Here is a 59,403-nt window from a genome sequence, read left to right as displayed (position 1 = left end):
CAGTTCTCCCTCAGCCCTCGGGCTCCTCTACATCCTTTTTCCTTTCTTCTCCCCATCAGTCTGCAGAAGGATTTCGGCCCGAAACGTTGCCTATTTCCTTCGCTTCATAGATGCTGTTGCACCCGCTGAGTTTCTCCAGCATTTTTGTCTACCTTCTTTTAAAAACATGATAGGTGATGTTTTTGTTTGGGACTCTTCTTCAGACTGAGTGCGGGGCGGAGGGGGGAACGAGGGGAAGCTGGAAGAGAGATAGGGGTGGAAAAAAATCTGGCAAGTGATAGGTGGATACACCTGAGGGGAGTGGTTTTCACTGGCAGATGGTTGGACAACAGCCAGAGATGAAAAGACGAAGTGTGATATAAGAAGATAAGGATCGAAGGGGTACAAAATGTGAAGGCAGAGGAAGGACAGTGATGCAGCAGTATTTTGCTGCCTTACCGCAGCAGAGAACCTGACTATGGGTGCTGTCTGTACAGAGTTTGCATGTTTTCCCTGTTCTTAGGCCCCCTTCGGTCGTGGCTGACCATGGGTGTCTCCAGGGTGCTATTCCCTACATGGAGGACACCTGCGCGTGACTGTATTTAACGTGGGGAGACTGGTGCACAGACAGCCACCCCACGGTCCTTGACAGATCTGGGTCAGGATCCAGTGGCATGGAGCAAGACGACTGGAGACCCTTTTCTGCTGCAGCCTTCATCCGCCTTCCCAGCCGTTGTGACGCTCCACTAAGGTCAGTCATTGTCCGCTGCCTGTTCCACTGTTGAGGTCTCCCTGTGAATGCATATGTTTTCTCCGGGTGCTCCGGTTTCCTCTCACATTCCAAAGATATGCAGGTTTGTAAATTAGTTGGCTTTTCTAAATCGTCCCTAGTGTGTAGGAGAGAACTAGTGTATGGGTGATTGCTGGACGGCGCAGACTCAGTGGGCCGAAGGGCCTGTTTCAATGCTGTATCAAAATGGAGAATTCAATTTTTATACTGTTGGGGTGTAAGCTACTCAAGCGGAATATGATATACTGTTCTTCAGCTTGTGTGTGGCCACACTCAGGCAATGGAGGAGGCCCAGGACTGAAAAGTCAGTATAGGAATGGGTGTTAACATGGTTAGCTAGCTGGAGATCCATCAGGTCTTGGCTGACTGAGTGCAACTGTTCTGCAAAACGATCATCTAGTCTACCATTTATCTTGATGATGTAAAAGAGGCTACGTTAGGAACATCAAATGCAGTAAATAGGTTAGAGGAGGTGCACATGAACCTCTGTCTCACCTGGAAAGAATGCTGGCATCCTTGGATGGATGTGAGGGAGGAGGCAGTGCAGTGTAGGTTCACGAGATTGATCCCTGGGATGGCGGGACTGTCATATGAGGAAAGATTGAAAAGACTAGGCTTGTATTCACTGGAGTTTAGAAGGATGAGGGGGTTCTTATAGAAACATATAAAATTATAAAAGGACTGGACAAGCTAGATGCAGGAAAAATGTTCCCATTGTTGGGCGAGTCCAGAACCAGGGGCCACAGTCTTAGAATAAAGGGGAAGTCATTTAAGACTGAGGTGAGAAAATACTTTTTCACCCAGAGAGTTGTGAATTTATGGAATTCCTTGCCACAGAGGGCAGTGGAGGCCAAGTCACTGGATGGGTTTAAGAGAGAGTTGGATAGAGCTCTGGGGGCTAGTGGAGTCAAGGGATATGGGGAGAAGGCAGGCACGGGTTATTGATAGGGGACGATCAGCCATGATCACAATGAATGGCGGTGCTGGCTCGAAGAGCCTAATGCCCTCCTCCTGCATCTATTTTCTATGTTTCTATGTGCGCGGGGTCCGTTTTACAGCAGCACACGTCTCTCGCTCTCTCTCTGCCTCCGTCCGCGGTGCTGAATGTGACTCAGCCCATCGATGAACCCCACTCGTACATAAACTTGAACTACTTCAGGCTTACTGGCACCTGCCTTTATACAGGTAAGAAATCAGGTGTTGAAATAACCGCCGGTAAGTCCTGGCCAATAGCGCTGCTCCCAAATTCAAACTGTAACCAATGGCAGGGGACTGCATCCCAGCAAGCTCCCCCCCCCCACACACACTTTGGGAACAAAGTGCTATCAGCCGAGTCTGGCGAGTAAAGCAATAGACAACATGACAGACTTGGTGCGTAAAGGTAATACACACAGCGCTGCTCTTGAAGACCCATCTCCCTCTTGTTGTTTCTGTTCTGTGTCATTAAAATTGTTCCACCTTGTTAGACTAGTTTTACAGAATATATTTGAACACATTTATCAAAATTAAAATGTAATTGACAGAACACAAGAAGAATGGAGAGAGAACAAAGCCACCTGCATTTGAAAACAAAACGGTAAGGTGACAGCTAAATAAAAGACCAAAGACAAAAGCTCAAACACTAAATATCTACTGTACAATATTGGCTTTTTATGGGAAAAATCAGAAGACCTTGGATTCTGAATGGGAAAGAGAAGAGGAAAGATCTTTAAGTTAATGAAGTGTTTTACATAGGTTAATCCATCAAAAAAAACAGGGGTTCCTTTCCAAAAATTGAAAAGTGTATAAGTTATATCCAACCTGTATAGACATTTGGTTAGATAATTCTTGGAGGAAAAGAATGATTTCCATTTATATTGTACATTTCACAGCCTCAGAATGTCTTAAAGCCATTACGGTCAATGGAGTATTTTGAAGTATTGTTGCTATTGTAATCCAGAAACTAATGTATGATTGACAAATAGGAAGAATTCTGGGCTTCAGTAATATAACTAATTCGGAAATCATTGAAAAAGGTTCAAAGAAGATTCACTATAGTTGAAAAGTTATACAAATGAAGATATTTTAGGTATTTTCTCCCAAAAGTCTATTGCTGACCCGAAAAAGCATCTTTAAGATAATGAAAGGTTTTGATAGGGCAGACATTGAGATTGTCTCTAGAAAGAGTGTTGGTCCTAAGATCGTCATTCGTGAATGTCACTGTGTGTCATGTTGTTACTTGTGGGCGGAGCACCAAGGCAAATTCCTTGTATGTGAATACTTGGCCAATAAACTAACTTACTTACTTACTTACGGTGAAAGAGGGAATTACATATATACGAGGCATTCACTAGTGAGTCCAACAGGGAACTTAGAAGACAAGAGTTCATATGGATAGTATTGAGAACGTGTGACTTCCTCTCTACTGGAAGAGGGGGTGGCCAGAATAGATAAATTGTCGAGAATAGAGGTATGAAAGGAAAGCATAGCAATACGATAAAGCAATTGATGAAAGAAGCAGCACGAGGTTTAGTGGTGAAGATATTTGCCTGGCAGTTACAGTGAATGTGTTACTTTAGTCGGTAACTTCTATTTAATTCCCAGTTATTCCCCAAGAGTACCTTAATTCTCTCCCTATTTGGTAATAATTCAATTGTAATGTTCCAGCTAAGAGTTATAGCCAAATAACCCCAAACTAAATTGTCGAGTCATCTTTAAATACAGGAGAGGTGCCGGAGTGCTGGAGGTTGTGCCTTTCTTCAAGAAGGGCTGCAGGGAAAATGCTGGGAACTATAGGCTGGTGGGCTTAACATCTGTAGTTGGAAAGTTACCAGAGGGTATTTTGAGGGATAGGATATACAGGCATTTCAATGGGCTGGTGGTGATTAGGGATAGTCAGCATGGGTTTGTACGTGGGAGGTCGTGTCTCACAAATCAGATTGAGTTTTTTGAAAACATGATCAAAAAAGGTCGATCAGGGCAGAGCTGTAAATGTTGTATATATGGACTTCAGTAAAGCATTCGACAAGGTTCCTCATGGTAGGCTGCTCTGGAAGGTTAGATCGCATGGGATCTAAGGGGAGATAGCTGAATGGATAGAAAACTGGTTTCATGGAAAGAAGCAGATTGTGATGGTGGAAGGTTGCTTCTTGGACTGGAAGCCTGTGGTGTGCCCCAGGGTTTGGTGCTGGGCCCGTTACTGTTTGTCATCGACATCAATGATTTGAATGAGAACACATACGGCAAGATTAGCAAGTTTGCAGATGATACAAAGGTGTGTGGTTTACAGATAGTGAAGATTGTTGTGAAAAATTGCAGCAGGATCTTGATCAATTGGCCAAGTGGCTGAGGAATGGTTGATGGAATTTAATGCAAAAAAATGTGAGGCATTTTGGGAAGTCTAACATGGGCAGGACCTACACAGTGAATGGTAGGGCTCTGGGTAGTATTGTAGAGCAGAGGGATCTAGGAGTTCAGGTGCATAAATCCCTGCAGGTGGTGTTGCAGGTAGCTCGGATGGTCAAAAGGCTTTTGGCACATTGGCCTTCATCAGCCAGAGTATTGAGCATAGAAGTTGGGAGGTCATGTTGCAGTTGTCTAAGAGATTACTGAGACAAGTATTGTGTTCAGTTCTGGGCACCATGTTATAGGAAAGATGTTGTCAAGCTGGAAAGGGTACTGAGAAGATTCACGAGGATGTTGCCAGGACTAGAGGGTCTGAGCTATAGAAAGAGGTTGAGTAAGCTGGGACTCTAGTCCTTGGAGTATTGGAGGATGAGGGGTGATCTTATAGAGGTGTATAAGGTCATGAGAAGAATAGATTGGGTAGATGCACAGTCTCTTGTCCAGAATAGATGAATCGGGGACCAGAAATAGGTTTAAGGTGAAGGGGAAAAGAGATAATAGGAATCAGAGGGATAACCTTCTCACAGAAAGGGTGGTGGTGTATGGAACAAACTGCCAGAAGAGGTAGTTGAGGCAGGAACTATCCTAACATTTAAGAGACAGTTAGACCGATACATGGGTAGGACGTTTGGAGGGATATGGACCAAATGCTGGCAGGTGGGACTAGTGTAGCTGGGACATGTTGGCCGGTGTAGGCAAGTTAGGCCGAAGGGCCTGTTTCCACACTGTATCACTCTATGATAGGTAAAATCAGCTATTTAGCAAAAAGTAGAGAATTATCTCAATAATAGTAAAGGCCAGTGAAATGATTGGTGCACCTTGATGGAACAGAACAGCTAGTCGCCACAGTTCATTTTAAACTTACTTTTGGGATTCCTGCATCATTGGCAAGGCCAGCTTTAATTGCCTATCCCTGAATACAGGGGCTGAATTCCCCGGGGGGGGGGGAGGGGGGCAGGGGGGACACGTCCCCCCTCTATTTTAAGAGGTGAGGGACGATTCCCCCCAAGCTTTTGTAATCCGGATTTTAAAACCTGGCGAAATCTCCGCTTTCCGCGAGACAATGGGGGCGGGACATGATGATTCAGCGCGATCATTGGAGGAGGAAGGAGTAGGGGGGATGGGACTGAAGATAGAGCGCGGTGATTGGAGGAGGGAGACGTGCCAAAACATTCTCGGCACAGACCTGCTCCTCATCCACAGCCAGGATTGATCCCAGTCTCCGGCGCTGTCCCGTCCCCACCCAAGTGCCCCACCCCCACGGGTGACCAGAGAGGTCGGGAGTCAGACGGGAGCGGTACCCCCAGGCCCACAGCCAGCGCAGACAAGCAGCGCAAAACAAAGCTCAACTCAGCCTGTCCCGCCAGGTTAACCTACAGCCCTTCCTGGACTTGCGGGAAATATGGCCCAGGTTTACAGCCAGCACGGAGAAGTAGCGTTGGTGTCCCGTCAGTCCAGGCAGGGCTGTAGGTTAACCCAGCGAGACAGGCAGAGTTGAGCTGCATTTAGCGCTGGGTTGAGCCTCCGAAGCCTCGCGCGCGCGTGTGTGAGTGTGCGCATGCGCGTGCGGTCGCCAAGAAATTGTGTCCCACCTGTCCCCTCCATGTGTTGATAGCGATTTCCGTGCCTGCCTGAATGTCCTGGAGAAGGTGGCACCATTGAACCATTGCACTCCTTCTGGTGAAGCTGCCCTTGTGGTCGCACAGAGGAGGGAATTCCGGGATTTCAATCCAGCAATGGAGAAATTGTGACAAATGTTCAAGTTAATAATAATAATAATAATAAATTTTATTTAATGGGCGCCTTTCAGACATCTTAAGGACACCTTACATAGTAATCGGAATAAAAACATATAATCGGAATATAACAAGTAAAAAAGACATCACAGAGACACAAATTAAAAACAGAATTCAATCCAAAAACAGAAAATCAAAAACACAGTGTGAAGAGAGAGCAGCGGCAGCCAAAGCACGCCAGCGTCCACTCTCTCTTCACGGCAGCCATCTTGGACACAGACCTACAGGACTACAATTACACACAAAAATCATCCCCCCACAGTGGATAGCACTGTGGAGGAAGGCACAATGTCCAGTCCCCACCCCATGTTCACCCCAAAGTCAGGCCTATTGAGGCCACCGCAATTGCCTCTACGGAGGCCCGATGTCCCTGGCCGTTCTCACCGGGTGGTCTTGCCCCGGCGTCGGGAGAGTCCTTTCGGCGGCTGGGCCACCTGGAACGGCCGCTTCCTGGTTGGAGCCCGCGGCTGCCGAAGCCGACAAGGCCGCGCCGGTTTGGAGCTCCCAGGCTCCCGATGAAAAAGTCGGCGCCGCCTCTCCGCACTGCCGCCTCTCCGCACGCCGCCTCTCCGCTCCGCAGACCCGCAGCCCGGAGATGTTGCTCTCGGCGGTCCAGCTCGCCAGAGCTCCAGCGCATCGCTCCAGCGCGGCGACCCAGGCAAGGCATCGCCCGCTCCGCTCCGCTCCACTCCGCTCCAACGCTGTGCCGCCGCCGAGGCCGAGGTGCTGGGCGGTCCCCGCCAGGAAACGGCGCTCCAAGCTCGCTGGTAGGCCACGAGGACGGGTCGACGGGCAGCCCGGAGAAAAGGCTGCCACACCGACCAGGTAGGGACCTAGAAATAAAGTTACACCTACCCCCCACATTAAAAGACCATATCCCCTACAAACAAAAAAACAGGACTCACTAAAAACTATAAAAAAAAACGAATTTAAAACGGACGGCTGCTGGCTAGCAGCCATTCACCAAGATGGCTCCTCCTCCGAGTTAGAGGGCAAGTTCCCCTGTGCCTAGCTGCCCTTTTACATGGGACATGGAATAGCCTGGGTGAGTATCTGCAGCGTTTTTTGCAGATTACGCACTTCAGCTACTGAACACCGATGGTGGAGGAAATAACTCTTTAGGTTGATGGATAGATCGCTAATAAAGTCTGGATGGTATCGAATCTCTTGAGTGTTATTGGAGCTGCACACATCCAGGTCAATGAAGAGTATTTCATTGCACTCCTGCCTTGGGCCTTGTTGATAGTGGTGAAGCTTGTGGCATCAGGAAGCAAGACAGCCCCATCCAAAATCCTCAGTCTCTGGCCTACTTTTGTAACCACATATTTATGTGGCTGGTTTAGTAACGATCCTCAGGCTAATGCTGGTGAATGACTCAATGACAAATGTCATTGAATGACAATGGTGTGTAGTCAGACACTTGTGGGCAATAGTTGGCTGGAGGAACTTAGCAGGTCAGGCAGCCAATGCAGACGGAATGGATAGACCACATTTCAGATTGTAACTCTTCTTTGGACTCCCTTGGAGTTGTGCCTTGAACAGAGAGTATTACTGTGGCTGTTTGTCAGACTTCATCGGCAAATGCAATGTGTTAGCAATGTCAATTACACTTCATATCTCATTACTGACGATGGTGCGTAAACTGAATGGCTAGTAATTAGGTGGATTATTGGCAATGCAGGAGGTTGCCATTAGGTCTGCGCTAGCTCATAGGAGAACAATTAGTGAATCTTATTCACCCCTCATTTCCATACTCCTGCAGCTTATTCATGCCTGTCAGTTCCCTTTTCAATTACGTTTGCCATTAACCTACACTAACAGGTAATTAGGCTATGAGCACACCTTCAGAATTTGTGAGGAAACTGGAAGCAACCCATGCAATCACAGAAGGAAAGTGCAAACTCTACACAAAAAATACCCGAGGTCAGGTTCACACTCAGGTACATTGATCTGTTAGCACAATCAGTACCCCGTTCCTGCCTTCTCCCCATATCCCCTGACTCCCCTATCTTTAATAGCCCTATCTAGCTCTCTCTTGAAAGTATCCAGAGAACCGGCCTCCACCGCCCACTGAGGCAGAGAATTCCACAGACTCACAACTCTCTGTGTTTCCTCATCTCCGTTCTAAATGGCTTACCCCTTATTCTTAAACTGTGGCCCCTGGTTCTGGACTCCCCCCACATTGGGAACATGTTTCCTGCCTATAACGTGTCCAAACCCTTAATAATCTTATATGTTTCAATAAGATCCTCTCTCATCCTTCTAAATTCCAGAGTATACAAGCCCAGTCACTCCATTCTCTCAGCGTCTGACAGTTCCGCCATCCCAAGAATTAACCTTGTGAACTCCCTCAATAGCAAGAATGTCCTTCCTCAAATTTGGAGACCAAAACTGCACACAATACTCCAGGTATGGTCTCACTAGGGCTCTGTACAACTGCATAAGGACCTCTTTGCTCCTATACTCAACTCCTCTTGTTATTAAGGCCAATATGCCATTCGCTTTCTTCACTGCCTGCTGTACCTGCATGCTTACTTTCATTGACTGATGTACAAGGTTGTGATTGTGTCATCTGCAAATTTGCTAATGTTACTTTGAATCCCTTCATCTAAATCATTGATGTATATTGTAAATAACTGCGGTCCCAGCACCGAGCCTTGCGGTACCCCACTAGTCACTGCCTGCCATTCTGAAAGGGACCCGTTAATCCCTCCTCTTTGTTTCCTGTCTGCCAACCAATTTTCTACCCATGTCAGCACTCTACCTCCAATACCATGTGCCCTAATGGTGCCCACTAATCTACTATGTGGGACCTTATCAAATGCTTTCTAAAAGTCTAGATACACTACATCCACTGGCTCTCCCTTGTCCATTTTCTTAGTTACATCCTCAAAAAATTCCAGAAGATTAGTCAAGCATGATTTCTCCTTTCCACAGGAACTGATCCTGACTATAGAATATTGGAAAATGATCATTAATGCATCCACGATTTCTAGAGCCACTTCATTAAGTACCCTGGGATACAGACCATCAGGCCCTGGGGATTTATCAGTCCCATCAGTCTACCCAACACCATTTCCTGCCTAATGTGGATTTCCTTCAGTTCCTCCATCACTATTGTAATTGCTTACATTAGCTATGCAAGACAAACTAGCCTCATTCATAATGGCTTCAAACTTTACCAAAGCTCAATTTTGATTGAATGTGGTTCAAATACATTCGATAGTACAAAGGGTCTCGACCCGAAACGTTACCAATTCCTTCTCTCCAGAGATGCTGCCTGTCCTGCCGAGTTACTCCAGCATTTTGTTTCTACCTATAAAACTAATCGTTGGGATGTTTGTATCTTAATTTTATTGCGACATTCTCCCACACAGTTATGTTGCCATAGTAAAAGTCATAACAAAGATGACCAACATCAGTTACCTTCAGAAATATTTAGAAAAAGATTGTCGGCAGTGTGAGTCATCAGACATACTCAATTACAGGTTTAGGTGGATGTCGTAAACCACTAGATCAAAGTTTACGAACACTATCTAGATATGAAGACTGAATCACTGCACAGCCTGTCATTTCCACAACTCCAGGCTAAATCTGAGCTAGGTCAGAGTTTAAAAGTGATCTCACATTTAAAGAGACAGTCTGAAGAAAAGTCTCAACCCAAAACGTCACCCACTCCTTCTCTTCAGAGATGCTGCCTGCCCCGCTGGGTTACTCCAGCATTTTGTGTCCATCTTTGTAATAGATTTATTTTATAATAATATGGTTTACTGCTGAACAGAAACCAAAAAGGAGTTGGAAATACATTTGTCGTGTCAAATAACTGCGACATGCTTCATACAAAATACACCAGAAACCCGTTGGAACTCTCGGCTGTATGGAAGAGTCTAGAACCAGCGGGCACAGCCTCAGGATAAAAGGATGTAGCTTTAGAATGGATACGAGGAAGAATTTCTGTAGCCAGAGGATACTGAATCTTTGGAATTCATTGCCACAGACGGCTGTGGAGGTCAGGTTATTGGGTATTTTTAAAGTGGACATTGATAGGTTGTTTAGTAAGGGCGTCAAAGGTTACCGGGAGAAATCAGGAGAATGGGGTTGAAAAGAAACAATAGATCAGCTATGAACAAATGGTGCAGACTGGATGGGCTGAATGGCCTAATTCTGCTCCTGTCGTAAGATCTTATGTTAGAATTTAAATATACAACGTTACTATGCATGCATACAATTTACCAAAACATGCTGAAAAGCTGAGTATAATTGCAGTGGCAGGAAATTTTGCTGAAGAGAATGAAAGAAAGCAAGGATTTGTTGAAAGCCCACACTCCATAATGGGAAATGATTCCACACTTCTTGCACAATGAGAAATATGCAGATACAATATTTAATATGTTGCCAGGTACACAAAAATGCTGGAGAAACTCAGCGGGTGCAGCAGCATCTATGGAGCGAAGGAAATAGGCGACGTTTCGGGCCGAAACCCTTCTTCAGACTGAAGAATATGTTGCCGATGTTTTAAAATTCTCACCAAGATAGATGATGCCAGTGAGGTGAAAAGACTTACTTTCAGAACCATTCCTAGGATAATATATGCAAAGAACTGTTGATAATCTGGAAAGGGTGCAGAAAAGATTTGCAAGGATGTTGCAGGATTCGAGGGCCTGGGCCATAGGGAGAGGTTGAGCAGGCTTGGACTTTATTCCTTGGAGCACAGGAAGATGAGGGGTGATCTTACCTTGGTGTACAAGATCATGAGGAATAAATTGGGTAAAAGACTCTGCATTTACCCTGAGTAGGGGAATCGAGAACCAGGGGACATCGTTTTAAGGCGAATAGGGACCGATTTAATAGGAACCTGAGGGGCAACTTTTTTTTTACACAAAGGGTGGTAGGTATATGGAACGAGCTGCCGGAAACATTTAGACAGGTACATGGATAGGATAGGCTTAGAGGGACATGGACCAAATGCAGGCAGGTAGGACTAGTGTAGATTGGGTATGTTTGTCACCATAGGCGAGTTGGGCTGAAGAGCCCGTTTCCACACTCGATGACTATGACCCTATAACTCCGTCCAATAACACAACTTCAAAAACAATTACAATACTTCATCCTATAGTACTCTAGACATGTTTGTCATCGTGTGCCACTTTAGAAAATTCATTTGACACGACACTCCATTAAATACTGAATTGATTACTATATAGTGTCATATGAACCAACCTGGAATCCTGCAATAATGTTCCTAATCTTAGTTTCCAACATTCACTTTTTAATTAATGTTTAATGCAGTGCAGCATAGGAACTAGCCCTGCAGGCTAGAACTAGAGGGACTTGTCCTGCAGCAACAATCTCCCTAACACTGGAAGATGAGCCCCTGCTCCATATCACCTTAGCCTATGACTGGAGTGGCAAGAATAAAGAGCTAGAAACATTTTTAAAATCCAGTGAAGGAACTAGATGGGATGGAAACCTTTTGGCATCAGTAACCGGTACAGAATATGCTGAGGTGCCTTTGGAATTGTGGAAGCAGGACTATGAGGTTGCCCCGCATATAACAAAGAAAGTGAATTTCCCGCCTCATGCAAAGGATTTAGGAGCTATGGTTAAGCAAGCGATTGGTCTGGCGAATCCAAACACGAGCCAGGAACAAGAACTGTCTAATAATTGTACTGTTCAATTTTTTCAGTCACCAAGGATGGTTACTACGAAGCTACGACATCATCTGGGGAGTGAGGTAACAGAGTATGTGGACCCACAGGTGTGGGCAGATCACACTACTCAGGTAGGATGCATCCAGATTAACCCCATTCAAGTAGCTCCCCAGAAAATGTAACACTGCCCTCTATATGACAGTACCCGCTAAAGCAGCAGGCAAGCTTGCAATTTAAGTATTGTACCACCATCAATCCTTTCTTGCCAAACCACCGGAGGAACAAGCTGAGTCAGGGCACGACTGCCTATTAAAGAAGATACCTCTGTTCGGGAATATTTGACAGATATTCCCATGACAAACCCTGACTTAACTATGTATGTAGGTGGGAGTGCGTCAATTGGATCTCTAGTGAAAGACTTTCAGGATACATAATTATAGATCAGGATGGCAATGATGTGGAGGCGGCGGCCTTTGAAACACCATTCGCTACCCAACAAGCGGAACTGTTTGCCATGATAAGAGCCTGTACCTTAGGGAAGGACTTGGGAATCAACATTTATACTGACTCCAGACATGCTTTTGGAGTGGTCCATGACTGGTCAGTTGTGGAAAAACTGGGGATTCTTGACTTCAGCAGGAACACAGACATCCTACCAGAAATTGATATCAGACCTGTTACAAGCCCTTATGTTGCCAAAACAAATTGCCAAGAAGATAAGGAAGTGTCCAAAGGGCTTGGGGTGGTGGTACCTAAAATGATGAGCCAGACTAAAAGCATAGACAAAGACAAGTCTCCCTCAGAAAAACCAATGCCAACCATCCAAGATGTCGTTAGATTACAGGAGGATGCTCCTGACCAAGATATAGAAATGTGGAAACAGCTCGGTTGTAAAGTTGATTGCATGTCGGGATTATGGGTTACCCCAGCAGGGCAAACGTGTATGTCAGATGAACTTGCAATGTGGTTATTGAATGTATACACTTTGCAACTCACTGTGGTGCCCGAGCAACTGGTGATACGCTTTTAGATACATGGTGGCATCCAAAGTTGCAGACTCTGGCTCAGGGGATTAGTAGTCGTTGTCTGACCTGTCAGCAATATAACCACGAGAAGGGTATAACCTGCGAACAAGGGAGAACCTCCTTACCCATGGGTCCCTTTGAGATCCTCCAGATGGACTACATTGATTTGGAAAGATGTCAGTGTTATAAATATGTATTGGTTATTGTAGATGTCTTTAGTAAATGGATTGAAGCTTATCCTACCGTGGACAACAAAGATTCTACGGTTGTTAAAGTACTTATGAAAGAAATTATATCCAGGTATGGAATCCCAACTGGGCTGAATTTGGATAATGGCCCTCATTTTGTGGGAAAGGTGACCAAAGAATTCTGTGTTCAGATGGGCATCCAACAGTAATGACATTGTGCCTATCGGCCATAGGCTGCTGGACTCGTTGAACGAGCCAATCAATCATTGAAAAATAAACTTGCCAAAGTACAGATTGAAACAGGGACCAATTGGTTTAAACTACTCCCTGTGGCGCTATTCCGGATGTGTTCCGGACGGCCAACTTCTGCGGGTGCGGCATGGACTTACCATCACCCCTGGAGGGGAGCTTCGACCGCCGGCCCTGCAGTCTACGGTGCTTCTGGCTGCGGCGGGGACTTTAAATCTCGACCGCCGGCCTGCGGCCTACAACAATCTAAAGCCGCGGTCTCCGGTGAGGAAGAGCCGATCCTGGACTGACTGGACTCTGGTCCTGTACACGGGGGGGAAATGGAGGAGGACTGGCCAAATTTTTGTGCCTTCCACCACAGTGATGAATGCTGTGGTGGATGTTTGTGTTACAGTTTTATTGTGTGTTCTTTATTATTGTACTGCTGCTGACAACCCAAATTTCCACCAACCCTGGTTGTGTGGCAATAAATTCTATCTATCTATCTATCTATCTATCTATCTATCTATCTATCTATCTATCTATCTATCTATCTATCTATCTATCTATCTATCTATCTATCTATCTATCTATCTATCTATCTATCTATCTATCTATCTATCTATCTATCTATCTATCTATCTATCTATCTATCTATCTATCTATCTATCTATCTATCTATCTATCTATCTATCTATCTATCTATCTATCTATCTCTATCTATCTATCTATCTATCTACCACCCCAGCAGGGAAGGCTCGGTTGAGTCCAGCAGAGATTGTATATGGCCATCCATATACAATCTCTGAGCAGAGATAATATATATAAGCATCTGGATAAACAGGGTCTGATTAGGAACAGTCAACATGGATTTGTGCCTGGAAGGTCATGTTTGACTAATCTTCTTGAATTTTTTGAAGAGGTTACTAGGGAAATTGACAAAGGTAAAGCAGTGGATGTTGTCTATATGGGCTTTAGTAAGGCCTTTGACAAGGTTCCTCATGGAAGGTTGGTTAAGAAGGTTAAACTGTTGGGTATAAATGCAGGAATAGCAAGATGGATTCAGCAGTGGCTGAATGGGAGAAGCCAGAGGGTAATGGTGGATGGCTGTTTGTCGGGTTGGAGGCAGGTGACTAGTGGGGTGCCTCAGGGATCTGTGTTGGGACCTTTGTTGTTTGTCATGTACATCAATGATCTGGATGAAGGGGTGGTAAATTGGATTAGTAAGTATGCAGATGATACCAAGATAGGGGGTGTTGTGGATAATGAAGAGGATTTCCAAAGTCTACAGAATGATTTAGGCCATTTGGAAAAATGGGCTGAAAGATGGCAGATGGAGTTTAATGCTGATAAATGTGAGGTGTTACACCTTGGCAGGACAAATCAAAATAGGGCGTACATGATAAATGGTAGGGAATTGAAGAATACAGTTGAACAGAGGGATCTGGGAATAACCGTGCATAGTTCCTTGAAGGTGGAATCTCATATAGATAGGGTGGTAAAGAAAGCTTTTGGCATGCTAGCCTTTATAAATCAGAGCATTGAGTATAGAAGCTGGGATGTAATGTTAAAATTGTACAAGGCATTGGTGAGACCAAATCTGGAGTATGGTGTACAATTTTGGTCGCCCAATTATAGGAAGGATGTCAACAAAATAGAGAGAGTACAGAAGAGATTTACTAGAATGTTGCCTGGGTTTCAACAACTAAGTTACAGAGATAGGTTGAATAAGTTAGGTCTTTATTCTCTGGAGCGCAGAAGGTTAAGGGGGGACTTGATAGAGGTCTTTAAAATGATGAGAGGGATAGACAGAGTTGATGTGATCAAGCTTTTCCCTTTGAGAATAGGGAAGATTCAAACAAGAGGACATGACTTCAGAATTAAGGGACAGAAGTTTAGGGGTAACATGAGGGGGAACTTCTTTACTCAGAGAGTGGTAGCGGTGTGGAATGAGCTTCCAGTGGAAGTGGTGGCGGCAGGTTCGTTGGTATCATTTAAAAATAAATTGGATAGGCATATGGATGAGAAGGGAATGGAGGGTTATGGTATGAGTGCAGGCAGGTGGGACTAAGGGAAAAAAGTTGTTCGGCACGGACTAGTAGGGCCGAGATGGCCTGTTTCCGTGCTGTAATTGTTATATGGTTATGGTTATCCACTAAGAACACCATGGAACCAGAATACTCCGAAGGCTGTTCACTTTCATCATATGACAATGGAAATGACTAACTATATTTTATCACTAACCAGGGAATTGAGAGATCTACACTAGAACCACTCTGTCTAAAATTGAACCTGGTACTTATGTAATTATCAAGAATTGGATGAGGAAGAGACTGGATATTCAGTGGGAAGGGCATTACCAGGTCCTTCTAACAACCGCTACCGCAGTCACTTTCGCCACTGTAAGATTCTCAGTATGGTGCCTAAGACATAAAACGCTAACATTTTCTTTCTTTTAAGAAATCCCTTTCTACGATAAATCACAATGGACATACCGTTGTTGTTCACCTGTCTTGGGACATTGATAACCATCAGGTCTGCAAAAAAACAGAGTATGCCAATGTAATCTATCACCTATGTGAAGGAGATGCACTGCAATGTGATGGTGATAGCAAGGATGGAGAATCATAATTATGGAGTATTGCCATGTTACCATGCTCCTTGTAAATTTGATTATGCATGTCAAAAGGAGGGAGTAAAAGTTCCTGTGCCTATTTAGATGAAGGGATTACAAGTAACATTAGCAGATGAGGCAAAGCTGGGTGGCAGTGAGAACTGTGAGGAGGATGCTATGATAATGCAGGGGGACTTGGATAGGTTGGGTATATATAGAATGGGCAGATGCATGGCAGATACAGTATAATGTAGATAAATGTGAGTTTATTCACTTTGGTGGCAAGAACAGGAAGGCAGATTATTACCTGAATGGTGTCAGATTAGGAAAAGGGGTGGTGCAACGAGACATGTGCGTGCTTCTACATCAGTCACTGAAAGTAAGCATGCAGGTACAGCAGGCAGTAAAGAAAGCTAATGGCATGTTGGCATTAATTGTGAGAGGATTTGAATTTAGGAGCAATTAGGTCCTGCAGTTTTACAGGGCCCTGGTGAGACCACATCTGGAGTATTGTGTGCAGTTTTGGAGAGATGGACTTGTATACTATGGAGTTTGGAAGGATGAGAGGGTATCTTATTGAAACGTATAGGATTGTTAAGGGTTTGGACACGGTAGAAGCAGGAACGGGGTACTGATTGTGGATGATTAGCTATGATAACATTGAATGGAGGTGCAAATAATAGAACAGTTGGATAACATGAAGGAAGCAAGTGACTGGGGTAACTGGGGCTTCAGAAGCTGGTCAGACTGGCTAATCAGCATGGCTATTACCTAGCTATTGCGATTATTTGTATTTTTGTAGGATTAGCAGTTGTAAAATGTGTATTGGGGAGGACGCAGACAGCACTGGAAGTAAAGGTGCTCCAAGAATGTTATTGGTGAGACGGGATGAAGTATGTGATGAAGCACAGACTGAGTATGTTGATAAGGTGCAGGAAGAGTTTAAATGACTGGGAAGGATATAGGTAGGAACATGGGGAGTTATCATGGAATGATAAAAGGGAGGAATGAGAATATGTAGAATTGGGGATGCTTTAGGACTAAGGTTTAAGTAGTCTGAGTTAAGTATTAATTTCTTTATTTTGACATCATTTAGTTAAGTTTCATTGCTCTTGCTGTGACATCATTTTATTTGTAAAACATGTGGCACTGGCAGCAGCCTGTCGGCAGCGTGTCCGTTTTAAATTTTTTTTTAGTATGTTTAAAAGTCTGTTTTTAATGTTTCTTTGTGTGTTATGTGTGGGGGGGTAAGGGAGAAACCGTTTCGGCCGCCTCTTCCATGGAGAGGCGATTTTTTCAGGTCGCCTCCCCCGTGGCCTAACAGCAAGGATCGGCGCGGACTTTCCCGGAGACGCGCCCGGAGCTTCAGCGGCAGGCGCAGCGTGGACTCTCGGCGCGGAGCGGGTAAGACCTCGCTGGAGGGGAGCGCTCCGTTACGCTGGCCCGCGGCAGCCTGAAGCCGCAGTCTGCAGAACTCCAGCTGGTGCGGCGTCTACAGCCCGGGATCCCTCGTGGAGGACCCGGGGGGAAGAAGCTTCCACCGCCGGCACTGCCGTCTTCTACCGCGGGTGCGGCATGGACTTACCATCTCCCCTGGAGTGGAGCTTCGACCGCCGGCCCTGCAGACTGCGGTGCTTCCGGCTGCGGCCCGGCAGGTACTTTAAAACTTTGACCGCCGGCCTGCGGCCTATACGAGCCTGAAGCCGCGGTCTCTGGTTGGGAAGAGCCGATCCTGGACTCACCTTGACTTTGACTTTGTCCCTTACCATCTGGACGCCCGCAGCAACGGCTGTGGAGGGTGGAGGTCCCGACCACGGGGGAAAATGGAGGAGGACTGGCCAAGCTCTGTGCCTTCCACCACAGTGATGAATGCTGTGGTGGATGTTTGTGTAAAATTTTTATTGTGGTTGTGTTCTTTATTACTGTACCGCTGCTGGCAACCCAAATACCACCGACCTTGGTTGTGTGGCAATTAAATTATATCAATCATTATATCAATGTTTATGTGATGTTTAATGCTATTGTAATTGGCTAAGATGTATTATGATTGTAATTGGGTCGAAAGATTGTCCCCACCTGTATAACCATGTGATACTGTAGTTATTGGTCTAGAATCACCACCCTTTATAAGTTACCTCCCACTGTATCAACCATATATATATGATAATTTCTTTGTTTGAGCACATGTGTTTCTCCGTGATCCACTGGGAGAGCTTCCCAGGGAGGTACAGAAAATCCTGGTCACCATGGTGAAATAAAGGATATTCTAGTCTGTGTTTTCACTGACACTAAAGTGATATAAATACCGGAATTATCGAGATGTTCCCTTTCCTTCTTCAATCAGTATAAACCTTTAAACCTAGAACTGTACAGCATAGGAACAGGCTCTTTCATTCAAAATTATTTATTATTTTAAACTTTACAATCTCCTTGGACAGATGAACCAAGTTGGGGAATTCCTCTTTTCATAATCTTGTGATAGCTGTCAATGAACAAACACCAGCTGACTCAAAACAAAGTCGTTCAAACATCTAAGCCCTCCCTTTCTTCATTTTAGCAACCTTGTCTTTTCTTTTCTTGACATGTTTAGGCACTTTGTTTTTTCGTTTTTCTCGCTGGGCTTCTTTAACCAATCGTTTTTTATCCTAAGGACAAACAAAGAGCATTTTTCAGAGACCTAATAAGCATCAATGACAATATTATTTTTCATTTTATATAGCTTGCCAATTAATTACATTAATTCAGTCCGCAGTGCAAATAATGTAATTACATCTATGGAAGCAATTTATGCAAGAATTTAAGTTCACTGCCAAAAAACACTGTGCGCACACCATAGCTCCAAATACATTTTCCTCTCTATCAAACTAATCACAACTGACGTGTAGGAAGGAACTGCAGATGCTGGTTTATACCAAAGATAGACACAAAATGCTGGAGTAACTCAGTGGGACAGCCAGCATCATCTCTGGAGAGAAGGAATGGGTGACGTTTTGGGTCCCATTCTTCAGAGGTGGTTGAAGACTCTTTAAGAAACTTTGAATGCAGAAAAAGAGAAGTAATCACGTTCATCAGTCAGTGATTCAACCTCATATTTCTACTACCCATCCCTAACACGCACGCACACACGCACGCAACACCCTCCAGCCTGATCCTGATGCAACATCACAAGTTTTTGTTGTCCTTGGATAGATAGAGGGATTGTTTTGGCACAATCCATTATACTCTGGTCACTTTTGTTTCCTGTGAAAATCCCCCACTACTTTCTCCCATTTGGTAATCTTCACTCATCAGTCACAGAGTATTATAAAAACTGAATATATGTTCAAGTTTTCTAATTTATTAAATTGTAGCAATTCATTTTACACAGAGGCATTATAAAGTGCTTAACTTTTAAAATGATCATAAAGAATTGCATTATTAATTGCTAGAAAAAATAAGTTTGACCTTTGTCAACTAACCTTTCTGTCAGTTTCATCTTCCTGAATGTGTTTTTTAGGATGGGTCTTTTCTCCTTCTTCAGAATTAAGCTCCGAATCAGAGTCATCTTGTTCAGAATTAGATGTTTCATCACTTTCTTCTGAATTCTCAAGAAGAGCAGGTACCTGATACAAATAATTAATTAAATTATGGATTAATGAACAATAACCTGCCATCCAAAATGCATTAAATAAATTAAAAAGTAGATCAACAATCACTGAGAGATTCATTATCAAGTGTTAAAGCATCATTCAAATACTGAGTTACACCAACATTTTGTGTCTACCTTCCATCAATTCCTGTTTGATCTCAAACCACCTACTCCATTTATTCTCAAGTAGCTTGACTCATGTTGAATTGCTCAATTTGCCTTGATTTATGTAATGGCCTTGTTAAAAGTAGGCCCACAACTTATCTTCTAAAAAAGTTCATTTTATTTATCATTGTTTTCATCTTAATGTTTTTGTTTTTAAGTTTACACCAGATTCCAGGTCCTCAAGAAAGGAATACTGGATATATGGAACTCTTCACATTTGAACTAATTTTCCAAAACAGAACCACAAATCTTACCCGTTGTACACCCGTCAAGTCCTTCTTCATTCCTGTTACTGTTTGGTACAGAATCTAAGCAAAGCCACAAATAGACTGGTTGAAATATGTTATTTTATAACATGCAAAAATTGCTATTCAATGGCATATTTAGAAAAGGCAGAAATATATTTTTGCTGCTTTATGTTATAAACATTTTCATTGTTAAGTAACTCAAAGATTAGATTCACTCGATATGCATTAAATAATTTATAATGAGTGCATTTGGCTCTTTTATTCCCCCCCTCAGGTAGTCCTTGGGGGTCAAGGACAACTTGCTACTATTCCATTTCTGTGGGCACCAAGGTGTCGAATGAGCCCCATGCACCTTCTAGGAGGAATAGTGTTCTAAGTGTTCGGCTGGCAACCGGAAGGTAGCTGGTTCGAATCCCGCTTGGAGTGCATACTGTCGTTGTGTCCTTGGGCAAGACACTTCACCCACCTTTGCCTGTGTGTGTCCTTGGGCAAGACACTTCACCCACCTTTGCCTGTGTGTGTGGATGTAATTATGTGAAGCACTTTGGGGTCAATGCAAGTTGACTAAAAATGTGCTATATAAATAAAGAAATTTAATTTAATTTAGGTGGGGCAGGTGGGTGGGTACTTGGATTGTGTGCTCTTTTAGTTCATTCCACGTAGCCTCTGGGCTCATTTTGTAGAGGCAGTAGTTTCTCATTGTCTTCCCAATTGCTGTTTCTCCATTTTGAATCTTTGGGAGTGAGGAATTCGTATTGGTCAGAAGGATGTGAATTTTTAGACAGAAAGGCTTGGAGAATAAACTTAAATCCTTCCTTTGTGCTCATGGGAAAACATTGTATGTGACTGATATCAGAGTTGAGTGCTTGTTTTGGAAATCTGATAGTCAGGCATGCAGATGATGTAGCCTGCTAACTACTGAGCCTTGAGGCAGGGATATTGCCCCAAAAGAGGACATTGCGATTACTTAATCTCTCTTAACAATGGATTTTATGGATATTTTGGAGGCAGAGATGTACCTCTCCTGCGCTCCGAAGTATCCACTATAGGCTGTCGATGTCTCTGAAACAAACAGTTGAGTATAACATCAGTGCTGCTCAGTAGACTGTGAGCTTTGCACTGATGTTCATGAGAGGTGGCTCACACAATATGGAAAAAGAAATGAAGGGGGTTCTAGGTAGGTACATGTACAGGTAAGGTACATCAAGCTTGAATAGTTAATGCTGATTAGAAAAGGGAACCAAATTTATTTTCTAAATAATTTATTTGTTAACCCATGAAATTAATGTATTAAAACTGGCAACACTGATAAATTATATTTAAATTATACCAGAAATGAAATAAAGACTGCTGATAGGATTGAAGGAGAAATGTAAAGGAGGACAATCAGTAAAATTAAATGCATTGTTTGTATTACAAAATTTATTTTCCTTTGAAGGAATGTTAACATTTTTTTGCAGTTAATTGTACTGGGTCTGAAAGTTGCTCAATTGAATTATTGCTCATTATACTGTTAATCACTCATATTTGCATAAACTAAACCTAACATTTGCATCTGTCTTTAGCATTAAACTTGTGGATAAATTTGTACCATTGAAGTGATTACAAAGCCAGATCGGTTGGTGAAATCTGCAACTATCATCATTGTGAAGCAGCCGGAGTTCGTGACAGCAACTTAAGGGCCTGTCCCACCAGCATGCGATAGCATGCGTCTAGCGCGACCAAACGTGGTCGCTTGAGGCGTACGGCCTCGCGGGGCCGGTCCCTCTTCAATCGGCGAAGGCGTGTGGAGTTGCGCGGGGCTGGTCCCGATATCCCGTGTGGCTCCAAAAATCTTGCACCGTCCGAAAATCCCGCGCGACAACGGCCTGTGGGCCCGCAGCCGCATTGAGGCCGTACGCAGCGCCTCGACGGGCGTACGCAGCGTCTTGACTTCGTACACAGCGTCTTGACAGCGTACACCTAGCGCGTGGCGTTGCGCGATGACGTCACCGCCCGGCGTGCCGTTGCGTGATGACGTCACCGCCCGACGGCGTGCGACGTCCAAATTCAGTCGGCCCGCCTCCTGCCCAGCTGATGATGATGTCGGGGCCAGCCCCGCACAACTCTATACGCCTCCGCGGTTTGAATTGGGGCCGGCCCCGCGAGGCCGTACGCCTCAAGCGACCACATTTGGTCGCGCTAGACGCATGCTATCGCATGCTGGTGGGACAAGGCCCTTTATGGTTTTCTGCCTTTTGGAGTCAATTGTCGTATGTACCAGAAATAGAATAAAGCAATTATTACTTGCTGCAGCTTTACAAGCCTATTAGCTCAATAGCACGCAGATATACAATGATCAACAATACATAAATAAATAAATAATCAGCCAGTAATACCAGTTAACCAGACTGGTAACCAGACTATTTACAGAATTGTGTATAACCAAAATACGTTGTGTAACCTAAATCAAAGTCTACAGTATATTGTTGCAGAGGTAGGTTTGTTATTAGTGTTGTGAAATGTAGTTCAAGAGCTTAATAGTTTCTGGAAATAAGCCATTTTGAATCTGGAGGTCAGAGTTCTAAAACTCCTGTACCTTCTTCCTGATGGTTGTAATGAAATGAAAACGAGACCAGGGTGGCGTGGGTCATTAATTATATTGACTGTCTTTTTGAGACAGCATCTCCAATAGATCCCTGTGATGGTGGAGGGGGAATATTCATGATGGTTCAAGCAAGGTCAACCACTCTGCAGCCTCCTTTCTTGGGCATTCGAGTTACCGAGCCAGGCTGTAATACAATGAGTATGATCTCTACTACTGCACAACTGTACAGGTTCAACAGAGTATTCGGTGACATATCGGATCTCCCCAATCTTCTAAGAAAGTAGAGGCGTTGCTTTATTGCATCAGTGTGCTAAGGAGATCATCGGTGATATGCACACCCAGGAACGTGAAGCTATTGAGTCTTTCCAAAGATGCAGATAACAGAAGAGCCTGTTAGATATATCCGATAAACAGTGGTGACTTCTAATTGGTTTGTTATTTTTAATATCAAAATAAAGTTTAGTGTAATGGTATTCACAGCTAAACAAAGTGTTCAGCTGAATTATTATTTTTAACTGAAAGAATTGCTGCTTTGGGGAAGATACTTGCAGAATTATTAATAATTATTGGACAGATTTTCAGAAATTCTATAAAATGAGGCAAATGTCTTGCTGGAGATTATCCTTTCCATAAGCAGTAAAACAATATCTTCATACAATAGATTTTTTTTTCTAAAGCAGATCACAAAGACAACCACTTACATTGTCATGCTGTCTATCTAAAATATTCTCTTCCTTAAACTTTGTCATGATATCAACATCTCGTTCATAATCTTTCACTTCATTTAGCGTCCTGGGAATGTAGGCCCTTTTGAACACCTACAAAGAGAAAAACAAATGAAACCAACAATAATTTTTTCCTCACCTTCCACATCGGCTGTCGCATACAACATATAATCCTCCGACATTTTCGCCACCTCCAACAGGATCCCACATCTTCCCATCTCCTCCCCTTTCTGCTTTCCGCAAAGACCATTTCCTCCGTAACTCCCTTGTCAATTTGTCCCTTCCTACCCAAACCACCCCCTCCCCTGGTACTTTCTCTTACAACCGCAGGAAATGCTACACTTGTCGCTTTACCTCCCCTCTCGACCCCATCCAAGGACCCAAGCAGTCTTTACAGGTGAGGCAGAGATTCACCAGCACTTCCTCCAACCTTATCTATTGCATCCGTTGTTCCAGGTGTCAACTGCTCTACATCGGTGAGACCAAGCGCAGGCTTAGCGATCGCTTCGCCCAATACCTCCACTCAGTTCGCAATAACCAACCTGATCTCCCTTGTTTTCTCTCTCCCCTTCCCAACTCTCCCACAGCCTACTGCCTTCGCCTCTTCCTTGCTTTTTCCCACCTCAACCCGAAACGTCGCCTATTCCTTCGCTCCATAGATGCTGCCTCACCTGCTGAGTTTCTCCACCTTCAACTTTTATATATAATCAGTAACACTGAACAGCACACTAATATATATAACATAAATATACAGAAGTAGATAATATGCTCAAGGCAAAACTGCACCAGAAATACATCTGGAGAGCTTAGGAAGGTGAAAATACAATCAATTTCCCCGATAAGATACACACCTCTTCATCTACTTTGTCTCGGTTGGATCGTTCTTCCTCTGTTCTATCCGCAGATAATTCCATTGCCTAATAACATAAGTAAAGCATCTGTTCTGTTAGACACACAACAAACAAGCAATTTCCATCATTGCATATTTGCATGATTATTTTGCAATACTCTTGTTCATAAAGTTATTCACAACAGAGGAGACTTCACACCAATTATCAAAAAGCTGAACACTTTTAATCAATCGTACGTCTTTGGAAAGAGTCACAAGTAATTATAAATAATCCAAGAGCCACAAGGCTAAAAAATGCATTGACCAGAAAAGATAGTATTAGGAAAGAGGTGCAAATATAAAGACCTTAGGATTCACGTAGAAACCAAGTTGATAAATGAATGGCTTTATAACACTAGGCATGTAATACAAAGATACTATCCTGAAAGTGTTTAATAAATCATAGATTAAACACTTTGGTTATCAATATAGAATTAAACCAATGATTTCAATTCCGATAATGGCATGATATAAAAGACTCTTGAGAAATTTAAAGAGCCAGAGAAAATTTATTTGATTGACCCTAGGCACAAACAAATTTCTGATATTTACGAAGATATTAGTAAAATACTGGTGGGCAAAGTTAACCCATAATGGGGCTATTCAAAAAAATGAGGAGTTTTGATAGAATAGGTCAGGAAAATCCATTTAAATTGGCAGTTAGCAGTGGAGAATAATGGACGAAGGGTTCATGTCTTAATAACTCAACATTAGAAGTGCGAGAACTAAAAACAAATTCCTCGATGTAAAGCAGGTCAGACAGGTTCTGTTGAGAAATAGCAGTCACAGGTTTTAGATCAAATATCTTTCATCAGAACTGGAAAGTGAGAAAACAAGTTAAGGGCCTGTCCCACCAGCATGCGATTGCATGCGTCTAGCGCGACCAAACGTGGTCGCTTGAGGCGTACGGCCTCGCGGGTCCGGTTCCACTTCGATCGGCGGAGGCGTATGGAGTTGTGCAGGGTTGGTCTTAACATCGCACGGGGCTCCAAAAAGCTTGCACTGTCCGAAAATTCCGCGCGCCAGCGGCCTGTCGGCCCGCAAGCGCATTGACGGCGTACGCCTAGCGAGTGGCGTTGCGTGATGACGTCACTGCCCGGCGTGCCATTGTGTGATGACGTCACCGCCCGACACCGTGCGACGTCCAAATTCAGTCGGCCCGAGTCCTGCCCAACTGATTGGTGGGTTTGACGTAAATTACGTCACGCGTGAACTTTGTGCGAACTTTGCGCGTACTTAGAGCGAACTCCGCTTCCGTTTGGTCGTGCTAGACGCATGCAATCGCATGCTGATGGGACAGGTCCTTTAGTTTGTAGCTCAGAGGGGCACGGAAAAATGGATAAAACTAATGGAATATCTCTGTAATAGCGAAGTGTGTGTTGCCAAGCTGATTCCACTGTTTACAGAGCCATCTGTTTGATATATTAATGAGAGCAGTAAGAGAAAGAGAAAACAAAGGACATGTAAAAGTTGTGAAATGCTCCTCTGAGCTGTTGCTAAAACACAAAACCAAATGTAAATGCCAAACAGATCAGACAGTGGAAAAAACGGATGTAATATTGCAGATGGATATATTTTACATCAGAACTGGTCAATTCAGACACGACAAAAAAAGGTAAGGAGACCTGGGTGTCATGGTACACCAGTCATTGAAAGTAGGATGCAAGGCCGCCAAATTCAAATGCAGCTTCATACCATTTCATGCAGGGTGAAACCACCATAAAACCCACACAAAACACCAAACCCACAGTTCAGTAGACATTCAGTGTGTTCAGTTGATTCACAGCTCAGGCAGAGTCATGACCTCTCCCTCCCCCATCATGCAGAGACTGGGCCACACCCACACTTCCGGGTTTTATAACCCCTCCCCCTCCCACCGGAAAAGGTGTGGCTTTCAGGGCGTGATTGACAGGACAGAGATTCTCAACATTTTTTAAACACTAATAACACTTTTATTTTTCATTAATGGGAAGAATTCTCTGCACCTGCTCAGCGGAGGGGGGGACGGAGTAAGATGGCCATAAATCACAGTCGTAAGTGATAGCGTTTTATCTAAAATCAATATACGGTGCAAACAGGAAGTAAGTGCGTTTGCAGTAGTGCCTTTTGACTTCAAGCCAAAGCACCCAAGCCACCATTTGCAGTAAGTAGTGCCTTTCAACTTCAAGCCAAAGCACCCAAGCCACCATTTGCAGTAAGTAGTGCCTTTCAACTTCAAGCCAAAGCACCCAAGCCACCATTTGCAGTAAGTAGTGCCTTTCAACTTCAAGCCAAAGCACCCAAGCCACCATTTGCAGTAAGTAGTGCCTTTCAACTTCAAGCCAAAGAACCCAAGCCACCATTTGCAATAAGTAGTCCCTTTCAACTTCATGCCACCATTTGCAGTAAGTAGTGCCTTTCAACTTCAAGCCACCATTTGCAGTAAGTAGTGCCTTTCAACCTCAAGCCAAAGCACCCAAGCCACCATTTGCAGCAAGTAGTGCCTTTCAACTTCAAGCCAAGGGCACCCAAGCCACCATTTGCATTATGTAGTACCTTTCAACTTCAAGCCAAAGCACCCAAACAACCATTTGCAGACAGTGCCTTTTTACATCAAACAACCCATATTTTCATTTTCAAACCACATTAAGGGTACTCACAGTTGTGTAGACATTTGTTCAGTGTTATTCCTTTCATACCAAATTCCATTTAAAAAAAATCCTAAATTCTTTATGATATAGTGGGGTATTTTGGCCATCAATGCAAGAAAAGACTGATTTAATCTCTTTCTCTTACATACATGACAATGGAAAAGGTGAAAATATCCATTATCAGACCACATAGAAAAATGCTTGCACTTCATTTAAAATAGAGATGCGCCTTCATCTGTGTTGTTCAGATAAAAACATCCAATTGCAAGCTTGTTTGAAAATTAAGGTTGAAATTTAAGTTAAACTATTAAAAGACAAAACATTAATGGATAAATAAATGTATTATGAGGACTCATGATCTAGTGTAGCCTTTGGGTGTAGTGTACTGGGGATTATTGGAACAGAATGGACATAAATTAAGCCACAATTCTAAGAGACAAAGATTGTTTTATATTTATCACACGTTTTTATAATGTTATAATCAAACAGTAAAATGCAGAGATTCAGAAAGTTGCGTTGCTAAGAACACAATAATTTTGCATGGGCTAATACTGCGAGCTGAAGGTGGATACTACAGCTCCAACAGAAGTGTGCATGCGTAATTACAGTACGACAAACTTATGCTTGCAATTTGTATTCTCAGTATCTATAGGAATCTATATCTCAGTATCTATATGAGAAAAAATCAAAATGTGCAGTATTTTTGTAGCATATGATGAAGTCATCTTGGTCAGGTAATGTAATAATTTATTCCAAGCAGTGAATGAAAAATCACATCAAATTACTACTTGCTGATTGGAGCTACTATACAAATTAACCGTACAATATCAGAGAGGTGGGATATATATGAAGTCCCCAGATATGATAAGGTTAGATGAGAATTGTCCATAAGTCAGAAATGAACAAAAATATTGCGACGTAGCTCACAGAAAGCCATCAGCCAGCCTCCCTGACACGGCGAGTCTGCTCAGAGCTCCCAGCTCTGCTTGGCACAACCCAGCTCCCAATTATTGTAGCTCAGGTGGATAAAGAAAAGGCATGCAAAAAAGCCCCGCTCCCACTGGCAGATGATGCCTGCCTGCAGCCTTGCAGGAGCCAGCAAATCAATTCCACCAGTCTTCCAAACACTCATATATTTGGGGTGTCCATAAGTCAACTGTTCATATGCAGGGGAGGACATGTACACTATTTTATTGCAAGGCCACCACTGATTAAACCTAAATATAACATAATTAAAATTCAATATATCTTTCTGCATCTTGCTGCTTTAAGAAAACTAGAATTTTATTTCAGGAATGTACTGTAAAGTCTTACCTTTTCTAGGTAAGCATCAAGGTTATCTTCTGCAATTGAAGGATCTGTGACAAATTCAAAGAGCTCTCGAACAGTCATCACAGCAACGTCGTGTTTACGGAAAAATTCTACCACAAAAATATAGCATCAGTTTGTGATTTAAATCAAAATAATGGAAATAATGCAAACATTCTCTAAACCTTATGCAATTAGAAAGTCAAGCATATAATTTTCAGAAATTTACAAACATAGATGCATATGAAATATCATGTATTCATTCTGTGCAGCTGGCAATAAGTTGGAAACTCATCCATAACAGTAATAATATATTAAAAACAATTATATAAGAAATTACCAAGCAGTAAAAATTTGAAGATAAGTGTTCATTGAATATGTATGAAATATATAAATAGCAAAAGTAAAACTGAAATGAATTAAAGAATATGCCTAATTATAGCCTAGAAGAACAAATAAAAATACCAATAATTAAACAATAATGAGCAGCCATGCATACTAAGAGACTATCCTGGTTATGAACAAATAAAAACACAAATTCATTAAATAGTCTGCTTAAATTGATTATTTTGAAAGAATCCCATTTCATAAATAATCCTCAGAAAACGTAATTTTCCACATTAAACCACCGAATATGAGATTAAGAAAGTACCAGAGACCATATGTTTAATTTTATAGATGCTGTTAAAAACAAGATTAATAATTTAGCATCCTGGACATGGCATTATGTATCAACTTTCGTATCGAGGTTCCGCAGGTTAGATCGCATGCGATCCATGGATAGCTGAATGGATAGCAAATTGGCTTCATGGAAGGAAGCAGAGGGTGATGGTGGAAGGTTGCTTCTCGGACTGGAGGCCTTTGATTAGTGATGTGCCTCAGGGTTCGGTGCTGGGCCCTTTACTGTTTGTCATCAACATCAATGATTTGGATGAGAACATACAGGGCAAGATTAGCAAGTTTGCTGATGATACCAAAGTGGGTGGTTTTGCAGATAGTGCAGATAGGGACGACAGATGGCACAATGGGCTAAGTGTTCGGCTGGCAACCGGAAGGTAGCCGGTTCGAATCCCGCTTGGAGTGCATACTGTCGTTGTGTCCTTGGGCAAGACACTTCACCCACCTTTGCCTGTGTGTGAATGTGTGTGAGTGATTGGTGGTGGTCAGAGGGGCCGTAGGCGCAGATTGGCAGCCACGCTTCCGTCAGTCTGCCCCAGGGCAGCTGTGGCTACAGAAGTAGCTTACCACCACCGAGTGTGACTGAGGAGTGAATGAATAATGCGATGTAAAGCGCCTTGAGTATTAGAAAGGCGCTATATAAATCCCATCCATCATTATTATCATTATAGTTGTGAAAGATTGCAGCAGGATCTGGATGGATTGGCCAGATGGGCTGAGGAATGGTTGATGGAATTTAATACAGAGAAGTGTGAGGTATTGCATTTTGGGACGTCTAACAAGGGCAGGACCTACGTGAATGGTAGGCCTCTGGGCAGTGTTGTAGAGCAGTGTGATCTCGGAGTGCAAGTGCATGGTTCCTTGAAGGTCAAGTCGCAGGTGGATAAGATGGTCAAAAAGGCTTTTGGCACATTGCCCTTCATCAGTCAGAGTATTAAGTATAGAAGTTGGGAGGTCATGTTGCAGTTGTATAAGACGTTGGTGAGACCGCATTTAGAATATTGTATTCAGCTCTGGGCACCATGTTATAGGAAAGATATTGTCAAGCTTGAAAGGGTTCAGCGAAGATTTACAAGGATGTTGCCAGGACTAGAGGGTGTGAGCTATAGGGAGGTTGAGTTAACTGGGTCTCTATTCCTTGGAGCGCAGGAGGATGAGGGATGATCTTATAGAGGTGTACAAAATCATGAGAGGAATAGATAGGGTAGATGCACAGTCTCTTGCCCAGAGTAGGGGAATTGAGGACCAGAGGAAATAAGTTCAAGGTGAAGGGGAAAAGATTTAATAGGAATCTGAGGGGTTACCTTTTCACACAAAAGGTGGTGGGTGTATGGAACAAGCTGCCAGAAGATGTAGTTGAGGCTGGGATATCCCAACGTTTAAGAAACAGTTACATGGATAGGACAGCTTTTGTGGGATATGGACCAAGTGCAGGCAGGTGGGACTAGTGTAGCTGGGACATGTTGGCTAGTGCGGGCACGTTGGGCCGAAGGGCCTGTTTCCACACTATCACTCTATGATTCTATCTATGGGGGCAACCTCTCCATTCAATGAAGACTCGAGGGGATTAATGTAGCATCTTTCTGCATATTCAATACTTACGATTCAATTTAACAGTTATTATATAACAATTAATCATAGTCTCCAACAAATCAAAAGGAACGATCTGAACAGGAACAAAAATATTTGTGGTTTTGACCCACCATTAATATTGAGGCAATCTTTTCGGAGAAACTCCAAGGCACATGGATGATCGTGTTCCACTGACTGGGATACATCAATGATATAAATTCCCCCATCGTGGTACCTACGTAATGACAAAAACAGTATATGCATAAATTACCTAGTTGCTCATTCGTGAATAGATAGGAAAGGTTTGGAGGGATATGGGCCAGATGCAGGCAGGTAGAACTAGCTAGGTTGAGCAACTTGGTTGGCATAGACGAATTGAGCCTAAGGGCTCGTTTACATGCTGAATCGCTTAATGACTATGAATTTCATTAAGTAAAAAAGCTTGGGCAATACATACAATTAAATTTTTAAAACATATTTTCAAATGACAAACACAATTCAAAAATGAATTTCCCATTTTCAGCAATATTAGGCAAATGTGCACTTTAATATAATCATTTGATACAAATAACAAAATATAGAAATAATTATACTTATTAATTGCTTGATAATGTGAAATCCATGGCCTACCAGCTTTTAAGAATTGCGTACAGATTCGGTTTCCTTATTGTAAATAGCTATAGAGGTTCTGGTGAAAGTAAACAAAATATTTAACAATAATACTAGCAATGAATTACTGTAATTTCATGGAAAACTGAAGAGGCCGAATCATTTCAGTAAAGATAAAAGGTTGAGGAAAGGTCTTTAAGGAATATGAGAAATAACACAGGATAGATGTTTTTCTTAAATAGCTGAGTGGGTTAAACTCAAAAACCACGAGTCATAGTTAAGATAGTAAGAGAACTTTGTTGGATACAGTATGCAAGGCTAACAGCAATGACACAGGAAAAGGAAAGCCAGGTTGAAAAAAGAATAGGGTATGCAGTAAAAAATTAGATAAAGATGGATGCAACTAATGAAAGTATTACAATCTATTATTAAGGAACTGGTAAAGGGGGCAAAAGAAAATAACAGATTTGGCCAGAGTCAACATGGTTTATGAATTCCTCCTCATAGGCTCAACACATCACACCCCATCACTTCCACCATATCAGCCGGTCTCCTCTCCATCCACAAGTCCAACCTCCGCAGTTTTGGGGACAGAGCCTTCTCCAGGGCAGCTCCCAGGCTCTGGAACTCCCTCCCCCAACTGATCCGCAATTCCGTGTCCCTCACCATCTTCCAGTCCCGCCTCAAGACCCATCTCTTCACCTCTGCCTATCCTTAGCCCCACGTCCCCCTCCCTTTTCATCTGTGCATTAATTGCTTCATATTGTGTTTTGTATTGAATTCTGTCTTTACTTTGTGTACGTCATGTCTCTACTATTTATTTCATTCCCCTTACATGTTTTTCCTCTACCTGCTAAATTTTTGTAAGGTGTCCTTGAGACTCTTGAAAGGCGCCCATAAATAAAATTTATTATTATTATTATTATTATGAAAGAGCATATTTCACAAACCTTTTGTAACATTTTGAATGTACTTAGCAGAATAGATAACCATGAACCAGTCGATGTGAATTTGAGCTTTCAAAAGAGTTTTTAGGAAGATACCAGTCTAGATATTATTAAACAAAATTGAATTGGCAGAACAAATGGCATTTTTGTTGAGTTCAAAGGGTTTGTTGGATTTATTGCAAGAGTATTTGAATAGAAAAGTAGAGACACGTGATTTCAATTACACAAATCCTGGTGACTACACCTGGGGTGCAGTTCAGGTTTGATCTCTCTCTCCCAAGGAAAAACATACTTCAGGGTTTACGAGTGGTTCCAGCGATGATCGGTTTGTCATATGATGACAGGTAGTCGGGCTCAAGTTTAGGAGAGTGAATTCATTGATTTCACCTCATCTTCCAGTGTTCTAGAGAAAACAATCCAAGTTTGCCCAACCTCTCCTTGTGGCTAATACCACCTAATCCAGGCAGCATTCTGATAAATCTGATCAGTCTGAAGAAGAGCCTCAAACCGAAACGTCACCAATTCCTTCTCTCCAGAGATGCGCTAAGTTACTCCAGCATTTTGTGTCTACCTAACATTCTGATAAACCTCTTCTGCACCCTCTTTCAAAGCCTTCTTGTAATGAGCCAACAGCAACTGCACACAGTATTCCAAATACAGCCTCATCAAACTCTTATAGAGCTGCATCATCAATGATCTGACCAATGGCCATCATACCATAAACTTCAAAACTTCATACAAACTACAAAAGGTATGATGAATAGATTCATTGTAAACCCTAAATACAGATAAGTCAGACAGAAAATATTGGAAAAATAACTCACAACAGATTAAATTCACTGAGATCAGCATGAACCAGCCTGGCGTCCTTGTACATTCTTCGCATATATTGAATTATAAGAAAATAAAGCTCCCTGGCCTTGGATTCAGACAAATGAGCATTCTTCAACAGGGGTGCTGGCCTAGAGAATAAAAGATGTTAAATAAATACGACTTTTTGATAAAGAAAAATTACAAGTTTTTTGTAAATCAGCATCTGCAGTTTCTTGTTTCTACAATAAATTAGTAGTTTGTTAATTCCTTTATATTGAAACAGATATAACAGAAGTTTATGACAGAAATGGAGCTGTGAAAATACAGAACTTCAGCAATTTATTTTTAAGATACAGAAATTTTAACGTTTTAAAACAAGGTTGATTCCAATGAACCCACTTGTACATTGGCCGCCTTGTGATCCTGATTTAACTAAATAAAAGTACTCATCTAGACCAGCATTTTTCAAAATATCACAGTTTCTAACATTTTTTAATCAAAGAATTAAGCAATAATTTTCCTCAAAGATAGACACAAAATGCTTGAGTAACTCAGCGGGACCGGCAGCATCTCTGGAGAGAAGGAATGGGTGACGTTTCCGGTCAAGACCCTTCTTCAGACTGTAGTCTCAACCCAAAACGTCACCCATTCCTTCTCTCCAGAGATCTTGCCTGACCCGCTGAGCTACTCCAGCATTTTCTGTCTATCTTCGATTTAAACCAGCATCTGCAGTTCCTTCCTACACCTAATAATTTTCCTCATATGCAGTAAAAGTAATAAATTAATTATCAAATAATAGGTGAGATCACTGGATACAGCAAAAGCAATGTGACCAGACAACATCCCAATATTAGTATTGAAGATGTGCACACCATAACTAGGTGTGCCTCATGACAAACTATTCCATTATTATTGTGGAGAAGTGCACATGTACATTGCCTTTACAAAGTATAGGACAATTTATTCTGGCTAATTACTACCCAATCATTTTCCCCTCGTCACTGATGTCCTAATGGAGATTGTCATCAACGGTACTATCCAGTGGCACTTATTTACCAATAATCTATTCACTGATGCCTGGTTTGGGTTTTGCCTTGAGCATTCAGCTCCAGACCTCATCACAGCCTTGATCCAACATGGACAAAATAGCTGAATTCCAGAAGCTAGGTGTCTTCCAGAAGCAGGCCAGAGTGTCTGTCCTTGACAATGACAACAAGGTAATATTTGACTAAGTGTACCATCAAGATGCCTTAGCAAACGTAAAGATAATAATTCCCAAACATTCAAGTGAGTGGAGTGATACCTCAAACAAAGGAAGACTGTTGTGCTTATTGGCATACAGTAATCTCAGTCTAGAAATATCTCAAGAGGTTCCTCATGGTTGCACAATGTTCGATTTTATTGGCAATTCCTCAGCAATTGAAGCAATCTCTCGTTTGCATGCAGCAAAACTGTGACAAAATTCAGGCAATGGCTGACAAGGAGCACACAAAATTCATGTCATAAATGTGCCAGGTGAAAATATTCAAAGAGAGAGAACTACCTGCCTCTGATATTCAATGGCACTACCGATGACAAATCTATCATCAACACATTGAGGGTCGCCATCAATCGGAAACTCAAATGGCCAAGCCACAAGCACCATTACTACAATGGTAGACCAGATGCCTTTCTACCAAGCACAAACCTGGAGCGCGATGAAGTACACTGCACGTCTGATGAATGCAGTATCTACCTCTCACACAAAGGACAAAAGCAACAGGCCCATAAGAAATGAAGAATTTTCCACATTGTCAGGTAGATGCCGGTGTATAATTGCACTGAAACAGCTTGGTCAGAGGCACAGCTAGTTCTTGAGCATAAATCTTGTGTTCCGGCTGGGATTTTGTTTGACCTGTATCATTTATGCTTTATCCAGTAATACTTATGCTTTATCCTTAGTACTCCTGACATACAACAAAAAAATCACAATGACAGGTTGTCTGATGAATGCTGCAATGAGGCTCTTAAATATATGATCTTTTTACAATAAAATAAGAGTTTGAATTCTACAAGACTCACATGTCATCTTTACCAATAAAACCCATAACAAGCACATGACTCCTGAGCATAATTGGCTCTGGGCAAGGTATTTTTGCTGTCTGCAACCTAGGTTAGAAATGAACAGCATTAATTTTTACAGTTAAATACACAGTAATGCGCTAAACACAAACATTCAGTAAGTTATATGGAATACGCTCTGCTGCTTAATTAACAGCCATTAAATGTTGCTGTTTCAAAGAGTTCATTAATAAAATGGATATCTTGTATGTTCATGTCCAGGTGTTATCATTATTTAATTACATGGCCAATAGAATATTTATTGTGCCAATAATGTGCATAATCATACAGAATTACCATCAATTTTATTGATGCCCAACAGAATATTGATGCCTCAAATAATTAGTTTTTATTAAAAGTTAGATGCATTAATTTTTTAGAGCAAATAACAGAAAATTATTGACTACGTCCAAATGAAACAATCCCAAAACACATGATGAGATCCAAAACAATTATTCAACTCGAATCTTTATCTGTTTCTCTCCCCACAAATGTGGTCTGACCCTCTGAATATTTCCACTATTTTCTGTTTATATTTCAGATGTCCAACATCTGCAGATTTTTCTTTTGATTTGCAATTGAAACAATTAGTTGGTCTAATTGAACGCAGTATCCAAAGAAGTCAAATCATGAAATTCAGACACCTTTTAGTTTAGATGGGCATCTTGGTTGGCATTGACGAGTTGGGCAGAATTGCTGTTTCTGCCCTCTCTGACACTTTCTTGAAGTTTTTGGAGATTTATGATTGATTACAGCTATTTTAAGATGTTTATCAGATTCTTTCCAATATCAAGAACTTTGTATCTGAGGTGTTAATCAAGCCGCTAAATTTCTATAATTTAGGTTATAGTAAAAGTACTTTTACGTAAGTACTTAGATTACAATTTTGCTTTCTGATGTCACCGAAGATCACAAAGGGGGATATGAAAAAACTAATGGGCAAAATAAATATTAATATATTCAGTTTTATTCATCGCCAAATATTCACCTCTACATCTGGAATGTATGAAATGAGACATTAAAACTTAAAAAATAAACATGATTTAAAATAAATTAAAGGATCAAATTCAAATAATGGTTGCAAGCATGTCCGCTTTAAACTATTTCAGGAGGATAAATGATTCATGAAGATTAAATCTATCAAGAAAGAAAAACAATGGGAATAAACTATCAGCAGGAATAACAAGTCGGGACAATTTTCTGTTTATCATTGAGATTTCTGTATACCATTTAGAAAACTAGGGATCCTATAGATGTTTACCACCCAATCAGATTTATCCTATGCAACCCATGGAAATATGTTGACTACAATTGTAAATGTCTTGATGTGGATTTAAAAATGCAAAAACGAGAAATGCATTGTGCAACATGAAGAGTGAAGTGAAAAAAAGTTGTGTGCATTGTATTACTTTCCTTACACAATAGTATGGGAGATGTCAATAGTGAGCTGCCTAATGCTCAGAGGAAACAAAATTAATGGTGTAGAACATTTCCAAAGTTGCCATTAATTACAGATAGTTACAAACTATGCATCTACAATTGAGACAGTATATAAATATAGCAAGACTGCCTCCAGCTTCAACAAATTATTTTCAGTACCTGATCAAATTTCTCATTTCCTTTTCTGCCCAGGTCCTCACCATTTTTCTTGGATTTCTCTTGCAGTAGCCATGGCGAAATCTAAAAAATAGATTTGCTCCTGTCAAATGTGCTTGGTTTATAAAGTACAACTTTAATTGCACATATATTTATATTCTATACTACTTAATGCCCTTTAACATTTTTCTTTAAATAACAAGTCTGTTGTAGTTGCTACATCATGAAAACAAGTATTTAATAGCATTATTACAGAATCAAAGGAAATAAATATTACATAAGTACTGTCTGTAATATCAGTACCTTGAATACTGAATATGCTTTTCATATACAGGTTATTGTAAGTAGCTTCAAGAAATGCTTCAGATTCTTGGATGGCATTTAAGTTATCCTGGCAGTGAGAGGATATTTGCCTCGATCACATGACAATTACTACATTAATGCCAATCTACAAACATTATTGAAAAATGTAATGATTATCTGCAATGTTTCCCAAATATGATTTCACAGATAATTTCCATTACTTTATGCATATCCGCTGTCTTAATTCACATTCCATACGAAGTTGTGCAATGATCGTTGATTGTCCTATCTGGGACATATGACAATAAAACTCTCTTGACTCTTGATTCCTTCATTTTAGGAGTTCTTTGGATGCACGTCAAACACATAGATAAATACAAGTTACGGGGGAGGGGGGGGGGGGGGGGCTACAATATTAAATAGTAACAAGATATACAAAAGAAAAAATCAATATGAGTGAGGTACAGAATGCATCCTTTATATTGCTTATAAATTTAATATAAAACAGGTGAATTATTTAAAAATATAAAGCACATTTCATAAATCATACCTGAATTCACCACTAACATATTTATCACGATCTTTAAATATTAGGATTGAAGTTTTGTAGATCTTTATAGCTCTGCTTTCTCCACTGCTTGCAGTTGCCTGATATACATTTGCCTGTGGGTTAAAAGGGTGAAAATTAGATCAATGAAGGAGGCTTGAAGCAATCATGCAAAAAACAAATAAGTTAAATGTAATTTAAAAAAATCAGATTTAAAAAAAAGTACATGCAGAGGGATAATGATTTCTCATGTTAGCTTTTGTGAGCATTATGATGTGCTATCTTGTGTAAGGGAATCAAATTGTAAAAATAATCTATTTAGCTGTCTAAACCTGCCACATTTTAAGAAGTGTACATTTGGTTAAAAAATGAAGTTTGGACATTAACCACTTCTTTCTGCAAATGCTGACTGTCTTGCTAAGCATTTCAAGAATTTACTTAAGATTTTTTGCAATCACAATACACAAATCAAAAAGCTGATGACAGTACCAACAATTGTCACATTCTTTTGAAATCACCACCGTATACTGGCATCTACCAAGCATGTCCTGCTTAAATTCATCTCATTCACATTTATCATCTTGAAGTGAATCGCAACATCCTTAGTGAAAATTACCTCTTTGCCTGTGCTGATACATCCATGGATTTGAGAGATCACTCCTCTGCTCAGCATTTTAAACAGAATCATTCGAGTTCTTGGATCCAAAACCTAGAGAATGACATGACTGTGAAACCAAGTTTCATAAAACAATATGTAAAGATTGATCAGTCTGAAGAAGGGTCTCGACTCGAAACGTCAACTATTCCTTTGCTCCATAGATGCTGCCTCACCCGCTGAGCTTCCCCAACATTTTTGTCTACCTTGTAAACACAGAAACAGAAAATAGGTGCAGGAACGATCAGCCATAATCACAATGAATGGCGGTGCTGGCTCGAAGGGCCGAATGGCCTCCCCCTGCACCTATTTTCTACGAGCATCCCATTCGGCCCTTCGAGCCTGCACTGCCATTCAATATGATCATGGCTGATCATCCAACTCAGTATCCTGTACCTGCCTTCTCGCCATACCCCCTGATCCCTTTAGCCACAAGGGCCACATCTAACTCCCTCTTAAATATAGCCAATGAACTGGCCTCAACTACCTTCTGTGGCAGAGAATTCCACAGATTCACCACTCTCTGTGTGAAAAATGTTTTTCTCATCTCGGTCCTAAAAAACTTCCCCTTTATCCTTAAACTGTGACCCCGTGTTCTGGAATTCCCCAACATCGGGAACAATCTTCCTGCATCTAGCCTGTCCAACTCCTTAAGAATTTTGTAAGTTTTTATAATATCCCCCCTCAATCTTCTAAATTCTAGCGAGTACAAGCCGAGTCTATCCAGTCATATGAAAGTCCTGCCATCTCAGGAATCAGTCTGGTGAACCTTCTCTGAACTCCCTCTATGGCAAGAATGTCTTTCCTCAGATTAGGAGACCAAAACTGTACACAATACTCCAGGTGTGGTCTCACCAAGGCCCTGTACAACTGTAGTAGAACCTCCCTGCTCCTATACTCAAATCCTTTTGCTATGAATGCTAACATACCATTCGCTTTCTTCACTGCCTGCTGCACCTGCATGCCTACTTTCAATGACTGGTGTACCATGACACCTAGGTCTCGTTGCATCTCCCCTTTTCCTAATCGGCCACCATTCAGATAATAGTCTACGTTCCTGTTTTTGCCACCAAAGTGGATAACCTCACATTTATCCACATTATACTGCATCTGCCATGCATTTGCCCACTCACCCAGCCTATCCAAGTCACCTTGCAGCCTTCTAGCATCCTCCTCACAGCTAACACTGCCCACCAGCTTCGTGTCATCCGCAAACTTGGAGATGTTGCATTCAATTCCCTCGTCCAAATCATTAATATATATTGTAAATAGCTGGGGTTCCAGCACCGAGCCTTGCGCTACCCCACTAGTCACTGCCTGCCATTCTGAAAAGGACCCGTTTACTCCTACTCTTTGCTTCCTGTTTGTCAACCAGTACTCTATCCACATCAATACTGAACCCCCAATACCGTGTGCTTTAAGTTTGTGTACTAATCTCTTATGTGGGACCTTGTCGAAAGCCTTCTGAAAGTCCAGATATAACACATCCACTGGTTCTCCCTTATCCACTTTACTAGTTACATCCTCGAATTCTATGAGATTCGCCAGACATGATTTACCTTTCGTAAATCCATGCTGACTTTGTCCAATGATTTCACCACTTTCCAAATGTGCTGCTATCCCATCTTTAATAACTGACTCTAGCAGTTTCCCCACTACCGATGTTAGACTAACTGGTCTGTAATTCCCCGTTTTCTCTCTACCTCCCTTTTTAAAAAGTAGGGTTACATTAGCTACCCTCCAATCATCAGGAACTACTTCAGAATCTAAAGAGTTTTCAAAAATTATCACTAATGCATCCACTATTTCTGGGGCTACTTCCTTAAGTACTCTGGGATGCAGCCTATCTGGCCCTGTGGATTTATCGGCCTTTAATCCGTTCAATTTACCTAACACCATTTCCCGACTAACCTGGATTTCACTCAGTTCCTCCATCTCATTGGACCCCCGTCCCCTGCTATTTCCGGCAGATTATTTATGTCTTCCTTAGTGAAGACAGAACCAAAGTAGTTATTCATTTGGTCTGCAATGTCCTTGTTCCCCATGATCAATTCACCTGTTTCTGACTGCAAGGGACCTACATTTAATCTTTTTCTCTTCACATATCTATAAAAACATTTGCAGTCAGTTTTTATATTCCCTGCCAGTTTTCTTTCATAATCTATTTTCCCTTTCCTAATTAAGCCCTTTGTCCTCCTCTGCTGGGCTCTGAATTTCTCCCAGTCCTCTGGCAGGCTGCTTTTTCTGGCTAATTTGTACGCTTCATCTTTTGTTTTGATACTAACCCTGATTTCCCTTGTTATCCACGGATGCACTACTTTCCCTGATTTATTCTTTTGCCAAACTGGGATGAACAATTGTTGTAGCTCATCCATGCAGTCTTTAAATGCCTTCCATTGCATATCCACCGTCAACCCTTTAAGAATCAATTGTCAGTCTATCTTGACCAATACACGTCTCATACCCTCAAAGTTACCTTTCTTTAAGTTCAGAACCCTTGTTTCTGAATTAACTGTCACTCTCCATCCTAATGAAGAACTCAACCATATTATGGTCACTCTTGCCCAAGGGGCCACGCACAACAAGACTGCTAACTAACCCTTCCTCATTACTCAATACCCAGTCTAGAATAGCCTGCTCTCTCGTTGGTTCCTCTACATGTTGGTTCAGAAAACTATCCCGCATACATTCCAAGAAATCATCTTTGTCAGCACCCCTGCCAATTTGATTCACCCAATCTATATGTAGATTGAAGTCACCCATTATAACTGTTTTACCTTTGTTGCACGCATTTCTAATTTCCTGTTTGATGCCATCCCCAACTCCACTACTACTGTTAGGTGGCCTGTACACAACTCCCACTACTATTTTCTGCCCCTTAGTGTTTAGCAGCTCTACCCATATTGATTCCACATCCTCCAAGCTAATGTCCTTCCTTTCTATTGCGTTAATCTCCTCTCTAACCAGCAACGCTACCCCACCGCCTTTTCCTTTCTCTCTATCCCTCCTGAATATTGAATATCCCTGGATGTTCAGCTCCCAGCCTTGGTCACCCTGGAGCCATGTCTCCGTGATCCCAACTATATCATATTCATTAATAACAATCTGCACATTCAACTCATCCACCTTATTACGAATGCTCCTTGCATTGAGACACAAAGCCTTCAGGCTTGTTTTTACAACACTCTTATCCCTTATACAATTATGTTGAAAAGTGGCCCTTTTTGATTTTTGCCCTGGATTTGTCAGCCTGCCACTTTTACTTTTCACCTTGCTACCTATTGCTTCTACCCTCATTTTACACCCCTCTGTCTTCCTGCTCATGCTCCCATCCCCCTGCCACATTAGTTTAAATCCTCCCCGACAGCACGAGCAAGCACTTCCCCAAGGACATTGGTTCCATTCAAGCCCAGGTGCAGACCATCCTTTTTGTACTGGTCCCACCTCCTGCAGAACTGGTTCCATTGCCCTCGAAATTTGAATCCCTCCCCCTTGCACCATTTTTCAAGCCACGTATTCATCTGCAATATCCTCCTCTTTCTACTCTGACTAGCACGTGGCACTGGTAGTAATCCAGAGATTATTACCTTTGAGGTCCTACTTTTAAGTTTATCTCCTAGTTCCCTAAATTCACCTTGTAGGACCTCATCCCATTTTTTTAACTTATATCGTTGGTGCCAATGTGCACCACGACAACTGGCTGTTCACCCTCCCCCTCCAGAATGTTTTGCAGCCGCTCAGTGACATCCCTGACCCTTGCAACAGGGAGGTAACATACCATCCTGGAGTCTCGTTTGCGGCCGCAAAAACGCCTATCTATTCCCCTTACAATTGAATCCCCTATTACTATAGCCCTTCCACTCTTTTTCCTCCCCTCCTGTGCCGCTGAGCCACCCACGGTGCAATGAACTTGGCTGCTGCTGCCTTCCCCTGATGAGCTATCCCCCCAACAGTATCCAAAATGGTATATCTGTTTAGGAGGGAGATGACCGCAGTGGACCCCTGCACTACCTGCCTACTGCTACGCTGGCTATTGGCCACCCGTTCCCTTTCTGTCCACTTAACTTTTACCTGCGGTGTGGCCAACTCACTGTACGTGCTATTCACACCTTTCTCAGCATCGTGGATGCTCCAGTATGAATCCAACCGCAGCTCCAACCGTTCAATGCGGTTGGATTCATCAAAGATTGATCAGTATGTTTGGGCAATGTGATATGCAGACCTGGGCCTTGATTGCAAAATGAAATGCCCTTATTATCACAATTTCAACTGAATCATATACCCTTCACAAATAAATTTACATCTTTGCCGAAGAGATTAGATTAATGCATTGGTGCGATCATTATTCCATTTGATATTTTAAATAAAATGTAGCTTGATTAATTTTTTTACCTCATGGATTGCCACTTTAACTGATTTCTGCAAACCATATTCTCTCTACAATATGTATTATGCGGAGAGTATATAAATACAATGGAGATAAGTCTGGGAGCTGAAAAGAATTCATTCAAAAAGCAAAGTGCAGAATGAAACTGTGCCAATGCTCAAAAGTCATTTAGAAACATATACAATTCTTAAGGCTAGATGCAGGTAAAATGTTCGCGATGTTGGGGTGGGGGAGAGGTGTCTAGAACCAGGGGTCTCAGTTTAAGAAAGAGGGGTGAGATGAGGACAGAGATGAGGAAAAACCTTTTCACCCAGAGAGTTGTTAATCTATGGAATTCTCTGCCACAAAAGGCAGTGGAGGCCAATTCACTGGATGTATTCAAGAGAGAGTTAGATGTACTATAGTTCTTCGGGCTAACGGAGTCAAGGGATATGGGGAGAAAGCAAGAATGGGGTACTGAATTTGGATGATCAGCCATGATCTTATTGAATAGTGGTGCTGGCTCAAAGGGCCGAATAACTTACCCCTGCACCTATTTTCTTGGTTTTTATTTTTGGGGGGTTGGAGGCCTCCAAAGACATAATCCATTACATCCATCATGAAGCGTTTCAGAAACTACAAAGCAAGTCCCTGCAGCACTGCATGTTATAACAGTTAAAATATACCAAGAAGAATATGTAGTCTACTTCAGCGATACTTTGGTTTATCTATTACAAAACAAAGAGTAATCTAATTATAAAATGTAAAAAACAAAATTCAGGCTACATGGAATTTGGTTGATCACATTGAGAAAAGATTTCTTCATTTTGCTGCTTTGTCCTTTAAAATTAACATACTTTTTTCAACAGATAGAAAAATTGTATGTAGCAGATTATGAACAAATGGCAAAGTAGATAGGTTTTATTTGATCATTGTTGGTTTAGTTTTTATTATTGTCACATATATCTTGGTACTGTGAAAAGTTTTTGTTGCGTGTTATCCAGTCAAAGACTATACATGATTACAATCAAGCAATCCACAGTGTACAGATAAAGGATAAAGAGTAAGACATTCCATTACATTAACATTTCCAATAGGAGCTTGCACACACTATAGATTGTGCGCAATATTTTAAAAGGCAATGTAAAAAATTATAAATATAAATTGTATATGTTTGACATAAGTTTACATTTTCTCTAAGTTATTGAAACCAAACAATATCCTAATTAAAAGCAACATTGCAATGCATAATATTTCTTGAGCTTCACAAATACTTTATTTGTATTATTAATTAATATAACAATTACCTGTTCCACTGTAGCTCGGTCAGATTTATCTTTAACTCGATACCTAAAAAAACATGGCCGATAAAAAATACTAATGTAGTTTATATCTTTCAGATTACATGGTTCAAATATATATTTAAAGTACAATAACAATAAAAAAAACTGCATGGAACCCAAAATTACAGATGGAATAATGATTTTTTAAAAATATTAGCGTTTCACAATTCACTGGGTACGTGACCCTTGCTATATTTCGCTGGCAATTTGTACTTTATAAATAGTAGGTTTTTATATTCAGCACAATATCAGCTTTTATCCTATCTCAATAAAAAATAAAAATAAAATGCTGAAAGGAATGGTGGCATTGCAAGCCTAAGGCACAATCACCAGGACCAAAACATTCAAGAGAAAGGTCATTCATTATCTACTTGGCGGGTAAAAGGTAACAGGAATGGCTATATGTCATGAAAACTGAATTGACATGGACCTGTCTTGCTGTCACTTTTCTATCTTCTGTAATCTCTCTTCCTTCAGAAAGTTCTTTGTGTGTTCAGTTCCATGACCTTTACAGTCAAGTTCATCCAAGTCTCCCCAACAGCTATATATTTGCACCTCTGAAAGAAGTCAATAAACAGCATGTAGGAGAAGGAAACCGAACTACCAGTGAGGTTAAGCCAACACAAACAACACCATGAATCTGCTCCCTATATAAACCAATTCAAATGCTGAGGGAATCCAATATCCTTTAAGTATAGGATACGAGGAGCCTATGTACTGTTAAATGATGTTCATTAATTGCATCGATAAAAGCTGCCCAAATTGTAGTAATGCTTAGTTTTGTTCTATCAATGTGAATTTTACTTACATATTTGTCTGTTTCTGCCTCGACTTCTCAGTTACTCTGTTTATCACAGAATCAGGATAATTTAGTTTATCTGTCAAAAGAAAAGGAAAAGTCACGTAATGGAAAGCCATTCCCTAAAAACTATTATTTTGATGATGGAACATTATATCTTTTAAACATTTCATTCTCATTCAACAATCCCAGACTGAAAAAGCAATGATCTCTCCGCTTTATTGACCTTTGACAAAACTACTCTGCATTTGATCAGCATTCACAATATAGTAGCTCAAGTTAATTCAGCCTATTTCTCTCCATTCCCCCGACAAAAACACATCATTTTTTGATTAGATGTTCAGTTTCTCTTTTAGAAACACAGTAGTATCTGACCAATTTATAACATGTTATGCTTGTTAAATTTTTAATGCATAATAAATTCAACTACATAAACAAACAAATTTAGTGAGATGTTTGATTTTTGGAACGTTAGCTTAAAATGGAAACCTAATTTCAAATATTCATTAATGTCAAACCAAGTACCGTATTTCCCAGCAATGAAGACGCTATCTTTTACCCTAAAATAAGGCCCGAAAAATTACCTGCGTCTTGGAGGCCGAAGCAGGTGTGTGAAACTCATTTTACTTCATTTTAGGTCACGGGCAAAATGCAACTTCATGCCCGCTCTGACCGGGGAAATCATCCCGTGGGCCGGATCAGACTCCTTCGCGGATCGGTTGCGGCCCGCGGCCCGTGAGTTTGACACCCCTGGCCTATAGGAAGCGTTTCAGTACAAAACGGCAATCCAATCAGAAGCGACATGCATTCGCACGGAGATTTTTGCCATTTCAAACACTTCAAACACCTAGTCTAGGTAGGAGCTGTGTAAATTCTGTTTAAGTTGTTTAACTCTTAATTGTCGAACCGCAGTGATGACCCTGATGAATTACCGGTATTATGCTTTGAAGATTCCGGTGATAGTAGTGAATTTTTCGGATTTGAAGATTAGAATGCTTTCCTTTTTTGTAATCTCTGTAATCTTTGTTCCGTGCACAATTAAATGTTATTTTATTCCGAACGCTGTATTTATTTTATTACTGCACCGGTGTATACATTATCTGTGTTTTGCACTGGAAATGGCCGCGAATGGAAATGGCCACCACCACAGCTCTTGGAAATGACCGCCACCGCGGCGAATGGGTTTTTTATTTTTCAAAATTTCGCGACTCAAAATGGGGGTGCGTCTTCGACGCAGGTGCGTCTTTATTGCCGGGAAATACGGTATATGAAGCAAATCAAACAGCTTACTGCTTATAATGTTAATAGAATTTGCAAGCCCACCATATAACAGGGGTTTAAGATAGTCGGAAATTGTTCCCTATCAAAGACTGAGAGGAGTTTTAATTGCGGTATTTTAAATTAAGGAGCTTTACAGAAAGATTTACTCATGCTAACAGAAAGATCTATAGGGAGTTGGTGCAGGGAGTAGATTCAAGTTCAGGGAGTAAATTCCCTGCCACAGAGGGCAGTGGAGGCCAAATCACTGGATGGATTTAAGAGAGAGTTAGATAGAGCTCTAGGGGCTAGTGGAGTCAAGGGATATGGGGAGAAGGCAGGCACAGGTTATTGACAGGGGATGATCAGCCATGATCACAATGAATGCCGGTGCTGGCTCGGAGGGCCGAATGGCCTCCTGCACCTATTTTCTATGTTTCTAAGTCAATTGTTTGAAAGCTCAAAGAGGAGGAGCAAAATATTAGTTCAGAGTGTAGTAGGCGTCTGGAATTCACTAGCTCACTTAGCACTAAATGTGGGACTTGCTAAAATGTCTGTGGCTTACTCCCAATGTTAGTTTGGGAGATAAGATAATACAAATTTATACATTAAAAAAAAAGGCAATATATTTATTACTTGCTTAAACATGTAAAAATGTTTCTGAATTAAAAAAAAACCTGAATAAAGCAATTTAAAAGTCATAATCTACAGGGGCAATGACAAAGAATTTGGGGTTGGGAACACAAAGTCTATCTTTGTTGTGCATGACAAAGAAACAATTAGCCAAATGGCCTCCTTCCATACTTCAATTTACACAATTCTAAATAATATTTCAAATTAAAACTCACCAAGATTAATTTTATGTTCAAATTTTCTCAAAGCCTTGTCTGGAGGTGCGTACATCTTTACTGAATTAAAGGAAACTTGTCTATTTGCCTGAATGAAATAAATTGCAGCAGAACCTAAGAGTCACGATTTTTGTCACAAATTACAAGTAATCAAAAGATGTACAGATCATTAGTAATAGATGTCCAATCTAATATTTGGACCATAAATGTATAACATTAATATAGTCTATGGAAATGTTCTATTAAAGCAAAGTATTAATCCACAAGAATATTTCAAACAAATATGAAAATGAAATAAATGGCTGCAAAGACAGCCAAGGTTAGAATACATGTTGAGTAATCCTAAGTAGCTAGAAAATGCATTCTTTATTAACATGATGATCAACTTGATATCCTAAAGATATTTGTAAATCATGATCCAAAATTGTTATTTAAGATTTATACATTTAGGATGTAACTGCAAGCATTCTATAATATTTGAACACGGTTACTAGCAAAATTTTCACGGTTATATTGCAAAATTGAACCACTCACAAATTTATTTTTTTTAATTGTAAGTGACTTGTGTTAGTTCTTTTTTTTCACTTAAATTTTTATTGATTTTTAAGAGATATATTCAAAACAGTGCAACACCATCACCATAAATAAAACAAAGTAAGCAAAACAGCAATCAAAATAAAAAAATAAGTAGATCGGGGGGGGGGAAAAAAAGAAGTAAATAAATAAAAAATTTGGAATAAGACCGTGTGGTTCACTTACCAAATTAAAAAAAGAAAAAACATTGCATTGATTAGTTATCTGGAGATAATTCAACATTCATACAAACATACCATCTAGTTCTATATAATGCAATCTTCCCATATCTAGCTCGGCATTTATCTAATTGGTGTCATGGCTCAAATAAACAGTCCATTTTTCCCAGATCTTCTCAAATGAATTCTCCTTGACTCTCAAGGAATATGTCAATTTCTCCATATTAAAGATGTCTCGCACAATTTCTAACCACTGTTCCTGTTTTGGACTTTTTTCATTAAGCCACTGCCTGGTAATGGCCTTCTTACTTGCTTCAAGCAAAACTTTAATCAAATATGTATCTTCTATTTTTACACTATCTTTAATACGCCCCAGAATACATCACAGGGCAGGTGTTAGTTCTTTTTAAATATAAAGTCCACGTCTAATTTATTCTGTTTCTCACTATAAACCTAATAGCCAGATTTACCACCGAAAGAGCATTGTGGTGGCCCCTGGTGGCTAGCTGATCGTGGTGCGAACCCTTGGCTCTGGGGGTTGGGTCATGTGACTTGGTTTGGCAGGAAGAGCAGGTCACGGGTCTCCCCTGGGGTATATATACTGCTGGTAACTCCTTAGCCCCTTGTTGTGGTTCTGATAGCTGTTCTGTGTTAACCTAATAAAGATCACTTTGTTTGACAACACGTGTCTCGCTATATTGGTGACCCCGACGGTCCAAAATAGTCATTTTGGATTTCAAAGATGAACACTGCCAACGCTCAACCCGCGTTGCCTCCGATCCAGCCCAACAAAACAATGTTGCACTTAAGCTGCCGGTTTTCTGGACCTCGCAGCCCCAGGTGCGGTTCCAGCAGACCGAGGCCCAGTTCCACTAGCAAGATCCTATAGCAAGCAAGATAGTGCACTCCTGCTAAAACCAATGGGCTGAAGTGTAGTACGCAACAAAGACGCAACGGAGCGGAACGTCAGCCATTTCAGTAAACCCGACCCGACGTTGTATATCCCTCTTGCAGTGTAATCAGCGTTGCGGGGGAACAGTTTGTGTGTGTGATATAGTGTTAGATTCATGATTCATAATTCTGTTATTTTTTGTTAATGATTAATATGTTCATAAATTATAATTCTGTTAATTTTCTTTTTTAATGTTTTGGATTCAAAGCCCCGGGATTGGGATCAGACTGTGGAGGGTGGAGGGGGCACTGAGGGCAAAGAGGCTGTGCCCATGCGGCAGTGTAAAAGGGGAGACCTTTCCAATCCACACTTCCCTCTTTCTGTCTCCGCCGTGCCTTTTCTGAGTGAGCGAGAGTGAGGGGCTGAGGCTTGCACCGACCGACCGAGCGAGAGTGTAGCCCAACGAAAGTCCGCCTGCTCCCCACCCCTTCTGCCCCAACAACTAACAAATGTAGCTTGCAAGATGCTGAGACCTGCGAACGTGGAGTAGCTGCACGCTGTGAACTATGTGGAGGACTATCTGGATTCAATCGAGTCTCTGCCTTTCGATCTCCAGAGGAATGTCTCTCTGATGAGGGAAATCGATGCTAAATACCAAGGTAAGAACTAGGGTACGAGCCCGACCCCCACCAAACTGCTGCAGCACTGGGGCGGGCCGAACAAAAGAGCCGTTCCAGCACTCAGCCATTTTGCAAGAAAGAGGAATAAATGATCGACAGTCAGCGAGGCAGAGGAGTAGTGAAGAGCAGACCGGTCCGGAGTTTGGGAGCCGGGCATCGAGTGTGATGGGGGAAGAAACTGAAGGGCTGTCTGTTCTCAGCTTCAGATCGCATGCCCGCCCTCTTTCCCCCCCGTCAGTGAGTCTCTTTAACGGGGCAGAGAGGCAGAGAGAAAATGAGAAGATTTTTACCAAAGATCTTTGATTTTTACGAGGATGTTTCCGTAACCCGCTTCCGTCTCCGTACTAGTATCTTTGCTCAGCTATGACGGACAAAGATGTCGGAGATGGAAGCCGGTTACGGAAATGGGGCCGAAGATTACCCATGAATCTGCCCATGACCCTCCTACGTCTTTTTCGTCGAGTGGGCTATCTTGCTTGCTATAGGATCATTGCTTCGAATCACAGCCGATGACACTGCTACTATTACGTGGTCGGCGCGCTCGATCAGGAGACGGCCAGTCGCTTGGTTCCTTACCAACGCGAGCCGCCAGCTGCCGATAAGTATGAGGGTCCCTTTCGGGTGCTGCAGCATGGGACTACTACTTTTGTTTTGGACATGGGGGGTCGGCGTGAGTGTGTCTATGACTCGTTTGAAACCGGCCCATTTGGACTTTAGCGAGCCAGTACAGGTGGCCCAGCCTCATCGTCGGGAGTGTCTGTTGTCCCGGGTGCTCCCGTGTTCGTCTGTACCGGGCTGGTCCCGTGTGTGGGGATGTGTGCACGAGGTCCGGCCGCCTCGTTCGTCTTCCCTTTCGGTTCCGTGCCTCCGGTTCTGGGGGGGGATCCTGTGGCGGCTCCTGGTGGTTAGCCACTCTTAGTGCGAACCCTCAGCTCTGGGGGTTGGGTCATGTGACTTGGTTTGACGGGAAGAACGGGTCATGGGTCTTCTCTTGGGTATGTATACTGCTGGTAACTTTGCCCCTTGTTGTGGTTCTGAGAGCTGTTCTGTGTTAACCTAATAAAGATCACTTTGTTTGACAATACGTCTCCTGCTATAGCATCTTTATTGTTTTGCATCACCTGTTGGCTGTTGTTCTTCGAGGCAGTATAACGTTTGGTGAGGTCTCCATCATAAGACTCCCAGTCCCAATCTTCACCATCATCACTCTCAATAGGAAATTCCTCTTCATCTGAGTTTTCCAGTTGCGGAATCGCAATCTTCTTCTCTGTCTTTCCAACTTCCTCTCGTGTTTTCTCATCACTAAAAAAAAACAAATTGCATTTGGTGTCTTTAAAATATTTTTTTTTTCCAAGAACAGCACCAGAGCACTAAGAGATGGCCAAAGGACATAACTGCAGCAAATGTTCTTTTGGTAATATATTTAAAGGTGTCAAAACGCCACATTACCGAACATTCAGATTAGATGTACGTGTGTTGTGAACAGCAATGAAGTTACCCAGTTTGTACGCACCAGATTTTAAAAAAATTTGATAAACACTGTTTCCATCATTCCCACTTCAGAATTAACGTTAAAATTTCAACTGAAATATCTCCTGACCAAATTTGTGATGTATATGACCGACTGTGGAAGTAGAACCTGGATAAATCCAACGTATAGTTCTGAATGTTGCTCAGGGAGGGGGGGGGGGGGGGGAGGGGGGGGTGTGTGTGTGAATCATTGCGGGTGGATAGATGGCGCGGGGGGAGGGGGAGGGTTGAGAAGGCAATCGGTGCGGAATGGATGGATTGAGGCAAGTGAATTAGTACGTGTTGGTTGGCGTATGTAAAATTGTGAGGGGAGAGCACGGGGGATGTCAGTGGTGTTGAATGGGGGAGATCAGTATGGGATGGATGGGGGGGGGGGATCAGTGCAGGATGAATGGGGGGATCAGTGCAGGATGAATGGGGGGGATCAGTACAGGATGAATGGGGGGTTTCAGTACAGGATGAATGGGGGTAGACAAAAATGCTGGAGAAACTCAGCAGGTGAGGCAGCATCTATGGAGCGAAGGAAATAGGCACTGTTTTGGGTCGAGAGCCTTCTTCAGACTGTTCCCCCCATTCTTCTTGAATGGGGGGTTCAGTACAGGATGGATGGGGCGGGCGGGGGGGGGTGATCAGCCCAGGCTGAATGGTGGGGGGTGTCAGTACAGTGTGGATCGGAGGGTCTGTGCATGATGAATGGAGAATCACTACAGGATGAAAGGGTATCAGTACAGGATGAATGGAAGAGATCAGTAAAAGGTGCAGGATGGGGGATCACTACAGGATGAATGACGGGATCAGTACAGGATGAATTGGGGATCAGTACAGGATGAATGGGGTAGACAAAAATGCTGGATAAATTCAGCGGGTGAGGCAGCACCTATGGAGCAAAGGAAATAGGCAATGTTTTGGGTCGAAACCCTTCTTCAGAATGTTCCCCCATTCTTCTTGAATGGGGGGTTCAGTACAGGATGGATGGGGGGGCGGGTGATCAGCACAGGATGAATGGGGGCGTGTCAGTACAGTGTGGATCGGAGGGTCTGTGCATGATGAATGGAGAATCACTACAGGATGAAAGGGGATTAGTACAGGATGAATGGGGGAGATCAGTAAAAGGTGAATGGGGGATCAGGACAGGATGAATGAGGGGATCAGTATAGGATGAATGAGGGGATCAGTATAGGATGAATGGGGGGGGATCAGTACAGGATGAATGGGGCGATCAGTAAAAGATGAATGGGAAGATCACTACAGGATGGATAGGGGGATTGGTGCAGGATAAATGGAGGGTTGGTCAGTACAGGATGAATGGGGGGGGGGGGATCAGTACAGGATGTATAGGGGAGCAGAGCAGGATGAATGGCGGGGGGGGCAGTGCAGGATGGATGGGAAGGGGGGGTCAGTACAGGATGAATTGGGGGACCAGTGTAGGATGGATGGGGGGTGGCAGGAGAATCAATGCGAGGTGGATAGGGTGATCAGCGCAGGATGAATAGATTGGGGGGGGGGGGGGGTAGATGGGGAGCGGAGCACAGGGGATGTCAGTGAGGACTGAATAAAGGCGGGTGTGGGGATCAGTGCGGGATGGAGAGGAGGGGTCTCAGGATAAGAGGGGTGGAGGGGGGCGTACAAGAGAGAGAGAGAGAGAGGGTGGGCGACGTGGGGAGGAACGAAGGTCAGCGCTCCTCGGACAACAGCCCCGCTGCCTTGGCCGTCCCTGTCCACCGCCAAGTGCCGCCGCAAAAGGGGGAGGCGGTTGGGATCTCCTCGCCACCGCCTCCCCTCCGCCAGCCAACAGCACGGTGCGCGGCCGAGTGGTGCAGATCAAAGATCCTATAGCTATAGGATCTTTGGTGCAGCTGCTTCAGACGACGGAAGGAGGCCTCCCCCTCCCTCCCTCTCGGCGTGCGAGAGGGTTTGTTTTGAAAGTGGTTATCGCCGTTAGCGGATTTGCAAGCTGCGGCCGCTATCAGGGCGGACAGGGTGCGGGAGGAGAAGGAGGTGGAGCCGCTGACGCGGCCGCTGCTGCTGCTGTGCGGGGCCCGGCATTCGCTCCGACCCTTCGTCACCCCGCACCAATACAGCCGTCGCCGACACGAAACGTCACGTTCCTTTTCTCCAGAGATGCTGCCTGACCCAGAGTTACTCCAGTTTTTTGTGTCTATCTTCGGTATAAACCAGTATTTGCAATGCCAAGCCGGGCAAAATGACTCGGCGTTTAGGTTGCCCGGCGGCACTTTGGGTGGTCATTGGCACCCGGGCAACCGCTAATTTCGAGCCCTGGTTTGTGGTTTAGGGATTGGGTGAGGGGGTTTCTGGGTAGGATGGGTTCCCCATCAACCCCGTTCGGGGCAAGACTTCACCCATTCCCCAAACTACAGACATACAGTGGGGGATCTTGCCCAAAGTAGGGAGTGGGGGATCGGTCCTTCTACCGTGGAGCGAGGTAGAGGGGGTTCTGGACAGGACCCCACCACCTCAATCCCCAATCAAACATACCGGGGGTGGTGTCCCAGACCAGTCAGGTGGCGAATCTGTGGAATTCATTGCCACAGAAGGCTGTGGAGGCCGTCAATGGATATTTTAAAGGCAGAGTTTGACAGATTCTTGATTAGTACTAATGTCAGCGGTTATGGAGGGAAGACAAGGGAATAGGGTTGAGAGGGAGAGATAGATCAGCCACGATTGATGTCTTGAAGCAAAGGAGCGGCAGGGGAAGGAGTGAGTGTAGGGATTGGCTGAAAAGATAATCTCTTGGGGAGTTTTTCCGTGTTTTCTCAGGAGCGGGTGATTTAAAAAACGGTCGGGGCCAGCCTGCAACACATACCTGCAAGATCGGCAGAGGAGCGGCAGGTGAAGGAGTGGGTGCGGGGATAGACTGAGGAATTTAATTAGCAAATCGGTAAGAGCGAATTAGTCAATTTATCAGGTAATATAAGCAAGGTTTGCTCTAGGGGAGGGGCCTGTCGGGGAGCGGCCTTGTTGAGGGAAGTTTCTTGTGAGAAAAGTGCAAGTCTTTGGCTCGAGAGTCTTCGGCGAGGAGGCTAAGGCAAAAGTTGGAGAGGGTGAGACGCCGTGAAGAAATGACAGATAAGCCGATTCAGTGTGATGCTTGCAGGATGTGGGAGGTCAGGGACACTGATAGTGCCTCTGGCTGCTACGACTGTGGAAAGTGTGTCTAGGTTCAGCTCCTGAAAGACCGCGGAGAGAGGCAACTGGATGACCTCAGGATCATCCAGGGTTCTCTGGATACTTTCAAGAGAGAGCTTGATAGGGCTCTTAAAGATAGCGGAGTCAGGGGATATGGGGAGAAGGCAGGAACGGGATACTGATTGTGGACGATCAGCCATGATCACATTGAATGGCGGTGCTGGCTCGAAGGGCCGAATGGCCTACTCCTGCACCTATTGTATGTTGTCTATTGTAAGACGATTTTCCTGGACAGGACCTACAGCGAGATCGTTACACCGATGATACCGGAAAAGAGAAGGTGGGTGACAATGAGGAAGGGAAGGAAGCTTTGAATACAGGTACACCACGGGGGATGTACCCCTTGAAAACAGGTTCACCCTCTTGGAAACTGTCAGGACAGAAGACACTGCCAGTCTGAGCGGCGGACATGTCTGCGAGTCAAAACGTGGCGCTGAAGCAAAGCCGAAGAGACAGACGTCTGGCAGAGCCGTGATAGTAGGGAACTCCATAGTGAGAGGTACAGACGGGATTCAAGGATGGTGTGTTGCCTCCTGGTGCCAGGATTCAGGACGTCACGAAACCGATTGCAGGGCATCCTCAAGGGTGAAGGTGAGCAGCCGGAATCGGTAGTGCATGTCGGCACAAATGACGTCGGGAAGAAGAGGAAAGAGATTCTACAGTGTGACTTTAGAGAACTCAGAAGAAGGCTGAAAAGCAGGACCTCCAGGGTGGTTATCGCCGGTTTGCTTCCAGTTCCTCGTGCTGGTGAGGGCAGGAACAGGGAGAAAGGGGATCTGAATGTGTGGCTGAGGAGCTGGTGCACGGGGCAGGGATTTAGATTCTTAAGACTACTGGGATCTGTTTTGGGGTAAGGGTGAATTGTACAAAAGGACGGGTTGCACCTTAACAAGCGGGGGACCAGCATTCTGGCAGACAGGTTTGCCACTGCTACACGGGTGGGTTTAAACTAAATAGGGGAGGGGGGGAGACAAATTGGAAATACAAGGATGGAGTTAAAGGGAAAGAGAATATAGGAAAAGTTAAGAAAGATACCAGAATTAGCGGGACAGAAAGCTCACGAAGGGATAGGAGAGTATGGTCAAGTGAAATAAGAATCGATGTGAAAGGTGAGGTGAGTAATGGATTAAAAGTATTATATATGAATGCGCGAAGTATAAGAAGTAAACTGGATGAGTTTGAGGCTGTCAGAGATTGGTAGATATGACATTGTGGGGATTACAGAGACAGGAGGATCGGTACTGGAAACTGAATATTCAGGGTTATACGTCCTATAGAAAGGACAGGCAGGTGGGCAGAGGAGGTGGGGTAGCTCTGTTGGCGAAGGAAGAAATTCAGCCCCTTGCAAGGGGTGACATAGGGACATAGAATCGCTGTGGATAGAATTGAGGAATTGTAAAGGTAAGAAGACACTAATGGGAGTTATCTACAGGCCCCCAAACAGTAGCCTGGCGATAGGGTGCAAGTTGCAAGCAGGAATTAAAATTGGCCTGTACCAAAGGTATCGCCCCTGTGGTTATGGGAGATTTCAATATGCAGGTAGATTGGGAAGATCAGGTTGGTTCTGGACCCCAAGAAAAGGAGTTTGTAGAGTGCCTCCGAGATGGATTCTTAGAGCAGCTTGTACTGGAGCCTACCAGAGAGAAGACAATACTGGGTTTAGTGTTGTCCAATGAACCAGATTTAATAAGGGAACTCCATGTAAAGGAACCACAAGGAGGTAATGACCATAATATGATAAGTTTTAATCTGCAATTTGAGAGGGAGAAAGTTAAATCAGAAGTGTCATTGTTGCAGTCGAACAAAGGGGACTATGAAGGCATGAGAGAGGAGCTGGCCTTGGTCGACTGGAAAAGGATACTAACAGGAATGACGGTGGAACAGCAATTGCAGAAATTTCTGGGCATAATCCAGAAGATGCAGGATCATTGTATTCCAAAGAGGAAGAATGATTCTAAGGGGGACAAAAATGCTGGAGAAATACTTTTTTTTCCAGCATCTGCAGTTCTTTCTTAAAGATTTTAAGGGGAGTAAGAGGCAACTGAGGCTGGCAAGGGAAGTTAGGGATGGAATAAATAAGGAAAAGGTGTATAACATAGCAAAGAGTAGCGGAAGGCCAGAGGATTGGAAAACTTTCAAAAGACAACAGAAGGTAACAAAAAGGGCAATACGGGGTGAAACGATGAAGTACGAGGGTCAAGAATATAAATAAGGATAGTAAAAGCTTCTTTAGGTATGTTAAGAGAAAAATATTAGTAAATGTGGGTCCCTTGAAGGCAGAAACAGAAGAAATTATTATGGGGAGTAAGGAAATGGCAGAAGAGTTGAACAGGTAATTTGGTTCTGTCTTCACCAAGGAAGACACAATCTCCCAGATGTACTAAAGGACAGAGGATCTAGGGAGATAGAGGAACTGAAATAAATTTGCATTAGGCGAGAAACAGTATTGCGTGGACGAATGGGACTGAAGGCTGATAAATCCCCAGGGCCTGATGGTCAGTATCCCAGGGTACTCAAGGAGGTAGCTCTACAAATCGTGGACATTGGTGATCAATTTCCAATGTTCTATAAAACCGGGATCAGTTCCTATGGATTGAAAGGTAGCTAATGTTATCCCACTTTTCAAGAAAGGAGCGAGAGAGAAAACGGGGAATTATAGACAAGTTAGCCTCAGTGGTAGGGATGATGCTAGAGTCAATTATTAAAGAAGTAATAATGGCTCATTGGGATAGGAGTAAAAGGATTGGCCCGTCAGCATGGATTTATGAAGAGTAAATCCTGCTTGACTAATCTTCTAGAATTTTTTGAGGATGTGACAAGTAAAATGGATGAAGGAGAGCCAATGGATGTAGTGTATCTGGACTTTCAGAAAGCCTTTGATAAGGTCCCACAGATTAGTGGGCAAAATTAGAGCACATGGTATTGGTGGTAGGGTATTGACATGGATAGAGAATTGGTTGGCAGACAGGAAACAAAGAGTAGGATAAACGGGTCTAGGAAGTTGCAGTGTGACTTGGACAGATTGAGTGAGTGGGCAGATCCAGTATAATGTAGATAAATGTGAGGTTATCCACTTTGGCGGCAAGAACAAGGAGGCAGATTATCTCAATGGTGTCAGATTAGGAAAAAGGGAAGTGCAACGAGACCTGTGTGTCTGTACACCAGTCGGTGAAAGTAAACATGCAGGTACAGCAGGCAGTGAAGAAAGCTATTGGCATGTTGGCCTTCATAACGAGGGGATTTGAGTATAGGAGTAAATAGGTAGTTGGTCAGGGTGCTGGCGAGACCACACCTGGCGTATTGTGTTCAGTTTTGGTCTCATAATTTGAGGAAGGACATCCTTGCTATTGAGGCAGTGCAGCGTAGGTTCACGAGGTTAATCCCCGGGATGGCGGTACTGTCATATGAGAAAAGATTGGAAAGACTGGGCTTGTATTCACTGGAATTTAGAAGGATGAGGGGGTATCTTATAGAAACGTATAAAATTATAAAAGATCTGGACAAGCTGGATGCAGGAAAAATGTTCCCTAAGCTGGGGGAGTCGAGAACCAGGGGTCATAGTCTAAGAATAAAGGGGAGGCCATTTAAAACTGAGATGAGAAAACCCAGAGAGTTGTGGATTTGTGGAATTCTCTGCCACAGAGGGCAGTGGAGGCCAAGTCACTGGATGCATTTAAAAGAAAGTTAGATACTCCGGGGGTTAGCGTGGTCAGGGGATATGGGGAGAAGGCAGGCATGGGTTATTGATTGGGGATGATCACATTAATGGTGGTGCTGGCTCGAAGGGCCGAATGGCCTCCTCCTGCATCTATTTTCTATGTTTGACTAAATGGGCCGGATGGCCCCGCTAACCTGTGATCAGGGAGGATGAGGGGATGTAGCGTTGCCCGGCATGGAGAGCGGCCCGGGCCGAGGGACACCGAGTGTACACAGAGACGGGCATGAAAGCAGCGGCCATGACCCCCGCGTCCCCAGGGCCGGGGCCGGGGCCGGAGCCGCCGCCACTCACTCACCTCTCGCCCGACTCGGCGTCATCGAACTGTCCCGGGACCAGCGTAACTACCCGGCAACCGCGCGCGATCAGCGCATCTCCCCGGCAACCGCGCGCGATCATCGCCAACCGCCACCCGGCAACCGCCACCCGCCACCCGCCGTCCCTCAACGCCCCGTGTCGGCAACGGCAGCCGCGCCGCTCACCAACACCACCGGCCAAACGCGTTCTCGAAATGGATCAGACACTTCCCTTACCGAGATAGTTGCCAACAAAGATCATGGAGCGGATCTGCTTGGTTACAAAGCACAAGAAAATAAACGTGTGTAGGAAGGAACTGCAGAAGCCGGTTTTCACCGAAGATTGACACAAAAGGCTGGTGTAACACAGCGGGACCGGCAGCATCTCGTGTGAGTAAGAAATGGGTAACATTTCGGGTCGAGACACTCCTCGATAGAAAATAAACTTTGGTTCCCCAACAGATAACAAGTAGATCACCCTGTCCCAAATACTGACCATAAAAAATAAGTGCTGCTAAGCAGGATGCATTTATTGCCGGCTTAGAAAAGATAAAATCTCAATTTCAAGTAAAAATAAAAAGAATCAAAAATTACTTCTCCCAGAAAATGTGTACATTGACATTTCTGTACTTCCGCATGAATCCACGAATTCGACTCACTTTTAATCAAAGATCTGCTATAGGATCTTTGCTTTTAATGTCAAATTACACAAAAACCTCGCGAGACCCAAGAGTTTGCAATCGCCGGAATCTTGAGCAACAGTTCAGAGTGGATAACGTTAAATGAAATTAGTGAAAAGGATTATTTTATGTTTGTCGTTCGTGAGTTGTGAACCATCAAAAGGAGTGAGGAACAATGTTATCCATCTCCGACAATGTAATTTGTCTCACGATTGCATCGATTGCCTCACATTTTTTAACAGACACAAATACAACGGATGAAGCTGAATTGGCAAATATATTAAACGATATTTAGTTTAGTTTAGTTTATTGCCAATTGTACCGATGTTTAGTGAAAAGCGTTTGTTGCGTGCTAACCAGTTAGCGGAAAGACAATACATGATTACAATCATGGTGTACAGATACACTAGGGAATAACGTTTAATGCAATATAAAGCCAGCAAAGTCCGATTTGATAGTCCGAAGGTCTCCAATGATGGAGATTGTACACCAGCATTTTGTGAGGTCCAGAATCTTCGGAGTAAACCAGCATCTGCAGTATCTTCCGACACATTTCGCCTGCTTTCTCGCTGTGGTGGGATGGCTCAGTGTATAACAGCTGTGAAGAAACTATTCCTGAATCTGGGAATGTATATTAAACTACGAAATGTTATATTAAAGAAGTATGAACAATTTTTAAAATGATATATTACTAGAAGTATGAACAATTAAAAAAAAAAAGTATTCCTCCCTTGATTGGCCAATAAACTCCCTTGTGCCATATTTTGAGCAAAGATTGGTTTTGAGTAGCTAATGCATCTTGAAGTGCTAAATGTGATGTGAGCCCGGAGCCGCCACAGTGTTGCACACACCGCTATTGGATGGCGTCAGAGAATTATCAAGCTGTAACTGAATCAGCCCTGTGTGGCGTCATAAAGGCGGGTGCGAATGACGTCACGGAAAGCCGCGCTGCATGCCCCGGCCCCCGGGCGAAAGCCCAGGTGTGAACGCTGCCCTGGGGAGGGCGATGGAGCCAAGCGCGTCTGCTCTTAAGCTGCACGACGATCAACTCAATTCCTGATGTCTCATGGAATCCACTGACAGACAAACGGAGAACGGTTATAAGTGGTGAGCATTTCACTGCTATGTCAATAAATCCTATGCATACTGTCGATTTACCCTGCCATGCTTTATCCCCTATCTTTCGCCTGTCTTCATTCTCTCTGTCCTATGCAGCGCTCCTTAGGCAACATTTTTGAATCATAAAAGGAAACAGATTGCTGCAGTAACTCAGTAACTCAGGCAGCATATCTGGAGAACATGGATAAGTATAGAAGGGTCCCGACACAAAACGTCACCTGTCCATGCTTCCCAGAGATGCTGCCTGACACGCTGAGTTACTGC

The 59,403-nt window shown here is 42.8% G+C and overlaps 1 protein-coding gene and 1 long non-coding RNA gene across 3 annotated transcripts in view; both read right to left on the bottom strand.

Moving 5' to 3' along the window:
• LOC116971857 overlaps positions 1–13,128 on the bottom strand; it is a 17,858-nt gene extending 4,730 nt beyond the window's left edge. Inside the window, exons 1-2 of the long non-coding RNA XR_004411645.1 lie at positions 12,635–13,128; positions 11,166–11,169 (exon numbers count right to left, since the gene is read on the bottom strand). This is a non-coding gene — a long non-coding RNA (uncharacterized LOC116971857). The remainder of the gene's footprint in view (positions 1–11,165; positions 11,170–12,634) is intronic.
• Positions 13,129–18,043: 4,915 nt separating this feature from the next.
• Positions 18,044–57,543, bottom strand: riok1 (RIO kinase 1). Of its 2 annotated transcripts, XM_033019014.1 has the most exons (18): positions 57,416–57,543; positions 57,343–57,385; positions 49,714–49,894; positions 46,269–46,356; positions 44,173–44,242; positions 43,329–43,371; positions 37,617–37,709; positions 37,004–37,116; positions 36,154–36,234; positions 34,516–34,602; positions 32,466–32,603; positions 30,217–30,320; positions 27,842–27,948; positions 23,860–23,925; positions 22,985–23,101; positions 19,703–19,756; positions 19,114–19,257; positions 18,044–18,300 (listed from the first exon to the last, which is right to left on the bottom strand). In XM_033019014.1, the coding sequence occupies exons 1-18, from the start codon at positions 57,441–57,443 to the stop codon at positions 18,187–18,189; spliced, it is 1,671 nt and encodes a 556-aa protein (XP_032874905.1). In that variant the 5' UTR covers positions 57,444–57,543; the 3' UTR covers positions 18,044–18,186. The 2 variants fall into 2 exon arrangements, with proteins under 2 accessions (XP_032874905.1, XP_032874904.1); XM_033019013.1 differs by having other exon boundaries at positions 18,066–18,300; positions 57,343–57,510.
• Positions 57,544–59,403: the final 1,860 nt, after the last annotated feature.

Source organism: Amblyraja radiata, chromosome 4, assembly GCF_010909765.2.
Source record: "Amblyraja radiata isolate CabotCenter1 chromosome 4, sAmbRad1.1.pri, whole genome shotgun sequence".
Classification (NCBI taxonomy): Eukaryota; Metazoa; Chordata; class Chondrichthyes; order Rajiformes; family Rajidae; genus Amblyraja; species Amblyraja radiata.
This window is presented reverse-complemented; position numbering and strand designations above follow the sequence as displayed.

Coding starts and splice junctions, on each gene's coding strand:
- riok1 (XM_033019013.1), bottom strand. CDS start 57,443: ATGATCGCGCGCGGTTGCCGGGGAGATGCGCTGATCGCGCGCGGTTGC. Junction 44,243..46,268: donor TGAACATAAAATTAATCTTG/GTGAGTTTTAAT, acceptor TTCTTTTGACAG/ATAAACTAAATTATCCTGAT. Junction 19,258..19,702: donor ACTTGACGGGTGTACAACGG/GTAAGATTTGTG, acceptor TATTTGTATCAG/GTACCTGCTCTTCTTGAGAA.